We start from the raw sequence: 62,488 nt of genomic DNA on the forward strand, positions 1-62,488 counted from the left end.
AATTTCATGCGGTCGCAAAACAAATGGTCCAGAACAAAACCCAACGAAAATCAGTTATTTTTTTTATTTGCAATGAAAACCTACAGCGCCCTTATAGCATTTGAGTAGGAGAGTGAATAACACAAACGAAATGTCAAAAAACAGGCCAATGCAAATGGAACAACAAAAAGGAAAGCACTACAACTAAATATACAGGCGTAACGTGAAGCGCCACTCAAGCGTAAAAACAGGGTTCATGGTACAACAGGATTACAGGGTGCTACAGGGCATCGTTGAACTGGGTAGAGGGTACCAGGTTCACAACCTACTATCAATGTCGTCTAAAAAGTTAGGCATACATACTGTCTTATCCGATAACTCATTCCATTCGCGAATTATGTTGGGAAAAAAACAAATACTTGACAACATTAATGCGACACTTATTTTCTCTCACTTGTTTATTATTGTATTTTCGCTCCGATACGTAATGCGGAAGGAGAAGAAGCTTATATTTATCGATACCGGTGCGTTCATTGTAAACGTTGTAAATTTCTTTTAAAATCTTCATGCATTTCTTCTTGAGGACAATGCTTTCCAGCGAAGTCTCCTGGATCTTCTGTTTCGTCAGAACTTCTGACGAAACAGTTGCAATTACCGCTTAAAAACTGGTTGGCGCATGATTGCCTCAGTTGCTTCTTCACCATAAAAACCTACACAAGTAACTAAATAATCGTTTACAAACCTTGCCGCGCGTTTCTGTGCTATTTCCAATTGATTATCTAACATTTTTGTGAGACAATTACAGGCAACAGACGAATATTCCAGAATTGGTCGTGTATATATATATATATATATATATATATATATATATATATATATATATATATATTGTCACGTGGTGGTGACGTTAAAGAACACAGTAGCAACACTGTGAACGACTAAACTAAATTATTTTATTGGGCGAACCTGTACCCACAAAACAGGCTACACTTATAGCACAACGATAGCGGCGAACACAGTCGGCGATCGTCGAAAATCTGATCAGCGGGCCAAGCGCGTCGGCTTTTATACAGCAGTCGTCGACTGTTCCAGACTAATCGTTGGGACCCGCGTGCCTTCCACAAAGTTCTACACCATTCGCGTCACGCGATGAAATCTGATAACACAAGGCTCGGCGACAACAGACAGCCGGATAGAAGCATCGATAACTTTCCAGAAACTTCGGATGCATGCAGGATAACATTTGTTAAGCGGCGAAACGTGGTCGCCCGATAAAGATAAGTACACGTGTCAATACATACATACATATATATATATATATATATATATATATATATATATATATATATATATATATATATATATATATAATTTATAATTTATAATTTATAATTTATTTATTTATTAGTAAAAATACAGATAATTGCATGTGCGTAGTATACATAAGGAGGTCCCATAGTCAAGACTGTATCGGGACCTCCTGCTAAAGACACTTATGATGTTATACAATGTTTAAAGCAACAGTAGTACAGATGAGAGCGAAGAGTAATATCAAAACATGTTTATAGCATATGAGTAATAAGAACACTTGTTAACAGCAAGACAGTATAAAAAAAACGGAATAAAATTAAAAAATTAAAAAAACTAGAAGAACAAAACTAAAAAAATAACAAGGAGAGTTTCAGTAAGTATTTATTATGAATGATTTTAGTTCTCTTTTAAATTGGTATAAATTTTTTGCATTTTCGATGATAGGTGGTAGAGTATTCCAAAGCGATATTGCGGAAAATTCCGCAGTCTGTTTACCATAGTTAGTTCGCACTTTAGGTAGAAGGAAATTATTATTGAGTGCAAATCTAGTGTGACTATGAGCTATTAGGTCACAAGGTGAGAAGCAGATTGATGGTAGTTCCTTAGTCATATATTTGTAGAATAAAATTCCTAGATTATATTTGGTGAGTTCCGAAATGGTTAGGATGTTGTTTTCATGTAATAGGGATTTTCCATTAGCAAAGCGTGAACTCCTTGTAATTATTCTTATGGATTGGTTCTGGATTACCTGGAGAGATGCCAAATGGGTGTTATAAGTGTTACCCCAGCATAGTATGCCGTAGTTAATATGAGAGTGAATGAATGAGTGGTATAGCGAGATTAATGTGTTATGTGTGAAGAAGGGACGAGTTTTAATTAGAACGCGAATACCGTATGCTATTTTCTTTTTGATGTGAGAAATGTGATCTTTATATTTCAAGCTACAGTCAAGAGAAATACCAAGAAAAGATGAGCATGGACTGGGAGAGATGGAGTGTGAGCCGAAAGTTAAAGGGGAGAATGCCGAATGTTGTTGATGTGAGGAAAATACAACAAATTTAGTCTTGGTGGCATTAATAGATAACAGGTTGGCATTACACCAACTTAAAACATTTTGTAGATCGGTATTTAGCTTGTTAATAAGAAGTGACATGTGTTTATCAGAGGAAAATATGGTAGTATCGTCAGCGTACAGAATGCACTTAGTAGAGGACAAACAGTTAGGTAGGTCATTGATATAAATCAAAAACAGTAGTGGTCCTAAGATGGATCCTTGAGGGACGCCAATGTTAGTGGTTTGTTCTCTGGAGTATATATATATATATATATATATATATATATATATATATATATATATATATATATATATATATATATATATATATATATATATATATATGTATATATATATATATATACATATATATATATATATTGGTAAAATAAAAATTTCCATTCAGGAAGCGAGGGGGCGTTCTCGAAGTTTTTTTCAAAGACTTATGGTAGGCGGCAAGCCCTTTTCGTAATCGCATCTATGTGAGCAGTCCAATCTCGGTGTGAAAGTAATACCCCGGTATTTTACCGTATCAGCTTTTGTTACTAACTTGCTGTTTCGGAAGTATGATCCATCGAGTATTTGTATCTTGTTAGTGAACTGAATGAAGTAACACTTCTCAGTGTTTAAATGCGTTGCCCACGTGTCACACCAGCGACAAATCTTATCAATATCTGCATGCAGAGTAGCAGTCATGTCATTAATGCACGTGACACAGGATGATACACAACACAGACGTCGGCGTACAGCCTGGCGGAACACCGTAGATCAACGGTTGTGTCATTTATGAATACCAGAAACAATAGGGGCCCGAGCACATAACCCTGCGGCACTCCAGACAATACATCAGCAGATGTCGGCGATACACCATTCAGAACGACACGTTGTTGGCGCGCGCTCAAATAATAAATCTTTCGCCCAATATATAAACCTATTAAAGTAAATCATGTCGACTATTATGCTGGTAATAAAGTTGATGTTGCAGATGAGCATAAAACACTTCTTTCTTTTTTTCCCACACCACTTTAGCTGGAAGCCTCCATTTAAGAACGTACTGTTATGTTCTGCAGAATACCAGGCTTGGTTTGACAAATCCGCCAGTTACTACGTCAAGTCAGTACGCAAGATGCGGTCGGTTGTAATTATGGTCCTGTCGGCACGTAGATTTTTTCTCCCCGCAGGTGTTAAACTTCGAAGATATCGCGCTCTATTCGTGTCTAATACAAATTATTGCTATTTAGTTTGGGCAACAGCAACCCATGCAAACATAAAAAATGCTCACCTTGCATAATAATAATATTAATAAACACATAAAAAGGTTTCTTCGCTATGTTGGACACCTGCCATACTTGTCACCTACGGGTCAGTTGGTTCGTGAATATAACATTATTTCAGGTACTAATTTGATGAGTTACATATCTTAGTTTTATTGTTCACGTGATTTGCTTAAACAATTCGTGTCAGTCCCAGCCGTATCGGCATGTAACAACGACATCTATTTAATTTCACGTTTTCATACTACCTACAATTTACGCTCATTAGAACACAGCCCCATGTATGCATCAAAACGGTACACACACGTAGTTTGGTGCGTGCATAATTGCTATGAGGTTGCGTAACCACTTGTGCTGCACGCCTTAATAAGGCCCATTTAAAAGAACTTCCGTTTGGTCTGCACATCAACTATACAGTTCTTCATATTTGGTATACTATATAAAATTTCGTAGTACGCACTATGTTTTCTTAACTACCTTTATATTTTGCTCTCTTGATGTTAGACGGTCGCGTATGCATAATGTTACATTTATGCATAAAAAATATGACGGCTGATAGCTGCGTTGGAAAGGAAGAGGGAAGACATCGACTCTGGCGAACAACAACAACATCGTTGCCACTCTTGAGCTCTGCTGCACGACCAAATCAAACGTTCTCTGCACTTGTACAATACATTTACTATACTTCTTTTTAAGAGTTCACTGTATATTGTTTTCTCCACAGCGGTGCAATTGAGTGTTGATCGGATGTATTCGTACACTGCCATGAAAATGTTCCTAGGACTCTATCAAAGTGCAACTTAGGAAGCTTTACACACACACACACACACACACACACACACACACACACACACACACACACACACACACACACACACACACACACACACACACACACACACACACACACACACACACGCACACGCACGCACACACGCGCACGCACGCACACGCACACACACGCACACGCACGCACACACGCACACACACACACACACGCGGATGTCGAAGTGTCAGGTAGGGGTAAAGTGTAGAGATAATAGGTAGCTGTGTGTGTGTGTGCGTGAGTGTGTGTGTGTGTGTGTGTGTGTGTGTGTGTGCGTGTGTGTGTGTGTGTGTGTGTGTGCGTGCGCTGGACTGCAACACATAGTAGGGGTGTACTAGAGTGCACCAAAGAGGGAGGAAGTGTAAGGAAGAGATTAGGACATCCGTGTGCGCTTATTCCTAATATACGCGCCTACGACGAGTGACAGTGGCAAGTTGTCAAGTTGGCACAATGCGAAGCCCAGTCTTCAAGGACGCCGCGTCTATAACGGTCCGCGAAGCACGAAAACGGACTCGCCTACAGATGACGGGTTTCGACAGCGCCGGAAGGCAATTTCTGTTAATGCTGAGGAAATTCCCGCGAACGCCCAAGGGAGAGAATGGAAAGGGCGTACCAGGTGCAAGCGACGATGTTCACTTTCGCTACCTGATCCCAGGAAGGCAGGAGCAACAGACCGCACTTCGCGTCGACAGGCAAAACACAAAGTGGCGTGGGAAGGTGACCGTGTCGACCCGAGTTCCGAGCTTCGGCCTCTGGCAAGTGCATTCGGTACTGAGACTCTCTTACTTCCTATTGCTAGAAAATGTCAGCGTTGTGGAGACTGCAGCCAGTGGCAGTCGATCAGAGACCGAATTCACAAGGTTGTTCGCGCGTAAAAACAATTCGTGACTGCGCGCCGCCTTGATTGTGGTAGAATCTAGTTGTGGCAACTTCGGCTACCGCGAGTGCCGAGCGCAGGGATTTCAGCCATTCACTTTTACGCGCCAGGTTTTACGCGCCATTCTGCACATGGTTAATTTGACTGGCACCAACTCGTTTTCGCCATGCTACGCTGATTTCAAAATCTTACACGTCATTTTTGTCGCATATTGAGTTTATCTTGGCACCAAGTAGCTGCTAAAGGAGACCGCCGATAAAGACTCAATGTTCCCTCCGTGTCTTCTTGGTACGCCTTTGGAGGAAGCAGTTTAATACGCGAAATTGTAGTAGACACTACGATACCTAAATAATTACCTGAAGCAAGCAGTTGAATTGAGATAGAATAGAAAAAGAGATGCTCGGAGATTTAACTTCAGGTAGAGCATCTTACAAGCAGACTAAACGATAGGTGATGAACTCCTGCAATGAATCGTATCGCCAAGCTGAAATTATTGCTAGCCCCACAAAGCTTGGATTGTGAATTATGTAGCTTGGTCACCTAAATTCGTCCAAGTCTTTAAATTTTTTCTGCTTGGTACAACTGCGTACACGCGATCTAAATCTAGCCGTGTCCTACTGTTCTCTCAGCGACTGTTCTCACAGGGTTCTCTCAGCATTTGAGAAAGAGGAACTAGATATTTGTTGGCTTTTGCGTCTCGAAGAATCACCTTAGCGGGACCACTCTAAGACTCAGACCTCTGAAAGTCCTTACGCACCAAAAAACAGGGGCCGTATTACAGGTAATTAGTTTTTCGTAGTTAAAGACCTTTTACCACAGGGTGCCGCTTACACGATCATTTCATTATCTACCACAAGATTAGCTTACGAAACGATGTTGCCTGTTATCGGCTTTATGAACCATGGTATCCAACTCACCTTCTTTGCCACATATCGTTCACGTGAAACTACCTGTATGATGCAATCACTATAGTTAGTGTTCAGCAGCAGAAAGCCCTTAGCTGTCGAGGTACAGCAGGCCGGGGAGGGGATAGGTTGTGAGGTGAGTTACAGTAGTACTGTAGAGCAGTGGTAAACGAGACGGACACACGTCTTTTCGGTAACAAGGTCTAGTTTATTCTGTCAAAAGAGAGAATTGAGCGGTCGCGCGCAGCGCGCCGGAAGTGGCGAGGGCTTTAGAGAGAGAGAGGAGAAAAGAGGGAAAAGGAGCATAGAGAAGTGCGGTGCGCGGACCTAGTGCGAAAGGAAAGCAGTAAACAAAGTAATCACAAAAGGGAGCTCGCGCATGACGTTCGGCACAGTGAGTCGAATCATGTGTCCGTGTGCCTGGTGTCCAACACTCGCGAAGGTCCGCTTACGGGAGGCCCGCGGGACGCCCTGCGGAGTCGTTTATGGCTGCGGGGATAGTGCGCAGCTCCATCGCCGCGCCGCTACAGTACCAACTATCATTCTGGGAGCTTGCGCGCCCAAAATTTATATCTATCTATCTATCTATCTATCTATCTATCTATCTATCTATCTATCTATATATATATATATATATATATATATATATATATATATATATATATATATATATATATATATATATATATATATATATATATATATATATATATATATATATATATATATATATATATATATATATATATTCAAGATCTCTACACATTCAAAAATCTTTACAGGTTGCCTGTAGCATATATTGCAATTCTCGTTCATGAGCTGGTCAACTCGAAGCGGCGGACACTACTTCCATGAACAACTGATATGCGAAATCAACTAATTAACAACAATCCACAACTGAACTTTTTAACTATACAGTTAAAACTCGGTCTAACGAAACCCGATTTTACGAGGCTCCCGATTTAACGAAGTAATTTCCATTCCCCGGCAACTACCCATTTGTTTCAATGTTGTCATCAACTCGAATTAACAAAACTAGCTTGCATTAAACCCGATCTAACGAAGTTTTTTCAGAAGTAAATGAGTAAGAAAAGAGATTATTTCTTTCTAATTTTGACGCAGACGGGTTTTCTTTCTCCAGCGTGTCCTCTCAAACGCTATTGCGTTAAAACATCTAGGCACCCTAGTCAGGGCCCTAGCTTTATTTTGACGAGGCTGCACGCCACGCCCATGCACGGAACAACGGACGCAGCACAGCAGTCGCTAGCGTTCTTACGTACCAGATGGCGCAAGGGGCGGCGGTATAGTTGGGCCGCCGTCGCGGACTTTTTACACGCGCAGGCACGGATTAGCGGCAAATACAATGCTGCAATACCTTTTGGGTGTCGCTAGGCTACAATTTTAGATTTCGAAGAACCAAAAAATCCCTTACTCGTTTTTCCGAACTTCCAGATTTAACGAAATAATTCGAGCATCGTCATCACTTCGTTAAATCGAGTTTCAACTGTAATTACCTTATGGTCCATATTGCAATTTACAAATTCTAGCCGTGGAATTCTCAACGCGGATCCACTTGGAACGAATTCTCAGTATATGACACGAGTCTCGATATATTCCCGAACTTTGCAGAGAAATGCATTAGCGTTCCAGTGAAACGCTAATGCATTTCTCCGCAAAGTTCTGGAATTATTATCTCGAAACTGGTGTCATCCTGACAATTCGTTCCAAGTGGATCCGCCTTACGAACTCGATCCACGGCTAGAATTTGTAAATTGCGAAATGGGCCCTAGGTTAATTAGTTAAAAACTTAATTAGTGATTTTTGTAAATCAGTCAATTTTGCTTCTCAATTTTTTGTGCAAGTAGTGTCCGCCACTTCGGGTAGACCAGCTCATGAACTAGAATTGTGACATCTGCCACAGGCAACCTTTAAAAAATTTTGAAAGTGTTCGCTGAAACCCCCTGCACATGGCTACCCGTAATATACTAGTGGACCAGCGTGCAGCGCCGTAGGCGAAACTGCGCGAAAAGGTCCAGAGAGGTCGAGCAACCAGCTCGCAGTCGCTGGAAGACAGGCTTATGTTTCCCGTCACACTCAGGGCCGACACAATACTCCGCCCGCGAGAACACCCCCTGCTTATTAAACGAGGTTTCGCTTAATAAGGAGGTCCGATCTGCTTCTGTGTGCTCTTTCCCAGGGAACCGTGTTGCGTTTCCTTCGCCTCCACCCAGAGCTCTCGGCGTTATTCCTGACCAGGCGCCGCTCGCGGTGGTGCGTTTCCCGAAAGGCACTGCCGCGCTCCGTGAGTCAGTGCATGAGTAATAACCGCGCCGACTTGGCATTTCCCAGCGGCTGGACCCCGAGCGCAGTGGCCCCCTCCTCGCCCTTCATACGCAGGAGTGGCGGCATGGTCCTTGGGGTGCGCGCGCGTTTCGTGCTTCCTTTGTTTTCTTCGCGCCGCCCGTCGGGAAATTAAAGGATTAGGAGGAGCGAGAGCACCAGCGGGCCGCGAGGGCGGTCGCAAACCGGTCGCCCTCTTTCTCCTTCCGGAGGTACGACGCCAAGGCCACGCGGCGCCCTTACCGCGGCGAGAGTGAACCAGTTTCGTTTTGATCGGCGCGCGCTTCGCTGGGTCAGTGTACCGGCGAAAGGCTCCCACCACGCGCGCGCGCCGGAACGCTCCCCGCCGGGACTCCGCGCTGCCGCCGCCGCCGCACGACATCGTCCCGCAACCGCCGGCGCCCCACAGGTGAGCCACAGCACGGCGGATCCGTCCGCAGCGCCCTGTAGCGCGTGCTTCCGATTCGGGCTGACTCGGTTTTCGCCGAACCACAACGCGATGTCAAGCCACTGCCGCTGCGCGCGAGAACGAGAAAGATGAGAACGCTCCGTCTCGAGAACAGTTCTACGGTTCTCTCGTCAGAATTGAATCCCTTCGATAAAGGCTGTCGGCGAATGGCAGCAGCGAGTGTCGCGTGACAGAGATGTTGCGCGATGCGTTCTTCGCGAGCGCGTCGTTTGCTTTCGCCTTGAATGTCTCTTCTCCGCTCGGCACGCACGCTTTGCGCAGCTTGCACGAGGGCACAGAGGAGACACCTCGCGCGCGAGTGGGCGGTCGCTGTGAATTAAATTTCATCGCGCGCACTTGTAAATGAATGAATACCTTAATTGCTGGCCTCAATGCCCCACTGTTTTGACCATTTTCTTAGGAAAGCCGTGCGAGTCAAAGGACTATTTGTAGCTTTTTCTCTATCACATGTTTGAGGTCAATGTGCCAGCTAATTCATTCTACACTGTTGTGCCTAGCTATTTTGTATTTGTTCCTTTCATTGTAGAGAATATTTTCGTATGGCGAAAAGACACTGCCGACGCCCACAGTGCATGCATGCATTAACATATCCCGAACGTTGCAGCATTTCAGGGCCATTGCGTGTGGGGTTCAGTTGAAATGTCTAGAATGAATGAAGTAATTGCGGCACATATCACCCACCCTCCCTCTTCCAATTAACTGAGATTATGAGAGGGTACATCTCTAGAAGTGTATATTACGGGAAGTAAATTTTAGTGTGCTCTCGTAATAACTTACTAGATCACAGTAGAATATACTTCCCGTACGAATTGCGTGCGTTTTAACCAATAATCGTTTCTCTCTCTGGATGTGTTCTTGCGTTCGATGATTTCGCCACCCTTCGATAATGGTCTTGTCTCTTGGCTTGAGTAAAGGGCACGGCCGTTCGAGGCGCAAACACTGATTAGCACACCCTATAATACTATTACCCGGAGGTTTGGTGGGTACTTGGGATTAGAAAGACATGTTTATAATAACGATGCTGGATGACTCATGTTCGTGCGGTGCATTGTGAATGGGATATTAGCTGAAGCTTGAGTGATAGTCGCAGACTGCCTGGAGCGGTTCCAAGCCAAACCTGGCACGTCGTGCAAGTCAGCAACGCCCTCCGTCAGAGACCGGCCATGAGCGCTGTAAGGCTATAACGGGCACCGGTCGCTCAGTGGAGAGTCAACGAATCGCGTATTCACAGCTCGCACAGACTCGAATGCGTAAATGTTCAAAAAACAAAACTTTCTCTATCAGCTCGGAAACCTATTAAAAAACTTCTCAAAGACGTTAGTACGTGCTGCGATACACAAATATGACTGCTTAATGTTTATCTCTTCGAGCACTTAAGTGTCTGCCTTGTTTATACTATTATTAAAATGAGAGAGGGAGGGAAGCATTTGCTTGAAGCAAAAAGTGTAAAAGAAGGCTTTACTTAAAGAATAACAGCTGACCTTTATCTCTATGGTACGCGGGGCATTAGAGGCAAAGCGGTGTGCATACTTCTCTAGCAACGAAAAACCAACAAAAACGAAACAAATAATGAAGTGGCCGTTAATGCACGCGAAAGATACACGTCCATGGAAATGTAACTTGCATTAAATAAAAACAAAACGAAAATGCGACTCTCTGCTTTCGGGTCGTGAGCAGAAAAATAACAAATGTCGGCGTGTTTAGCAAATTACCGCTCATTCGCGGAAAGAATAAAGAAGTGCAGGCAACTAGAGTTTCACGAAACCTCAAGTAGAGGGTGCCAAACGTTAAAGGCAACAAGTGGACGGCCAACGCTTCGAGACGGCCGTTTGTCCGCGCCTCGTGTTGTTCAAAAATGGCAGCTCGCGCATCGAGCAGCTACGTGTAGCGCACTCACCACTAATATACGCGCATTTTCGCTTGTGCGGCGAGATGGTCACCAGCTAGGCGCGACTCCACCAACATCGCGCGTTTACATCGTATGGAATAACAGGCATTCCATCACGTCATCGCTGTATAGCAAAACAAGCTAACAGCGTTTTTTTGTTTCGCTTGCATCCAACGGCAAGGAAGGGGGGCATCAAAAAGAAAGAGAGAGAGTACGAGGTCGAAGCGTCGAAGTTCATGGGCGCAAATTTCCGGAGCGCGCAAACTCAGCGCTGACGACGTGTGGTGTGCAGTGGAGCGCACTTTCCGCCAATGCGCTGCGACTGCAGGGGTGTCGGTAGCGCGCGAAATGGGCCCCGTGGCCGCTGTATAAAGTCGGGCTGCCACCTCCCCACGTCGGCAGCCAACAGCGCTCGTGTACCGCGTCGAATGTGGAGGCAGTGCTACGGCGGGTGAGTTACGAGACCCGAATCACAAGAGGTGGCTATGCAAGCCTCATTTCTTTCTTTCTTTCTTTCTTTCTTTCTTTCTTTCTTTCTTTCTTTCTTTCTTTTGTTATTTCTTTATTTTGTCAAGGCATAGTTTCTCTACTCAAGGAGGCCTTTGTTCATCGTTTGCAGTGCCGCAGACTTTGTTAGAGCCGGTGCGCGCGATCCTAGCGCATGTAATGTCTGGCTATATAAACGTTGATCTGCCTGGTTCAATATCTTTCATATACGACAGGCCTGACCAGTAATGCGGCGTTGCTTCCACACGCGTTCGGCATGTCTTGCGGAGCAAAGTGGCTCAAACGACGTGTCATAATAACACCGTTGGTTTGAAGTAGTGCGTGCGTTGCTGACGAATGCCTCATTTAGCTACTTCAGTGATTTAGTGACTCTAACGAAAAAAAGAAAGGATTAACCAGCAGTGTGGCGTTGTTTTCAACCACTTTGCACATTTAGGCAGACACAAATACCATGAGCGTTAGGTCATACCATTACCGTTAGCTTAGCTTACGCATTCGCAATTACCATGTTCTGCGTCATTGCAGGCGCAATACCTCCGCGATTTTAGCGTCAAGGACATTTTATGTACGTGCAGAAATCATTTTACAAGTCGCTGAGACAGCAATACACAGGGACACAATGCGAACCACGATGAAGCAGCAGCTGCTTAACCTAGCCGGTCAGGACTATAGAAACTACTCTAGCTTTGTATATCTGTGCTCGATTTCTTTCTGCTTTTTCATTACTTAATTTTCGTTTACTTTTCCTCGTGCCGTTCTTGCATCATTTCAATCGCTGTAATCAAAAGTACTGAGCCCTGCATGTGACAGAGCTGACGTCTTCAACTTTCATTAACCTCTACCTCTCTCGCTGTTTCGCTCAGTTTGTTTAACCGGTCGTAGACAGCCTGATACTTGGAGCAAAACGATTGCTCTCTGAAACCGCCTATCAAAAATTTCCCCTCGCATTACGTGAAAAATAGCGCGAGCGTATTCAGCAGCGAAAATTTAAGTTGCTTACCAAACACGGCAGCCCTCACGATCGCGTTGCCCAGCGATTGCGGCGATGCTAGCACAGTGACCGCGATCAACTCCGGGTGAAGTCGTGTGCATCCGAGCGCTAACTTCTGAGTCGCCAAGAGCGCTGTCCTTGGAGTGTATATGTGTGCGTACGTCTATTGCGCAAATGGCAGCTATAGGAAACGGTAATGGCCCTTATTTGCGGAGCAGTAAGGACAATTACCCGGAATACCCATATATTTATCCTGGAATACCCCTATTGAATATTTAGCAAAGCGTCTAAGGTTTGTGTTTGCGTGCATAATTCAAGATATATTTGTGGTGCATCCCTGAGGAAGACCTTTTATAAGGCGTTGCGCATATCTGTCTTTAGGTATGGATTAACAGTTTACGGTCCTGCATCTGCTTACAAGTTCAACTCATTAAATTCATTTCTACGTAAGATAGCGGTTCTCATAGCATATGGAACACATTGTGGAGACGACCCATTACACATTATGAACCGCTTCAGCATGCTTGACGTACACAGATGAATTGTATTCGATGCTATAATTAAATACCACTACTCCACTACCTTCAAAGTTGAAAATATTAGACAGAGACAATTGAGACATACAGATAATTGCAAACTCCCACAGGTGTTCACAAAATGTGGAAGGAGAAGCCGTGCTTTTTATATTCCATTTTACTTCCATAACTTGCAAACTAGATTTTCTTCCAGTTCACTTAAATTTGGAATTTCATCAGGTCGTTCATTAAGCATTTGTACATTTAAAATGACGTGGAAAGAAGCGATATATGTGCCCACTAAGCGCTATTACTTAGCTGTACGCTGTTATCAAGCAGTGCATCTGCACTTTTCTTTTTAACCCTCTTTTTATTATCAGGACTGTCTAAATTTTGAATATTTTCTTCTTTTTCCTGTGTACTTGCCTGATACTGATACGTTTTTTAATGAATTTAATTACTTTGTTTTATGCGTGATTTACGTTCATTCGTACAATTACTTACGCATTAACTTTTGATCCAGTTGTAAAACTGTTCACAAGCTTCTGTGTAATTACCATGGCTACTGTGTTTTCCCCTCTTTTACTGATGACGGCCATTAAAAAAAAATAGGTGCTGATGAGCCGAGACTGCCCAGACACGCACACACGCCACAAGGCTTATGCGCACTGGAATTTACTTGCGCATACTTATTTGTCTCGAAATAAACATTTTATTCTATTTGATTCTAAGTAGCACGTGACTTAAACAAAACGATACGGAATTTACACGCCGACACATCTCTCAGCACTGAAGACCTACGCTGCGCAGGCAGAAAAAACAAGAACAAATCAAGCCATTAGGTTACAAAGCTGGAATGCACTTCTGTATCAGACGCTAACGGCACTGCAGTAATGGCACCACGGGAGGCGACCTGCCGTATTTTCTTGGCACTGGCCGTAAGGGGATAGGAGTGCATCGGAAGAGGAAAAAAAAACGATGAAAAAATCCCGTGAAGGTGGAATGGAGGCGACTTCGTGCGGGTCACCCGTGGGTCTCTGTGTCTCAGGCAGGGCACGAACGACAAGGGCCTCCAAAAATTGGCGGAAATATATCCAAAAAACCGGACGCACCCGTGAAAACTACCCCGGTTTGGCAACCGGTGAGGCACTCGCCAAACCGGTCACGCACACTTCAGTCGCGCCAGCACCGTCTGGAGCAAAACCTCGGCGGCGACGCAATAGTTCAGATGTTTCCTTCGGTGAGGTCAAGATTCCCCTTGTCGCCGTAAAAGATTATATATATATATATATACATATATAGACGACTGCATCGTGGCATACTTATCATCGAGGCAATCGCTATACTGAGGCGGCAACGTTTACTGCAGGACACACCATGTTCTCGCGTAAAGGGCGGTTCCGATGTGTTATCTCTGTGCAGCACAAAGTAACGCCAGTCCTATAGCCACACGGTCACTTGTCTCTTTATTCAGTCTCTGTCCGGCTAATTTACGGCAGCAGCGGACGCGCGTCGCTGCTAACAGCGCGAGGGTGCTTTATTGCGTCATGCCGAAATGACTCCCGTGACGTTATCGCGGAGCACTCAGCCGCATTGCGCAGAAGTTGCGCCCGTCCTCTTGCTTCTTTCTCGAGGCAAGAGTTTGTCAAAAAGCTGACGACCTTCTGATTTTTTTTTGTCGTGGTTTATTTTCTTTTCGAATGAAAGAGAGAGAGAGAGAGGGAGAGAGAGAGACGTATGAACAAAATAGCAACGTTCAAAAGAAAGGGGATACTATGCATTTTAATAACGAGAAGGAATTGCAATTGGTTTCAGACCAAGATTCGCAGGCATATGAGAACTCGTGGCCACTACTGGCGTTCCTGTAACGCGATGCGTTGCCGGATCGCAGCGCCACTCAGTCCGAGCGAGCTAATGTCTGGTGAGCTGAATTAGGCTACTAAGTCCCTAATACACTCAGTGCCTTTTTCCTTGTACCAGGACAACGGGTTCCTGCTTTAACTCCGGGAGTTAAAAAAGAAATGTAGAGTAAAACTCACGGTCAAGTTATAACAAAGTGGAGATTAGTATAGATTCGAAGATATATGGTGTGGTATTGTCGGCATTCAAAACTACGTGACGCTTTGGAGTGAGTTCGTCACCAGATCTTATTTGAAAACAAATGCACATTCAAAAACAGCAAGAACAAGCGCAGAGTCCCTTCAGATTTCATAAAGGTTTTACCCTGTTCGTTGCCACATAGCGCCCGGAGTTACCTTATACGACCTTTCCGAGTACAGCATCGCCTGACCAAACCAAGTTAGAGGCGCGTAGAAAGCCCCCGCGGCTGCTGAAGTGTGACGGAAACGGAGAGAGAGAACGACCGCCAAAGCTGCCAAGGAGGAATATGATCTGGCGATCTCGTGAATAAATATCGCGCCAGTGGAAAGCACTCTGGCGCTACAGATATTCATCATCGCCCATGCAAAGCTTCGCACGTAGATTTTGTTCATCATAGGTGACACGAGAGAGACGAAGGGGGAAAGGCAGGGAGGTTTTTCAAGGTCGTGCCCGGTTGGCTACCTTAGGTTTGGGAGGAGGGGTGACGCATATATGAGAAAAAGGAAAGCGTTGTAAGAAAACTAATAAACAAGCAGTCTGTGTGAACATACTCGCAAGATGATGCGCCAAGCCTGAGCAGCTATAGCTTTCTGGCGCGCTCCGCACAAGCTCATCCGAGTTGGACGACGCGCCCATAGATAGGGAAAAGAGACGCATTCCCTCTCGTGTGTATCGCACCCACTATACCACTTGAACAACACACACAAAGCCCCGTTTAAAGTTCAATCACAGATGTACGACATAACTTACCCCTTCAGACCACACGGTTCTACATGGTAGTGTGGAATAAAATCGGCTTTACTGTGGCGCACAAATCTTGGCGGAAAAAAATGAAAGAATGACATAGCGATTATATCCGCAGTAACATTATTTTAGTAAAAAAAAAAAAAGAGGTGTGCACTGTTGCACGAGTCTGCACCCTATTTTTGTTTAGTTCTCTCTCCCTTTTATGATAGTTCACAGGGTAGGCTTTCATGTTACTGGCGAGGCACACGGTGGCATTTATAACCTCGATGTAAAGGTTGAACATTTACTTTGTTAGCTTAATCTGCGCTAGAGGTATCCGCGAACACCGTATGCGTGTCCGATGATTCAAGAAGCAAAAGTGGTGAGAGAACTACGGCTCAGGTCGGGCTTCACCCTGTTAGTTCACCCTGCCTCGGGCCGCCCATGTAATGAGCCGAGCAAAAAGCTGTGTTAAGTACCGAAGAAGGCACCTGCATGTGTTTACAACCTCTAAGCGAGAACTTCGTCTCAGTCGGTGGGCGTTCGCCTCAGATATACGAAGGCAGACCCCACTTTGACGGAAGACGCCCGGAGGCGTAGGTTCCGCCACAGGTGTGCAGTGGCTGCGCGCCTGCCCAGCACGCACAAGGCGCCGGACGGCACGCTGTGCACGCCCGGTAGCGCCAGGCTCGGTGCGCTGCATTCGGCGCACGTAGCCCCTTCCGTTCCGGCAACGCGACCTCCTCCCTCGGCAGAGGCTACGCAACGCGCCAGGGAGGCCCGTCGGCGGAGAGCGGCCAAAAATTGTTCGCTCCTCTTTTCTCTTTTGTTTTCTCAAGTTCGTCAGCGCAGCACTCTTTCATCCTCCAAATCCTCTTATATACAACGCAAGAACCATACTGGAAATTGGCACCATTGCCAATTGGTGGGACGGAAACGTAGATCAGGACTAATACGGATCGATGTTGACCTTCATGGGAGTGTTTTATGAAAACTTGTACGGGGGCGTGTTATTTGTTTCCTGCCCCGCTAAAAGCGGCTTACGCGGTCATAGGTTTAGACTGCACTCTGGTATGAGAAGCCGGGCGACAAAGCCACCCACTTGGCGATTTGGTAGTCTTTGATGACAGCAGCAGACACTTAAGGCGTTCAGTAACGGCCGAAGTGGACACAACAGCGGCGGCACGCGACATTTTTTTTTTTTATCACGGACATGAATGACGCGTTTCATCTGTGCAGTTGGGCATCCGGTAACACCGAGCTGCGTTTCGAGGCTCATTGTCGCTCTCTGCTTTGCGACCTAGTTCTCAATGAGGGCGAGCGGATGATGTCAGGACATGATTTCCAAGAAACCGCGCCGACGTTTCTCCCGGTAGAAGTGGCGGCTTGCGGAACGGCTGAGCAAGGGGCATGACTTCATTTCGGAGCAATTTGGAGCTAAGAGTGCATGCAGCCAGCAGCGGGGGTTCGCAATAACCTTCGTTTTCTTCTTATCCTGTGCGATAGAAAAGTGAACTTCGCAGATACATTGCTTTCTACGGCAGTAATATAAGCGAGAAAGCCGGGGATTTTTTTTACAACCGCGCTGCATCCGGTACAGACCCCTCGTGCAGGGTATGTATACCCGCTGTTTACTTTCTGCGCTCTGTCTACCGTCCACTACGCGAACACATATATGATGCTTGAAGAAACGCAAGCAATGGAGTGCGCAGGAGGCCGAAGTGACAACGTCGTAGATGCGTCAGCCTCGCTTGCACAACAGCTATACAACGCGAACAAATCAGCCCAATGAAGTCCATTAGCTACCTCGCTCGCTCATTTAGCCACATTGTGTTGAAACAAAGTCTCGACAAACATCTTCCCCTTTTCACTTGTGAGCCACGAAGATGCTTCCGGCCTTCCTCGACAACGAAGCTTCTACGTTATTTTGCCCTTTTTCTTCTTTCTATCTACCTTCGCTCGCGCAGGATAACCAACCAGGCGTCTGTCTAGTTAACCTCCATGCCTTTCTTTAATTTTTTGTTCTCGCGCTCCCTAGCACAACAAGGCTTAATAGCATGCTAGTGCACGTGTGTGCGTGTATGAGCTCGTTTGTGCCCATAGCTTGTCCGTGTTCGCGAAGTGTGTCATCTCATTTTTCACTGTAAGCATTCTGGCCAGGGCATGTCAGGCCTCCGGCCGAACTCAACAAAAATTTTATCAAATCAACATATGTCTCTCATTTTCCGAAATATGTAGTGGAATGTGCAAGCAATTTTTGTAAGAAATGCTATGATGCAAGCCATTTAGTCATTAAGACTGTTTATTTTTGTCATCAAAAAAAAAAAAAAAAAAAACATGGTAGATTGATGGAGTCTTTCCGAAGCTGTTCTGGAGCTACGATACCACCTAGCGTTATTTGATGTGCACCGAAACCTCGCATCTTGTATTCCGCCCCCATCGTATGCTGCCGCCATGGCAGGGGAATAAAACCGCGCACTAAAGGTTCAAGAAACGCCCCACACGTTTCGGAATAAGCCATGTTTTCTCGTCCATTCTCTCGGACGCTTTTGTCTCGTATACGAACTTCATGACAGGGCAGTCGATTTCTTCCAAGTGCAGTCAGCGCTTCACTGCTGTGTCAGCTCTTTTGTCTACCATACGTGGGCACTAATGGACTTATTCCCACTTTTGCTCGCGCCTATACAGATTTCCGTGCTGCTATTATTTCAAGAGAAATAGCACAGCTATCTGGTCAACATCAAAACATGTAACTTCTATCTTAATCGGCAGTGGTATACGGCTGCATCTACTGCTAGAGATGTATGTATGTATGTATGTGTTCGCGGCCGAGGCTCTCCTCGTCGCGCTAGAGCGCAACTATACTCAAGCTGAGGGTTGGCTGCGTGAACGTGCGCGAACGTTTATACAGACAAGGACGTGTGGCCAGCCCATCGCGTACGTCTTGAGGCTGCTGCGAGACACTTCAGCACCTGATATTTGAGTGTCCTGCTTTCAGTGCGCAGCGCATGTCGCTAGTGAGAGACTATCATCTCTTTGGCCTGCGGTATACGGCCCTCGACGGATTTTTGTACCCCAGTGGTTGTGCATCTCGACGTGATCAGGCTCATCGCACTCTACTTATTTTTTCTAGAGTTAACTAACTTAGGTTCAAGTTTGTAACGTCGATACTATTTCTTCTATTTACCATTCTGTAGTTGCGTGACCTTCAGCGACCTGGCTCTACTGTGTGGGATCTGTACAGTGTGTTCTACTTTATTCTTTTAGATTTGTCGTGTTGCTCTTTCTTTCCTCTTTCCTTCCCTCCTTCCTATCTTCCATTTCTGTGTTCCTGTCACCTCATTTCTGAAGAGTAGGCTAGGCGTTGTGCCCCTTCCGGTGGCAGTTGCCAGCCTGCTCCTCGCTTTCCCTTTCCTGTCAAATGCATATATGTTTTCAAAAGAAAAAATAATAATATGTTCTTCTCCCATCTGCATCTACGTATTAACTGGATAAAATTAGAAGAAATTTTTTTCTATCGCCAAGCATTTCAGCCCTTTCTTGTTCACAAAAGGGCGGCATACAGATTTGCAATTTTTTCTTAAGCGATGTTTTATTTTGAATAATGACGGCGAACCAGTTTTACTCCGTAAGCACAGAAGCATTTGTTAATCCGTCTCAGAGCAGCGAATTTATTTACTTATAAGCTGTGCGGCATGGCTTGAGAACGTTGGGAAAGAAGAAAAGCGAGTCCTACCGGCTGGTGCTATACCTCGGTCAACAAGGCGCGGGTAGGCGCTTATACTCTCCCTGCATCAAGTAAGTAAGCAGGCTAGTCGAACACACCGTGAAAGTGTTCCCTAGAAATGAGGATACCGTGACACCGAAGCGCAGCGTCAAGGTCGCCAATTACATTTGCACTCTGAATGGTTCCCAGCGTCGCGCTTGGCGCTTTTGAACCACGCACTCGGCCCACAAACATTTCAAACATCGCCAGAAAAAAAAAAAAGTAAAATGGAAGGAACACGTCTCTCGGTGCAACAAAAAGCCCCGTTATATTATTATTTTTGTAATGTTATATGGAGAGTATACGCTTTCGGAGTGATTGAATGAATGGGGCAGACGGGGGCAAACGGCCGGACGAATCTTAGTGTGAAAACTATTTCTTTTACGGATCGTCCGTAACAAAAAAGATAATAAATTTTAACGCCTGAATGTTTCGTTCTCGAAGAGGAGAATTCGAAATCCGGCGTTCCGCTGCGAGGTTACATGCAGTGGGCAGCAGTGTATATGCCCTACTTTCTAGCACAGTTACTCACACGAGGCCATTTCCCGTTGGTAGCGCAGCGCTGCGTTTGGACCTCATAACCGATTCACAACTCCATCCGGTATTGTCTAATACAGCGTCAGTGAAGCCTTGCAGTTTCGTTTCGAGTAGCAAGAGCACAGAAAGCGCCGACTATGCCAGCTGGCGCTAAGAAAGAAACGTATAGGCGCTCATTATGTAAGCCTGCTTTAAAGCCCTAGGCAGCTGCCCCGTCGTAACGATCTGGTACTTCATTCTCGGAAATGTCGATGCACCATCCGTTTCAGCAAGAGAAAGTAAGGGCAAAGGCGTTTTCTCTTCCCCCCCCCCCTTTTTTTTTTAAGTTTGAGGGTCCGATAGGAGTTATGCTCCAAACACAAAGAAATCGCCTAGAGCGGAACGCCTGAAAGTTGAGTGCAATCAAACGTCACGAATATTCCCAGAATGACATCGATGTGCTGCGTACGCCTACCTTACGTATCGTGCACTTATTTAAAGCGAAGCTTTCTTTTCCTCTTACCCGGGGTTTGGCGCGTTTCCATGCCGGATATATTTGTGCATATATATATAGACAACTTGGACCACTGGGTACGTGACCGTATAGTCACCTTGCTGCTGGCTGCTGCGAGGCCTATATAGCAGACAACTTGAGCCATTAGATATATGTGCCCGAACAGACAACTTCGGCATGGGTACGTGCAACTGGGTACGTGCCCATTCGTGGCCAATCCCCCATAACGGATGTGCCACTGCGACATAAGGGGTATGAATCCTTAAACGTATTTAGATATGTGTCGTACTGTGCACACACTTTCTATCAACATTCTTCACGAGACGATGATGATGATGGCCTCATACTATGGATGGTACCCATACTGGGGGATTGGCCAAGGATTGTGTGCTTGAACTTTTACTTAATGCTTTGAAGTATTACATATTCGATTAAAGAAAACGCACAAAACAAACAAAAAAAAAAGAGAAAAGAAAAGAACATTCAAAAACTTATTCGTTTAGTTGATTGTATGTAACCGCAAACGGCATCAAACACGTCCCTGTGGCTAAAACCCACAAGTGACGCACCTAAGGATAGTATTATTTCTGATGATCAGATTAACCCTAATTTACGTAGCACGCAGAATTTCTAGAAGTCTTTTTACTAATAATTTGTATCGGCTACATAAGAAAAAAATAGTGATCTAGGGATTCTGTTTCTTGGCAGTGTGGACACAGAGGCGATAGCGTCAGACGAGTCCTGTGTAAATACGGGTTTAAAGGGGGGACACGGCAGCGTAATCTGGTGATCACTAATTCCGATTGTCTTGACGGACACCACTGAATTTTCCACAAAAATTTTAGGCGCTGAAATTCCATGACGGCCTGGTACCCATAATAGTTTTACAAAATTCTCCTAGACACTCACCATACATCGTCTTCGTCCTCGTGAAGCAGACAGCTAACAGCTACATCCGCTACTGCTGCTACCTAACTCAAACAAGTTTCGTGTCATTTAGATTCCAATACTGCGTTGGATCTGCTTGTTTTTTTTTTCTAATATCCTTTGAGCGGTTTGGCCATTGTTATTATTTATTTCCTATTTCTGCAGTTGTTTTACTCCTGACTTCCTCTCCCTTCCCTTCTTCTTTTTCTTTTCGGAAATTTGTCTGCATTTTTTTTTCTCTTTCGGCTAGTTTTCCACACGACGGCCAAGCAAGACAGAGCAAGAGGCTAAAATTTATGTGAAGCCAGATACCTCGTAACAATTAAGCGATAAAGCAAAGTATCAGCAGCGTCGCTTTCCGAGTCGTAAATGCTGATGAAAACAGACATCGATGGACTGACAAACGGATGAAGTGAAATGGAGCATTAGAAAATGCAGCAGCGCCGTGCATCTTCTCCACTCATAATGTTGCTACTGTTGCTTGAACGGTACTGTTTGTTGGGTGAACAGAGAGTAGCGAAGTAGAAGTTCGTGGTGCTCTAATAACAGGAAGGCCGGGAACGCAAATGCAGCAGCAGCGTCTGGCGGGGCTTCTCAAGGTTAAGCAAAGATAACGAGAGAACAGGCTATTTAGAACTATACGCGCGTACTAGGCTGCGGCGTCAATTTAGCGTGAATACTTCGTACTCCATTTGGTGACTAACATCCTGTTGGAAATGGGTAGCCAAACCAATGGCAAACAAGTTTCCCTGACACTGTTCTGCATGATTACGGCTTGTACAAAGCGCTTGGGAACGAGTGCTGTGAGAAACGCGCCCTGCGCCACTGATCACATGTGAGTTGCGAAAGCCATTAGAAAATCCAAGGTCCCGTTAGTATAGGGCATCAAGTTTCTAGCCAGACCGATTCGAACAAACCTGCATAATGATCGATCGGTGCGCCGCTGAGTCCTGTGATTTCAGTGTGCGAAACCTGTATAGATGTCTTCTCTCCGCGTCATTAGATGTCACTTTACATTCGCAGTGGAAACAACGCTAACGTTGCATTTGTCGCTCGCGCCGAATCACTGCAAAGCGTGCGCCGGTAAAGTCGGTCAAGCACGCCGTTGCAAGGAAAAAAGAAGGGGAGAGAGATAAATGAGCTCACTTTGCAGGAGGCGTACGTCGGGAAGCTGCAGCTCGGTTGTAGAAGAAACTGCTGTCTAATCTCTCCCCAGCTGTAAAGGCAGCGTTGCGGTATGTCAACAGACATCATAAACACTTGGTAGCTCAGCTCCGTTGTGTGCGTACATGCTGCTGTATAGACATACAGTGGAGCTCGCAGTTGGACGCAAAGGAAACACAAGGGCACGCAGCGAAGATTGTCGCAAGCGTTTCATTGTACTATTTTGAACAGTATGATGAAAATTAAGGCGCAAAGGCACGCATTATAAGCGCCCAACAGAAAAACACGAACACGGTGCGAGGTAAAGTGTTTCTTATGTGTCTATTAAGAGCCCAACGCTGTATGCACCCGTCAGACTCGTTCCTGTACAGCAGTTTCAGTGATTCAAACTGCAGTACTGCACCTCCCTTCGTCGTCCTCCCGACTCGTTATCCGCTCGGTGAGTGTTGGCAACGTCATTCACGCAATCCCACGACAGTACAGGGGAACTAAAAAGAAATGCAAGCGTCCGAACTTGCGCTCTGAAAGCGCCGCAGCGCTCTGTAACTGCCTTGTTCCGAAAGGCTAGGCCCTATAGTATGGCTAGGATCTAGAGTAAGATACTGTGCACAAGCACAACCTTTGAGTTTCCCAGTTACAGAGCGCGGTAATGCTCTTAGAACGCACGCTCAGGCGTTCGCATTTCATTTTAGTCCCCCAATGCTTGTATAAGAGGCACAACAGCTGAGCTAATCTTGTAATTTTATATTCCAAGTTGCCTGCCAGCAGAACATTGCAAGGTTTAATATGCCCGTCATTTCTTAAAGAAAATGCACAAGCTTTTTCTAAAACGAGGCACGAAACAACCTCCATTCAGTTGAGAATGTCACTGACTTTGAAGTAATCGACTGTTTATTGCGCTGTGAGTTACATTAACGCCGCCAGAAATAAATCGGTGTTTGCCCCAGACAAACATCGCCAGTGATTTCCAATGAATGAAATATGTGAACTTCTGCATTGATGTCTCATGCGCTTCAAGTTCCCTTTCAACACTGCTTCCTTTAGTTCGCGAATAAAATCGAGTGACTTTTATAGGGAAACGCCAAGAGTAGCAATCATGGCTATGTTTATGAATCGGTGTTTAAAGAAGCTGCAGCGTGACTAGAAGAGCCGCGCGTAAATGAACGTGACCCAGAGGGCGAATTCAGAAAGTTTTTCCTTCGTATAAATAATCCTAGTCATTAGTCGCTTTCATATATGGTCGTGCATGCATCGGGCCCGCAAGCGACAGCCAGGAATGCGAGTTACAAGTGCTAAGCGTTCCGGTGAGAGCTCAAGAGTGAAACTTGCTCTTCATCCGGAGTCCACAAGTTTTCTACCTGCAATGTAACAAAATATATCGCACCATGGCAAACTGCTCCACACCAACATCAAATTGTTACTTCCTTTTCTATTATCGGCGAAACAAACTTATTAATCTAACCTAAACGACCTATGATCTGAGCTGTAATTTCGCTAACAGGGAATGAATAATTAGTCACGGGTCGTGTTTCACCATACATGGCTTTGCGTTGCAACTTTTTTGCACCGCGTCTATACTGTTGGCTGAAGGGCTCTTCGACTCTTTCTCTTCTGTGCGGTTTCGATGAAAGAACCTTTCCCTTCAGTAGTAAACGCCACGCACGGACAAAACACGAGTAGGCACGAAACCAATATTGCCATGACAACGGGTCACCGAAAACGACACGCCTCCTTGCGTGAGACTTAAGACACACCGTCAGACAAGCAGAGGTCACCGGCGTCGCACAACAGCATCTTACGTGGACTAACCTTGTATTTTGTTTCCAACTTTAACGGATGTTGACAATTATTTACTATCGGTGTCGTCGCCGTCAGAAGAAAGGCGTGCGCACATCGGATCATTGTTAGTGACGTGAGTTTTTATCGCCTATATTTGCTAGAAAGCGGCCCTTGAAGAAGATTCGTGCTTGTTTATCGATAACAATCACGGCGGAACGGCAAAGAAAGCTACGTAGTTTGCTATGAATAACCACTTCTGGCAGGAGGAAAGAGAGCTTCATCGCAATAATAGAAGTTTTAGAGTTGGTGAACGTGTCGCTGTACGTTTTAGGGAACATAATTTTGTGAACAGAGTTTGCTGTGACTTTGTTTCTGACAGTCGCCCACTTGCCACGACGAAGTTCTCTTCACAACGTTCATGTATTAATATTCTGCAATATCCAGCAAGTGCTGTGGATTATGTAAAAAGGAAGCCAACGTCAACAGTTGTATATGAGTATCGATGCTTTCAGAGCACATGGCGCATACATCCTTGAAGGCACACACTGTGCACATGCATTCAGATGTAGTAACGGCTATGTTGGCGTGGGCAGTAGCCAAGGTTCAACTTTTATCGCCGTTATCAACAGAAACTTATGTAATTTGCAATCGGTAAACAAAACTGCAACAACTTTATTTTCCGGCACAACCGGTTACGACGTCCAAGTTTATCCCCGATATTTGTTATGGGTCGTTTTTGGCAACGGATTTGTTCAAGAGCGCGTGTGTGTGTTTCCATCGCCAGATGTGCGGTGCATTGCATAAGCGAAAACTTGGCCAGGGCGTAAATTGAATGCACCCACACCTCTGCGAAAATGGGAGCATCTGAGAGCACATATTCAGTGTATGCGCTCCGAGCAATGCTAAAGACCTTGCACGTACGCGACATTGCGGGATGCACACATCTTCAATAAATTTGTTGAAAGCATGCACAGCTACTCTTGCATTCTTATACCAACTGCGCAATTGCGATTACGCGTTATTACGTGACCAGTAGTGACCACGTTATTACGTGATCAAAGTAGTGAGTAAGAAGGCCTCTTATAATTTTGCCAAACCAACACCTTAGCTCAGACGTTTTGCTGTCACCGTATGCGCACAGCGCTTCCTGCGGCTAACTTCAGTGTATTTTCAGGACGCTCCAGTTCAAAGCAGCATTACTCATGCCGTGCGAATCGGGTCGACGTATCGCCACCTCAGACATTCGACATGAAATAGAGCCGACCGCTCCTAGCTCGTATTCGAGGGAGCGGCGTGGCCTCACGGGGAGCTTCCGGAGATAAGCGCCTGACCCGTGCGTCCTGTGCATTCATAAAGAGCGTGTCGCATTTGCAGCCTGCCCATACAAAAGGAAGGCAGAGTATACGTATATGTACGAAGGGTGCGTTCGTGCGGAAACAGGCTTTAAGAACAAACGTTTGTTCCATGCGAGACGGGCGCGCATTTGACCTTGGTGGTGCCGAAAAGTCGTTCGCAAGCGTTGCTCATTAGTCCGCTCACGTGAAGCGGGTCGCCCCCAAGCGAAAAGCCGCAGAAATTTGCGTATTGGGTTGCTCTCCAGTGGAATATCTCCGCCTTGTCGCTTAAGCGTGCTAACTTTTTAGTCAAAGCTACAACAGGGTACGGATGCTGGTTGGTTAGTTCTCTAGCTCGAGGATGTTGGGATCAACTGAAAGCTGTCAGAGAATTCCTCCAGACGGACAAACTACAGTGCACACCAGCGAAACAGTTGCTGTAAATTTCTTCTTATTAAGGACTCTTTTCCTCCGACCTTTCTTCGAATACTCGCAGTGTGAAGTGAATAGCGGCAAGGGTTCAAAGCCGTCGTGTATAATCAAGTATGCAGCGCGGTTCGTGAATTGTTCCTCACTAGTTGCGCATGCGGTGTTGCTAATGTGTCGTCGTTCGTGCAGAGTTCATTGGCGCCACATTGATAATTATTAAAGAGCAACGCCTACACACTCCGCACGTCTTGATCAGCAATCTGGCCTCACGAAATAATACACGTGGATGCAAGCCTATCTGTTAAAATTGTAAACTGTTAAAAAATACAGCGATCAACTGCACAGCAAAATATATGATGCGCACGCCATTCGCAAAAGAGACGAAGCAGACGTAAGTTCTACCAAAGGAGTAATTTCCCTGAATAAACAACTAACGTTAACTGTCCTTGGCAATAGCTTGCTGCGCTTATTGCTTTGCTTCTGGTTCACGATTGCATGTTTTCATTTAATTTAATTTCATTTATTATACCCTCAAGGCCTCTCAAGGCTTTAGAGAGGGGAGTGGGTTACAGGTAATATCAGCAATTACAAGACAAAAAAATACAACGTACAACATACATACACTTTGACAAATAATTCGGTAGGGATACAATGAGTAGGGGGAAAAAGAAGCTATTACAAAAAATACAAGGTATACAGGTGCATGAAACCGCATTCTAGTAAGTAATGTTGTCTAAGCATCACGAAATAAAGAATTATTGCTGATGGATACAATGTTTGCGGGAAGGCGGTTCCACTCTAGTGACGTCCGACGTACGAATGATTGGGAAAATGTATTTGTGCTGCAAGAAGGAACGCGAACCTTTTAAGAATGATCTATGCGACGGGATACGTAGTGTGGAGTATGAACGAATTCGTCATGCAGTGTTGTATGGTGAAATATTTTGTGAAATAATGATAAACGGGAAACTCTACGCGGAGCTCACAAGATGGAAGAGAAAGGCTAGTTTTGATGGCTGTTACGCTGGCAGTTCTGTTATAATTCGAAAGAATAAAACCAGCAGCGTTATTCTGAACTAATTATAATGTGTGAAGTTTATGTTATTAGGTTCCCAGACTGCTGTAGCATATTATAATTTCGGGCTTATTTGTGTTTTATAAAGCAACAATTTCAAAGAGTCTGGAGTCTTAAAAAAAGTTTCGCCTTAAGTAACCAAGAGCGCGGTTAGCATTGATCCTTACATTATTAATGTGGGTTGCCCAGGTAAGGCTGAATGTGATATGAATTCCTAAGTACTTGTAAGAGCTTACTTGTTCATCAGCTATAGAGCAATAATGCCATTAATTGTTAGCCAGCGCCAATTATCTGTTTCTCAATGTTCATTCATCGTGTCTCGTACGTTTATGTATACCCCAAGTACTGCAGAACTGCTTCAAAGATTTTCGATGTTTCTCGACGCTTGTAACCTAAATTGCCATATTAATGTATTCCCAAACTGGCGCAGCACAACAAAAAAAGGAAGAAACAGCCGAGGCGGCCAAGAGAAGAAACAGAGCGCCGACTTACAACTGGTTTTATTAGCAGATGGCACGAATTATATAGCCACGAGAAAGCATCAGATAATATCGTCGAAACACGTCACAAAACGTCGCATCGAGAGAGAACCGCACCATCGTTGGTCCCAGAAAACGTGCACGAATAATTTGCACGTGTTCTGTGACGAATGATGGTGCGGTCCTGGTGCGAGTTGATGGTGCGATTTGGTTTGAAATACCAACTCGCCTAAGCCTCAACACTAGGATATTAAGGTAAATGCAAACTCCTATTGATTGAGTGGTTTTAATGTCCCAAAAGCAACACCTGAACTCTGAGTGACGTCGTGTAGTGGAGAACATCCGTTTAAATTTGCCCCCACCGGTGGTTATTTAACACTAACACAATTCACAGTACACAAACACCTTTACAGCATCCCATTTACATCGGCAATTCTCTTGGGGGGCATGTGTCTGGTCACAAATTTTTCCAAGACATTCACTTTATAACAGCACAAATCGCAGTGGGACAGCAGACCGTAGTTAGCAATATTGATACTGCATAATGCACAATTAAGTCGTGGGACTGTGAGCTGCGTGAAAAAAATAGAGCAAAGATTGCCTCGTAGGTGCCTCGTATAAGTGCACTTTATCTGTGAAGAAATTTCGGTAGCCACAATGTGTCATTTGGCGAAGTCTAAAGCATTGCTTGCGTTCACGATGCATTGAAATGTTGCTTCCAAAATTCTGGGGTTGAACAGTCAAGAGCACGGTGACCGGCTTGTTCAAGCAGCCTGGCACACGCTGATAAATGGTACCGTTGATGAAGCGAAAAAATGCTGAAGGATGTGTTTACAGAAACCGAGCATCAGCTTTCGGCTCGTTCGGCTGCAGCAGTGCCTCGCGAAGGTCGGCTGACGCGAAGCGAAAGGCGGCGAAGATCACAGCGTGCGCTATATTGCAAACACTTGCACACGGTGCGCGTTTGACGATCGGTTAGCATTGGGATTCCTTCTCACCTCCAACGCTTGTGTTGCTCGCGGCGCGGTCAGGAATTTCGGAACGTGGTTCTGCACTCTCGGGCCTTCGAACTCATTTACTTTCTGTAAGATACACTCTGCAACTCACGAAGCTGTCCCACATTTATTCTGAACAGCGGTACTCGACCGTCGCCTGTAGTGCTCATAAAATGTAGGTGATGTGATGTGATGTGATGTGATTAACTCGTGTTTATCTAAACCACACAATACATACTGAGGTGGCTCTTTGGCTAAAGGCGACACTGCCGGTCACGTGAGTGGGCCCTCGGAGCCGCCATGCACGCAATACAACAATTTCGGTTTGCCAACATAGTTGAGCACAAAATACAAGCGTAGCAGAAAAAAAGAAAAGGAAAAAGGACTACAGAAAATCCATACACAGCACATATATTACAATGTAAAGTCAGCACCATCAAATACGGTATAGTACGTCCTATACTTTATAAACAAAGGAGCGGGGAATACATACAGTAGTTATACATAAGTTACAATAATCAACAGAGAATTTACAAAAAACAAAAGGTTTATTTATTAACCAAAAATGGCAGTTTCTACCGTTTTCTGAAAAAAATAAATAAACAAGGATGTCGGTTTTTCTATTTAATATATAATAGCACCATAGTTATTTAGGAGATTTGGAATTTGCCATTGAAGTATTTGTTCGCCATATACAGTTCTGTTTATCAATGTGTTCTGGAGTTTCTTCCTCTCCTTTCTCCCTTATTTTTCTCTCCTATACAAACGAGTGGGCGTGGTTTACATTTTATACATCTGACCGTGTTTCCTTTTTATACATCTGCATAATAATAATAATAATAATAATAATAATAATAATAATAATAATAATAATAATAATAATAATAATACAACGAAACGAATGCACCGCCGTTTAGTTTAAGCGCACGGTACTGCGAAACCACGCTACTTGGCCAGAAATTATTCATTACTGCCCTCCCTCCTTTTCTTTAATTTTTTTCCCGCTAGCGAGCCGATGCCTAAAAAAGTGGTGCCTTTTTCTATTCCAGATTCCATATAACCATGATACTACGATTGATTCTTCTGAGCTGGCTAGTAGCCGGCGGTCTCTGCCAAGGTAATCCATTGTTTTTCAGCCTTTAAAGCCATTTTTGCATTTCCTGCTTTGGCTTACCATCCACAAACGAATAGGAAAAGGGCCAATGATGATAACAAGTGGCTTATGTTATACACAGTGCCCTCCTCAGCCCTCGTACCAACTCGAACGTTAACATAGTTGTAAAATAAGATTAGACATTCATAAAACAATGACTTAAAAACAACAGGGAGTTTTTGAAACAGCACACCCAAGCGTCCTTGCACGCACAAAGCCCCGCGCCCTGCTTGCGTTTTTTTGCGCTTCATTTGCGTTAGCTTGAACGCAGGGCGGTTTGTGTCCGCTAATTTTGGGTGCGCCGCTGTTTACACAAGGACAAACGCTCGTGTCGCCTGTGTTATAAGTGATGTAATTTCTTGTGACTTTTAAGAAAGCACAGAGAGTCATTCTTAACCTCTGCGCAAGCGTACATGTCTGTAATTTCCACCTTTTACGACCATAATGTTTGTTTCTGGACAGCAAGAAGTAATTCCGACACCTTCAATATTTCAAAAAAAAAGAAAAAGAAAAGAAATGTTTGACAGAAGCGTATACTATAGTTGGCATGAAATGAAACACGGCTTTCACGCGCAGCTTACGTCCATGAATAAGGGACGTAAACACCCAGCGCCCCTGCAGGCCACGAGCTGGAAACAGGGCAGTCATTATTTTATGAGAGAGAGCCAGTTTTCGCAAATAACTGAACACGGAGGCTTGAAACTAGAAATTTCTCAAGGAAACAGATTCCACCCGCCTACAGCTGCACATGTGCTGCTGTGAGAACCCGTTCCAAAATGCAGGCGAAAATTGAAGAATGGGGAATTTGGAACCATTTTTTGTGTGCAAAAAAAAAAAAAAAAGAAAAAACGATTTGTGAAGAAACTATACGGTGTCCATTAGAGAATGTATCGTTTCTCATTTTTCTTTAAACGAAGTTCAAAGGCTCCACTTACAGCTATAGCTCCTTGCAGCGCGTCTCCAAACGACTAAACGGTACTAAAGTCTGAATCCGAGCTAGTTCATAAAGCAACATTTTTGAACGGCACAGCGCAAAAGACGAGACAGGCGTGTGGCAGACACACACACAAAGCACTGACTGTCAACTCGATTGTGCCTGGGCGGAGTTAGTGACCGTAAACTCGCTGATCGGCTGAACGCGAGTTTGTTGGTTCGATACATGCGCAAGATGCATGTTTTCTTTTTCTCCGCTCAATCTGGCTTATTCAGTTATTGACTGCACACGGTTTCTCTACGTCACTGTTTAAGTCATCACGGGAAGTTCTAATATTGCGACTTACAGTGTGTCGCGTGGAGGTGCAGCAGCCATAGAGAGTGGAACAAAATTATGTTGTGAGCGTATACAGGACAGTGTCCCCAAGCCTGCGAATTTTGAGTAAAGTTTCGGCAAACATGACATGCACACCGTTCCTGGTTGCTGCTTGCTGTTTCCCGACTCCATTCGCATTAACGTTACAAAGACGTACATTCGGCAATCCACCGCAAAACGAAAGACAAGAAAACTTTAACGAGTTCTACGACACATCTGTTGGTGTTGAAAGCTCACGTGCAAAAGTGGATCTACCGGGTGTTCTTCCTTACGGAGAAGCCGTCTAACGAGCCAGTCCTAAATACACTACTTACAGCAGAGAGTCCGAAAGTGCTGCTGCGTGGGGGTTGGGAGCAGCAAAATGATTAAGCGAGAGAATGTGCGTGGTGCCTCGGGGAGCCACAGGCAGGCTGTCGCGTCTGTATGGCTGTTCTTGTAGCTGACAAACGCTTGACAAATCGCGCGCTACTGTGCGCGCCACACTCTTTCGTTCACGTTTTCCCTCTTACTGTCCTGCATATGAAAATGAAGGCAGGACTCTGCAGACTGTAAATACAGCTTCCCCAAAGTGAGGCAAAGGGCTGAACAGCTCAGCTCGGTTAGGTTGTCCGGCTGCTGCGTCCCCTGAAACGGCTCGATTCTTCCCTCGCCAGATGAGTCGACCACCACGACGACCCTGGCGGACGACCTGCCGTCGGCGTCCACAGCAGCGGGCGACACGGCGCCCGCGCCGGCCACCACGGCGAAGCCCAGCGACGACAGCGAGGACGACATCAACGATGCCAACGACTTTGTGGATCAGATACTGGAGGAGGTGCAGACGAGCGAGACCATCCAGTCCAAGATATCGCCGGCGTCGCTGGGCACGCTGCAGTACAACGGCTTCGTGCTGTCCAACGCGCTTCTCTATGGCGTGAACTCGGTGTACCGCAGCGACAACTGCACTTTCCGCTTCGGCGACTCCTCGTTTGACGTGCTCGTGCACCTTGGCGCGCGGGACCTGGTGCTCGAGTCCGACTGGAAGAGGACCTGGCTCTTCATACCGTTCGGCGGCAAGCTGGGCGCCAAGGTAGAGGACGTCAGCATCTCTATGGACATCAATGTCGACAACAACGGCACACCCTCGCTCCGCAAGCTTAAGGTATGTCTGCAACGCGCGTAAGTTCCCGAAGTAGTTTAATAATAATAATAATAATAATAATAATAATAATAATAATAATAATAATAATAATAATAATAATAATAATAATAATAATAATAATAATAATAATAATAATAATAATAATAATTTATTTATTTAGCGTGCTCAGAAACAACCATGAGGTCTGAGTGCTGGCGCACGCATACACGAAAAAAAAAAAGAAGCAACAGGAGAATATAAGTAAAAAAAATACAATGACAGAACAATCTTGAAAAGAAGAGCGTACACACAGCAAGGCGCAAGGTGAATACAAAGGAAGAACGAGGAGAAGGGCAGCTAAACAATATGCGAAACTATGACATAACGCAAAGCTCGGAAATAATAAAGCACTGCATGAGTTATGAAAAATATTAAGACCAAGAAAATAAGAGTTATATCGACTCCATTCCGTGGACGGTTGAGTGCTGGTGATGACAGGAAGGAACATGGAAAGGTCTATGTTCTCTGGTGATCTTGCGCGGAATACGAAACATGATGCAACTGAGGAGTTCGGAGCAGGTGAGGATACCGTGAAGGATGAAGGAAACGAGTAACAGCGCTGAACGGGATGCGACTGAGACAGACGAAGCGATTCGTCTGTCTCAGTCTCGTTCAGCGCTGTTACTCGTTTTCTTCAAACGTGTACCAATCAGGCCAAATTAGCACGTTATTACAGTGAAGGAGTTTGAAAAGAAACAAGAGGTCAGCGCGATTACGTCGGCAGCGAAATAAGAGCAATGACAATAATCCAACAGTGCTAGAATCAAGTCCAGTATCCGTGTTAGCAAAGCGGTGATGAGATATGCTTAGAAACTTTTTCTAGACCCGAATCTATAATGTCATTGTTGGATCTAGAAATGCCATTCCAGACGACTGACGCGTATTCGAGTTGAGGAATAGAGATTATTGTGTACAACTTGGGGAATGGTGCAGGAGAATTGAATTCTCTCTACAGTCTGCAAACAGAGACAAGAGAGCGCCTACCCCGCATTGCTATGCGTTTAGTGTGAGCTGAAAAGTGTAAGGTTGTATCAAAAAGTACACCGAGATCATTGATCTCACAGACCTTACACAATGGTACAGCATCTACAGAATAAGAAAAAGAAACGCTTGTTGTTTTGCATGTGAAAGTCGTGACTTTGGTCATAGCAGCATTCAAGGTTGGGTTATTATCTTTGCACCATTTAGAAAAAGAAAACAGGGCAGACTGCAGGATGCGACAATCATCAACAGTATGAATTTACTTAAAAACCTTGATCTCACTGGCACATAGAAGGAATGAAGAATTCCGAATAGCTACTGATCGTTGAGGGACGCCGCTGGTTGCCATGTAAAAAGAAAACGTTTGGCCATTGACGTTAACATAACATGATTTTTCGAGCAGATGACTGCGCAAGAGATTGACGATTGATGAGTCAACACCAAAGTGCGTAATCTTGATCAGAAGCAGTGAGCGGCTGACTACATCAAAAGCTTTGCTGAGGTCACAGTAATTGGTCCACTTGCCCCCCGTACCGGCGCGGGGATCTGTGTAATGAAACTTGCGAGATTTGTGAGGTGGAGCGGCCGGTGAGACATTCATGCTGATTGGGAATCAATGAGTTCTTCACAGTAAACGACAATATGCTGTGAAGAACGAGTTCAAAAATTTTAGACATGGCACAGAGAAGAGAAATCGGGCGATATATAATGCGAGACGTCGTTTTTACATTCAGACTTAAATACAGGAAAAACACCAGCAGTTTTCTACATGTGATGGAAAGTGGGAGCATTCGAAGAGATATTAAATATAGATGTCAATACTGGGGCAAATATAGTGCCGTAAGCTATTAGAACTGCGGAGGGGTTGCCACCAGGGCCACAGGATAGGGAACGTTTGAAACGCTTAAGGCATTCGCTGATGAGCTTTTCATCAAACAGCACAGCACTAGATGTAGAAACTGTCGTGTGCTGCCGATTGACACCAGCTTTGAAACCTGAAGTTTTATATAAGGACGACAAAATAGGGCAGCAAAACAATCCGCGACTGCTTGGACCTGTACTCCTCTAGAGTCAAGCAGCCGAAAACACTCCCCACGTATATTAAAGCGCTTACGGATGCACTTCCAAAATTCCGCCAACCGGTCAGAGGCACTCTTTTCCAAGAATGCAATTAATGATTCGCGATCCTGCTTATCGAGGCGTTTGCAGAGAGCCCGAAAAAAGACAAAAGGCACTGTGAGAATTTCCTTGAGTTATGTTTTTAGAAAACTCGGCGTGATTTCTTCCATTTCTCTCAACATATATTTCTGTTAGGGTATTTCCTGTGAATATTATTGCCGGACTAGTTTACCGGCTTCTTACTGGGAAATCCTCCTCCCCTCCCCCCCCCCCCCCCCCGCACAGCGTGATTTCCCATCGTACAAAGGCAGCTTCTGCCAAACGTATACCGTGGCCCAACTATCCAACTATAGCTTTATCGACGCGTCTTAAAAGGTCTGCTTTCGAGTCATACACCACCGGAAGTGTTGAATCGGCTACCGCGAACGTGTCGAGCATGCACGTGCACCGAGCCCGCATGTCAATGACGCGAGCGCGTGTTCGCGCAGGTGGCTCGACTGAGCGACATCCGCATCACCCGGGCAACGGGCGCCAGCGTCCTGTTCAACTGGGCGCTGCGCAGCATCCTCAACTGGGCCGTCAACGCCAACAAAGGCCGCATCATCCAGCTGCTGGAGACCGACGGAGCGATGGCCATCAACGAGGCCATGAAGGACCTGGGCACCAAGCTCACCTCGCTCAATGAGTTCCGCAAGCGCTAGGTCGTGCGCGGCCACGGGAACGAGCGGGGGCGCGGAAGGTCACGGTGCGCGTAGTCGCCGCAGAACGCCCCGATGTGTGTACGCGCCGGCATCGCGATGCGCCGAAAAAAAGAAACGCGCGGGGCAAGGCACAATAAGCAACGGCGCTCCTCATGCCTGCGCTCCCTTACGAAGCCGAGCTAATACTATAGCAAGTTCAGGGTCTTTTATATCCGCGCGCACGTTACTGTGCCGTTATAGTAAACTTTAGCTGGGCATTACAAATGTGTTTGCGCGCGCTCCTGCGCCAACCATTAATTTCGTCAGCGACAACTATACGCGCTTTGTGAGAGTGTTCGATGGTTTTACGATATTCGCAAGAAATCATGCTATACAGTCAGCCAAACAGTGAACAGTAGTTATTACAAAAACGCAAAGTGCAGCCAGAAGTAAACGTATTAATATATATATATATATATATATTATATATATTAAAACAAGTTATAAGGTTTGCGAACGCTTGATCAGGCTCGGACTAGCTCAACGCGAAACAGAGAGTCAAGAGTCGCAAGTCCCGCATCGTGGTGTGCACACTTACGGGCCGCACGAACTTGTGAGTGACGTATGCGGTATATTTTAGCACAACCGAACGCAGGAAATGGCGATTCGCGCAGTTCCCTTCCACTGCATGACGAATGCTAAGGTTTATTGACCGAATCACTGTGAAAGAGCTTCCATAGGCTGTGTTTGTTGCTGTGCGTAACCAATTCAATCCGCGGCATTGTGGGCCAGCGGTTCGAAGCACACGATTGTAGGATATACGACAGCGCTGCACTATACCGTCGCGTTTCTCTCTTTTTGAAAGCGCGATAACTGTGATAATACACAGCTGCGATTCGCGGTTATTTGTATTTAATGTAATTATATTTTCCATAGAGTAGCACGCTTAAAATATTTACGCAGCTTTACGCTCAAGTCGCAACGTATTCCATCGCATGATTCACCTGCCTTCACACGAACGAGCTGCACGGTGAAACTGGTCAATCACGGTTTCCACGGCGTGGGAACTTTACTTGGAGCTTCACTATACACAAGCGCTTCATGTCACCCGGTGATGTTCTAGTACTGTAATAAATGTCACATGTGTTCCGAACGTTGAGTTTCTCTTACACTTTTTTTCTGCATTGAGGGCAGCCACGTGCCTCTGAAGCGACTAAGCGGCCCGGACATACAGATGGTCTCACGACTTCTGTACCTCGCCGCAGCGGTGGCGTATTTCTGTAACGGGAGCTTATGGGCTGATGCTTTCATTGAGGACTTGTGCGAAACACGCCAGAAAGATAGTTGAATTTTTTTTTTCTGTGAAATATCTGTCTGGGCCCATCACTGCACCTTCTTTCATTATACGTACACCTTCTCTTTCCTGTCTCTGAACGCAGTAGCACACCGGGCACGAAGGAAGGAAGGAAGGAAAAAGTGGAGAAGGAAAGGCAGGGAGGTTAACCAGTTTAGCTTAACCGGTTTGCTACCCTACACATGGGAGAGGGATGGGGAGATGAAAATGGGGAAGGGGAGAAGGAGAGAGAGCACATAGCACAGCACACACACCTCGTCCGTTGGAGTCCATCAATCTGGCATGGTACGTGATATCACTGTCACAGCCGCTTGTCCAATCCCGTCTCTTTCAAAAACCGAAATTTCCGTGTTAGTATATAAACTGCCCAGCCCAGCCAACCCTCCCTCCCCCATTTTCGAAAACAAAAAAACAAAACAGACTTTTTGAACGAAAACAAATCACAAACGTACCTGACACAAAACAAAAACTGAGCTCACTGTCGTCGTCTGAAGGTGTTCTTTATGACAAAACAGGGTACAGCGAGCCCAAACAATTCCAAGCTTTTTCATAGTTTCGTCGCAGTTTTGATAGATGTTCCGACCATTCGAAAGGTAGCACATGTCTTCTCTTCGACTATAGCACAACGCATAACTTCAAATCTCTCTTCCGCCGCCGACGCCATTAATCTTGAACAAAATCTAGCATAGAGCAAGTATATACGGGACACGGGCGCCGCGAGAAAATACGCATTTACTCGCGGCCTCGCGCGGTATCCTGAAGCTGACGGGTACACGTCCAGTGTTCGAGCAGCCAGTTTCTTGCTGACCCTACCAGTTCCCCCGTATAAAAGCCGCCGAAAAAAAAAAAGGAAAGAAAAAAAAACTTTTAAAAATGTTTCTTCGGCATGGCACGGGCCGTACCGCTGCTGACGAAACGACAGTGACCGTCTGCTATATATATATATATATATATATATATATATATATATATATATGCCCCCGCACTCTACCGCAAGATGATAAGGGTGTGCTAACGGCGAGAAAATGTAAAATCACAGTTTGAATGAATTCTGGGGTTATACGTGCCAAAACCACGATTTGATTATGACGCACACCGTATTGGGGGACTCTGGATTAATCTTGACCACCTGGGGTTCTTCAACGTGCCCACAATGCACTGGACACAGCCGTTTTTGCATTTGGCCCCCATCAAAATGCGGCCGCCACGGCCGGCATTCTATCCCACGAGCTGGTGCCTGCAGTAGCGCAACACTAAAGCAGCTAAGCCACCACGGCGGGTGAAAAATCACAATATCGCAAGCAAGCAACACTGTAGTGTATTTCGATGAAGGTGAAATTGAAAAAACGCTATAGTATACTTATATTTAGGTACACGTTAAAGAACGCCAGGTGGTCAGAATTAACCCGAAGCCCTCCACTACGGCGACCGTCATTGGAACCCACTGAGCAGTTGAAACCCATAATTTTAATCGTGATATCCCACACGCGAGACGAGGTTTTTCCTCCCTGATTTCGGCACGCTAGATGTACGCTCGTATTACATTCGGGTACCGAAGTATCTAAGGGTGTAAGTTCATTTTGGTGTTTCAGGACCCCCCCAAAAAAACGATTTCTTTTTTGTCATACTATAAGCGGATAAATACTTTATTTTTATTTTATAAAGCTAGCCACAGACAGAGCCTCACGCTTTACTGACACTGCACACAGAAAGTGTTACGGCGCTCTGCAGTTTCGTCACGACCGAATGCGTAATTTGGCATGCTGGATTCTGATTCCGGAAAACAGATGCGGCAAGGCGCTCTTCTGCCATTTGCGATGAAAGCAACAGCGCGTTAAAGCGCCCCTCACCAGGCCCCCTATAGCAAGTTTTAGTGATACGCTGGAAGTTGTTACGTGCCCTCTAAGGAGCATTCAGCCGCAATAATTTTTCAAATTGGTTCATTAATAGCCTAGATGGAAATATTTCTGTGCCGCGAAGCCATGGTTTCAGGAGGCGAGCGCCACTGCCAAGCGAGACACTCTCTCCACTTGCCGCGTCTAGCCTACGCAAGCGAAATTCCATTCCTGCGTTCTCTCATACCGGACCTCGAGGATAGCGAGACGCATTGGTCACGGGCTTTTTTTACGGCACTACCGCTGAGGATGTCCCGCCAACACCTCCTAAAAAGTGTCCCGCGCGAGCTGTTATGTTTGTCTCATTTCGTCCAGCGCACGATTGTGCGCGCTGTGCACGAGAACACCTGAATAGCGGTATAAGTCAGTGCTACACGAACACTGAGGCAGACAGACACAAGCGGATCGCATTGCATGATCGCGCGCTGGAACACGTTAGAAAATAGCATAGTTTCGGTGTCAGTGCGCGCGACTGCACGACCTGGTAACAAGCAGACGAAACGAAGTACATCTCTCTTGCTGCGGTGCGAAGTAAAACAAATACACGCAGACATTCGGATCGTGTGTTTTATTATTTCTCTAAGTCTTGATTCGTATAGTTTAAGATTATCTTAAATCTTAAGATTACACAAATAACCGATGTTGCCTTGAATAATTCTCGAAGTCACGAGTCACTAAGAGCGACGTCACATCAAAGACACATGTACGCAGGCGCACTAGCACGTATATATACATCATCCCTCCGGCTTGGAGCGCGGCACCACCGAGGAGAAGGGCAAACGGCGTTCGGTTTGAAATTTCAACTCTTTCCGCGGCGCGTTGCGATGTAATACTTAGCAGACGCGATCGGTAGCGCGCATTGTATGCACGGCGCTTGTCTGCTCAAATTGGCCAGACCTGGTGAGGGTCCCTTTAAGAAATGCGACGCGCAAGGAAAGTTCGACCAATTACAGCCAGCTGCAAGGAACGTTTTCGTGTGTGCATGGGTTCAGGAAGAAAGACTCGCGCGTTTCAAGCTCCCGCATGCGCGTACGCCGCCGCGAGAAGCAAAACACCGGCTTTTTCGAGTCGATCGAGGCACGGTTTATCATAGCTGACAAGCTTTTAAATTATGCGGGCCCCTTTGTGGCGACAGTGTGGTTGCGGAAGCCAGATGCACGTCTTCTGCGGCAACAAGATGTCACGGTGTTCTACGCTGCGAAGTCTGCTGTTTCTTGCGACATGCACAATGACCTCAGGTGAGTGTGTAGAGCAACATGGTGGCCATCACTATGAAAAAAAGAAAAACTGCAATCAACAGCTCGGCCCAGTTGAAAGATTAAGCTAATACATTGGGGTGCAGATATATATATATATATATATATATATATATATATATATATAAGGTCGGCTAATAAGGATATGTTTTTTACAAGAGCTAAATAAGCCAGTTGAGCAGCCATAGTGTGCGGTACATGTTTGTAGGACGAAATAAGCCCGCATAATGCGAAATTTTGCCTTTTCTGTATGGTAGGTCAATCACGTTTCGCAGAATTTAGCCTGGTTAGCCACGCGTGCGATCTATTTCTTACAACAGCGCCTTTTTATTGTGTGAACTCGCAGTTGATCTGTCCCCCACTCCGTACACGCACACACACGCACATACATACACAAACAATGTTGTCTGTTCCCACAAATTCTTTGATCCGTGAAAAACGCCAAGGCCATCGCCGTCGTTGCCCGCACCGTGCTCGCTGACAGGCAGCGTTTTGCCTCGTTCTGAAGGCTCGGTTCGGGGAGAACTCTGTTTAATTGGGCTTCTTTTAATTGCATGCAGCAGAGCGTGGAAAGCGCGTAAACGGACCAGCCTTGAACTGGACAGCACACATGGTCAATTTCGACACGAAGGAGCGCGCCTTTGTTCGCATATACACATTTTATTCGACAGAAAAAAGATAAATATAGAGAAGGATAGGAAGCTTGCGTTTTCTGTAGCTTTTATTGGCCCGTTCCCAGCTGAGTCACATGCTAACCGCATTCTAGCCAAGGCCGGCTGCTTAGAAATGCAGAGAAAGAGGAAAAGCTAATTTTGAAAAACAAAACGGAATGAACATAGTCTTGCCACGTATCAGGTTTCAGCGGGTTCCAAACAACTACTCTGTGCATTCGGGAAAAGGGAGAGAGATAAGAGATTCTTGTTTGGGAAGGAATAACATGGGGTAAAGTGCAGCGCAGTAACTGTCTCTCAGATGAGGACACCTCAACCGCGCTGCACAGGGGGGAAGGGATAGAAAAGAGTGGTGGAAGAAAGGGGGAAGGAGCAGCAGCGGTCGAACCGCCGTAGGCGTGGGGAGGGGGGGGGGGGGGGGGGGGGGGGGGCTCAGAGGCGATCAGCTAGGGCGATGTCCTCGGCGAACACCAGAATCGCTCGGAAGAGGCGCTTCTGGCTCGAGATGCAGCCCGAGGGGTGCAGTAGATTGTCCACCGTTGCACAGGGAAGGTAAAGGGAGAAAGACAAGACGACGGGCGATTGGGGCGATAGAACGGAGAGTATGTACTTACATATGCGCTGACCGGAGCTCATCCTTCGAGTGCGGACCACCCGCAGTGCATACAGCTGTCAGCGATCCTGACCCCAAAGATCAGAACCACTGATGCATGCACCCCCCATCTGTTTACCGGTCCAAGATAATAACTACGAAGAACTGCCAGTTGCCGAGGCGCGCCAAGGACCCTAGCGGTGCCAGCGGACAAAAAAAAGCATGTGCACATTTCACCAGGATTACTGCATTTAAGGACATTAAAGCCAAACGTGATGCATGACGACTAACGATCTGCAAAATCGGATAATGCGATGATTTTCCACCGGGTCCGATGCGTGAGCATATATGACACCGATTTTAAAGGCACAGCCTTATATCAGTCAAGCGTTGCAGGGTTTCATACGCCTCTCTCTTCGATTTCAGCGAACTGTCCTTTGCTATAGGTGGAAACAACCCCAGAAACGCCAAATTAATGCCCACGAAGGGTTCTACCTCCGCCTGCAACTTTTCGCCAGATATCTTTTGAATACTTTTATAGTCAGCTAGGCAGTGGCGAACCACCGCTGAAGGGAAACGAAATATCTGTTCGAACCCATTTGGCCGCTTTTTCTCTTTCCTAAAGTGTGCCGGGTAAACTATATATAACTACAGCCCATAACAAGTTTTCATGCCCTTATTAGGCAACTGTGGCCGCAGTAATACAAAGGAATAAAATAGAGGTGCGAAGGCTTCCCACGTCACAGATTGCTGAATATCTCTTTTCTCTTTACTGGGGCGCCTTAACCTGGGGAAACACACACACACCATTTATTGGCTATTAACTTCGAATAAAACCTAGGTATTCATTTTCAGTGCCTCCCGTCTCTATAAGCACCATTCCACTCACACGAGTTTTCCCGTATTCGTTAAACTGCATCTCAGGGTGCATGCCTCGCTTGACTGCCTTCCGCCCGTATTGTAATTTGCAAGGAGAGGTTCTTCAAGTTTGATAAAACCAGATTGATAGACGACTTAACGAGGAGACGTCGCCATTTCGGGATGCTCTAACAGTGTCGTTTCATGACACGGTCAACGCGCTCTGCAATGATACTGCTCGCTTTTTCCCGCACGTGAAATCTTTCGTGACATCTCATTTCTCATTTCTTATTTTTCTTTTCTTTTGTTCACCTTTGCGTCCTAGTGCAGGCTATGCCGTCACTGAATACAGACGTCAGCAATGAGTTCCATACTCAAGCACGCAGATCGCGTTTGACGCTGCCCTTGTGCTTTTGTGCTTTGCGTGACTGCAGCGAAGTCATGACATATGATTCTGTTCAAGAGTCCCGTCTTCGAGATGATCTTAAGGGTGTTTTGTGTCTATAACTCCCACCCACGGTGGTGCTCACGCCCTTACTGTGGTTTTACGTGAGTTAAAGGCTACTTTTCACCCTTAAGGACCCTTAAGACCGAGGGTGTAAATCGGTTTACAGAGTGGGACCTTTCAGATTCACCGCATTATCAAAAGTGCTGAACTCGTCGACATGAAGGGGAAGGGGCGCGGTGATGGTCCTCCTGCACCACCTCCGCACTCACACACACACGCACGTTTTGCGGAAATATCTCTCAGACATGGCTGGCCGGACAGTGTACACAGAGGCAATTAAATGACCGCGTAGCCTCCTATCCCTTTCTCCTCGCCTCCCCACCCGCTTACCAAGCTACAATGACTAGCAGGTATAGCTTCTAAACCTACGCTGTTGCTTTAAGATGCAATCAATGCTATACTATAGGATATTCTGGCAGCCTTGTTGGTTCGACGCTTTAACGTGAGTGCTACAAGGCGTACTGACCACGAAAGAAAGACGGGAACTAGGGGCACAGCGCTAACATAAAGTTTTCATTGAAAGACAGCTTGGTGATATAGGCTGACATATATATGTACGAAAAAAAAAGAATTAATATAATTAAATAAACCAATAAATATAATAAAAACACATTATTATGTCTTTTTTTTTCTTCTTCTCTGAAGGTACATCGAACGTGGCCTACATAATTAGAGTGCCTTCCAATAAAGGTTTTAGTTTTCAGACAGCGCTACTTCCCGTCTTTTCAACCATTATCTGTGCACGTTGCGCACTGACTCATCCATATAGCTTAGATCACAACTATACGCGGAAGAAATTGGGTAATAATTGGGAATATTATGCAAACAGCACGCACTAATATATACTCGGCACACAAATCATTATTGTAACATATTGTCCAGGAGTTCCTTGAACGAAGCGTACCTTCCCCGTGGGTAAGTTATTTTCCCGTTAAAGTGACAGCGAGTTCCCGCACAGTAAGTTGTTTCTTGACAAAAGGGAACGACACAATCGCGCTAAACTTTGTTTTCTTAACCTTCGTCACAATTTACTGTCACCTGCGCGAAGCCTCTTGGGCGAGGATAAAATCGTGTACCCTCGGGGAAGAGTGCGAGCGGTCCATCGCCCGAGCTGAATTCCGGAGCAGTAAACGCGCGGACCCGAGCGATGACCAATTCCGGCCGCGAGCGGAAGAGCCTCGCCGTGCCAGGTGCGCGCTTTTCCACACGCAGCGCACGCAGCGCGGGTCACGCCGCCGCGCCACAGGGGGCTGGACACGACGCGCCTCGCGAACGCCATCGTGGACGAGACGCTGCGCGTGTTCCGGCTGAACGCGGCGCTGGCGGAGCGCCTGACGCCGCTGCGCGTTCCGGGCGAGCTGCGCTTCCCGGGCGGCCGCCTGCACGACGTGCGCGTGCTCGGGCTGCCCGCGCTGGAACGCCGCGGGGACGTGGCCGCGTCGCTCAGCGGCGGCGTGCTCGCCCTGTCGGGCGGCCTGGGCCTCGACGAGCTGCTCGTGCAGGGCCGCTACGGCGCCGGGCCGCGACAGCCCCTGCAGCTGGCCGGCGAGATCGACGGACGCGTCACCAACCTCACTGCCGGCGTGCAGCTCGCCGTCAACGTGGCGCAGGCCAGCGCTGTCCTCGACGTGTTCAAGGTGCCCGCCCTTCGCACCGATCGCGCGGGCCCCGCTGCGACGTGCGCTAGCTGAACCACTGTACTTCATCGTGGTTGAACCGCAACTCATTTTAAGCTCACGCAAAGCCTTTCTTTTTTTTTTTTTTATCGTAATTGTTAAACGATGCATTTCTTCCTTTTTTTTTGGGTCTTGCTGCATACCCGACGTAGTTCCGTGCGCAGATCGATCTGCAACTGCAAGCATTTTTTGTTTTGTTTTGTAAATTTTCCGTACGCTTTCATTTCAAAAGATTTTACTTCCTTTTCTTATGTGCGCACTGAATGCGCCTAGCCCCAAACTGAAGGCTGACTTCCATTCGCTACAGCACAGCAAGGTTTGCTCACTCCTGTAGTCAACGTCATAATCATCAATAACACGCCACCATTGCTAAAGCATTTTAATAAAAAATTATCCATGTGTTATCTGGTTCCCGCGAAAGTTAAAATGCTGCATTTTCTTAAATAAGCACTTATCTCCCCTCCCCCTTCCGGTGAAAAGCCGGAACTAGGTCCTAAATCAAGAAATTGAATATTACTGTGTTAAGCCCATATCACGAATAAACTTCACCTCAAGAAACGCAGTGTCCAACCCCGCTAATACATCGAACACTGCGAAAAGCAGATCGTCAGCAAAAGTTTAAATATTTAAAGGATTTTATAAAACCGTCGCTACACGCGCGCCCAATGTATTCAAATACGACTATAGCGACAATCTACTAAATGGTATTTGAGGCGGGACGGGAGCAACAACAACACTTTCGCACATTCCGCGTTATTGCAGCCGGATGCGCTCATGAAACGCACATAACGGTACAGCATTCAGCCAGTAAATAGATATTTTCTGCAAGTTCCCTGGAAAATTTCAAATGAAATCAGACGCAGGCAATGGAGATATATAAATTTGACAAAAATTGCATTAGAATTTGATTAAATATACACTTTGAGTTGACACCTTGTACTGATGTTTGTCCTTTGAAGCGCTATCCGATAGAAAAAGGCTGCGGGTGGCGGGGCAGCAAGAGCGGTGCATACCTGCATGGTCATCCTTCGTGATGTAACATTCTTTTGCATTACCGGCGTATTTCTCAACAGCACAGGCTAACTCACACGCCGCCCAAAATCCCCGAGACTATACGTCCTTCTAAATAAACAGAAAATAACGGTTCGTTACGTTTATGCGTTCTCATAAAGACCCTCAATGCAAGGAAACGTATAAGGGAAACAAGTAATTATAACTGAGTGTCTTTCGGTATTTAACCCGTTTGTAGACTTAATTGAAATTTTATTGTTGTTGTTGATTCTCGTTGAATGCAGCCCGACATAGCCTCTCTGTGAAGTTTTTGAGCGTGAAAGTAGCAAAGTAAATAAATAAATAATTAAATTAGTATTCCTTTAAATTTCGAAACTTCTTATGGTTCAGACAAGAATGTATTTCTAAAACGGTAAAACACTGAGCGGGCTGTGTTCTATACGCTGGAATAAGCACACGCTGCGAAAGTTTTATTAGGATCAAACGCCCTGGACCGCCGACTCAAGCACCTAGCAATGCATTGTTTTTCTTCCATTTCACCCTTTTTTTACTGCGACAGTGGACCACGAAACTTGGCTGCCTGTGTCCGCCCTTTCCGTAACGCTTCCATCTTCGTCAGGCCACCTCCTCATCAGATTTTGCCGGACACCGCACTGGAGATCGAATTCGTGCACTTTGCTATAGTGCCTAGAATATACCATAACTTAGCTGCAGCGCAACTTCAGCGCTCCGCACGTTGCGCAGGGTTTTACGTGCCACGTGGTATCTTGCGTGGCTTTTGTGCATGTATGTTTAGGAGGCCACAGAAGGCAATGCTGCAGCGGTCGACAGCAGCGCTGTGCGCGTAGAACAGAGTAATTGACGCAGAAAGTTGGGCTAGTTGGTGTTGATGCATTTGCTGTCTCGGCGCGTAGAAAAGTTCTCGAGAAGATATGAAGTTGTTGGCTTTGAGAGCCTGCTGCTGTCACGGTAAACAAGTTCAGAGCACAAGCAATCGCTGAAGTCCACTTATTATTATTATTATTTTATCCGTAAAATCAACGCTGGCGACCTGCACATATAACGAGAGCTGTGCCTCGTATCTCCTCCCCACCATCTCGCGCCTTTGCGCAACATGTTCTGGGCGGTGTTGCTTTGCCGTGCGCTTCACTCCTCCCTCTCTTCGTTCCAACGTGTCCTACCACGGCCGCTCGATTAAAAAAAAAAAAAGAAACACACACACACACGAGGTCCTACACTACATGGCGACGGCGCGACTTCTCAGCGATCCCCCTCCTTTCGACTCTTACCCACTTTATTATTCCCTTTCCCCACAGTGCAGCGCTCGCTGCACATACAAGGAAAAGTGGGCAGAGATTGAGGAGCAGTTACACAGAGAACAAATAGGGGTGTATGCGGTTACAGAAACGCACCTTAGAGACTCAGAAGAGCCGCCAGTTATTGAGAATTATGTTTGGGAAGGGTGCAACAGAACTAAGTCGGAAAGAAAGGGAGGGGGAGTCGGAACGCTCATCCATCAGGGAGCCAAATTGAAAAGAGTAAATTCACAATGTCAAGAGCATCTTTGGTTATCAGGTACAATGAGTGAGAAAGAAACGTGGCTGGGCGTTACGTATTTGTGGACCGGAAAAAAATTGCACAGAAAAGAATAAAGAGTTAGTGGAGTTAGTGGAGTGGAGTATAAGCGCTGATATTAAGGGTTCCGGGAGTGGTGCTGAAATTGTCCTATTAGGTGACATGAATGCCCACATACAGGATTTAGACGGCTATACCGACAATAACGGGAAGTCAATGCTGGACCTTTGTGAGCAACATAACCTCGTGATCGTGAATACAGGGCCTAAGTGTGAAGGACAGATCACGTGGGAAGTGGGAAACCGGCAATCGACCATTGATTACTGCCTGATGACAGAAGGAATTCATGATAAGTTGAGAGAAATGGTCATCGATGAGGAAGGGTTTAACAGCATAGGGAGTGACCATAAACGCATCATTTTGAAAATGGGATATGTAGTTGGGAAAGAGAGCAAGGAGAGCAAAATGGCCAATCCAAATTTGAACGCTAAACAAATAGCAAATACAGTCACTAGAGTTGAGGAAGACCTTGGCAAATGGCCAAGTAAGGAGTGGGAATATGGTGAGCTTCTAAGTGTAATAACGACAGAAATACGGAAAGAAAAACAACATGTTCGTTGGAAAGGAAAAAAGAAACCGAAAAGCTGGTGGAGCAAGGAGATACGAGAAGCGATCGCTGAACGACAGAAAGCATCTCGAGAGCACAGGCAGGCAAAGAAGGCGCAGTTGCCACAGGATGAAGTAACCAGTAAATGGGAAATATACCGGGAGAAAAAGTCTATGGTTCAAATACTGGTGCAAGCAAAATTAAAAGGTGAAAGTGAACGTTGGTTGTCAGAAATACGTGAGAAAAAGAAGGCCGCACCTAGAATATTTTGGAACCACATAAAATTATTAGGCAGGAAGTCAACAACAATACAACAACATATCCTAGACGAAGATGAAAACAGACTGGAAGGAGAAGCGGCAATAAATTACATCCGAAAAGCAACAGCCGAATCTTTCCAAGGCAATGACGAGGTTGTACTTGATGAAAAAAAAAAAGAGCATGAAAGAGACCCAAGTGGAAAAGGAGCTGGTGCTGACAAATTTAAACTGGAAGAAAGCGACGAGAAAATTCCTAAGCGCACAGCCACAGGGCTAGACGAGGTTCCCGTTAGGCTGATAAATGAACTAGGACCAAAAAGTGAGGAAGCTCTGGTGAAAGCAGTGGAAAAAACTTTAAAAGATAGACGAATACCAGACAGTTGGCGACAAAGTAGAATGAATTTAATTTATAAAGGTAAGGGGGAGAAAGACAGAATTCACTCGTATGGACCGTTGACCACTACATCGGTAATATACAGGCTAGCAATGCAGGCAATCAAATTAAAGCTTCAAGCATGGGCAGAGAATAATGGCATTTTGGGAGAGCTTCAGAATGGCTTCAGAATAGGTAGGCGTTTGGATGATAACTTGTTTGTTCTTACTCAGTGAAATATCAAAAGCAGAAAGCAGACCGTTGTATGTGGCCTTTTTAGACATTACAGGAGCCTACGACAACGTAGACCGTAACATATTGTGGGATATTCTGGAAGGGGAAGGCTTAGGTAACGATTGTCTACAGCTTTTGAGAGAGATTTACCTAGAAAATACCGTTTGCGTTGAATGGGAAGGGATGAGGAGCGAGGAGAAAGTTCATATCAACAAGGGACTGAGGCAGGGGTGCCCTTTATCCCCGCTACTGTTTATGATGTACATGGTGAGGATGGAGAGGGCGCTAGAAGGAAGTAATATCGGGTTTAATCTCTCATACAAACAGGCGGGTACAGTAATAGAGCAGCAACTCCCAGGTTTATTTTATGTGGACGACATTGTGTTGCTAGCTATCAAGCAAAGTGATTTGCAACGTCTGGCTAATGTCTGTGGACAGGAAGGCAACAATTTAGGTTTGAAATTTAGTGTTAGAAAAATCAGGTGTTATGGTATTCAATGAAAACAGTGAACAGACAGTGGAGATACAGGGCCAAGAAATACCTCGGGTAACAGAATATAAATACCTTGGTATATGGATAAACGAAGGCAATGGATATATGGAAACACAGGAAAAAATCATAACAGTAAAGGGGAAGAGAAATGCAGCCATAATGAAGCACAGAGCGCTATGAGGATACAATAGGTACGAGGTCCTCCGAGGTATGTGGAAAGGTGTAATGGTTCCAGGACTTACTTTTGGAAATGCGGTTGTTTGCTATAAATCAGGGGTACAATCAGGACTCGACGGGAACCAAAGGTCAGTGGGTCGCCTCGCATTAGGCGCTCACGGGAATACTACAAATGAAGCTGTGCAGGGTGATATGGGCTGGACTAGTTTTGAAGTGAGGGAAGCTCGCAGTAAAATTCAATATGAAGAACGGCTGAGGAATATGGAAGAAAGTAAATGGGCTTGGAGAGTGTTCAGGTATCTGTACAGGAAAAACATTGATTCACAGTGGAGGAAAAGAACTAGGAAGCTTACCAGCAGGTATGTCGCCTGTAGGATGGACAACACAGCAACAAAGAAGGTCAAGCGGAAAGTCAGAGAAGCTGAATTAATCTCATGGGTGGCGGCAATGGAAAAGAAACCTCGCATGAGTAACTACTTAAGAGGAAAAAAACGAAATCAGGAAAGAAACCATTTATGATAACTCAAAGGGAAGCTCATTACTTTTCGAAGCGAGATCAGGATGCCTTAGAACACGCAGCTATAAAGCGAGATATGAGAAGGAAGAAGAAGCATGTGCTTGCTGCGGTAAAGCTAGGGAAACTACGGAGCATGTTTTATTAGAATGTGAAGACGTCTACCCAGCGGTCGATTTAGGCACCACTGGCCTCCTTGAAACCCTTGGGTTCAGAGGGAGTAGTGGTAAAGCAAACATGTCCGCAATAGACATTAGTAAGAGGCGACTGGAAGATTGGTGGAAGAAAAGTAGGGAAACGACAAAAGACGGAGACGTACAAAAGCACAGTTCGCAATAGGGGATCAGAAAATTTGGGCGTGGTAGTTCAGAGTGTTTTTTTTTCTTCTTTTTTTCATTGTTTAACCTAGGTAGGATATTAGGCAGTATAGTAGCAAGAGCTTGGTGGCGCAACCCACCGCCCCGTTCCAAAGGGGACGCTCATAATATCCATCCATCCATCCAGCTAACGTAGCCATCTTTCACTCCCAAACAAGAACCACACAGACAGAAAGCGATTGCACGGTCGTGGCGACAAATCAAGATTCGTGGCGAATCCTGTAACCGCTGTCTCGACGTGCGCCCGTTGCGCCCTTCACATGTCGGCTGTCAAACACCAAGGCTCCGGCGGGAAGCCGGCGCAGTTGTTACAGTTAGCGTTCGACGTCTGACAACGCAATGCTTTTTCTTTCGCTTTTTCGCTTTAGTGCTGCAGCGGGACGACCTTGACTCCCCCGTGCTGGAGAAAGGCTAAACACGAGTTTCGTTATATACATGCTTCGCTATTACGACTAATGACACTCATAGATAGAATAAGGGATGACTCATTCGTATTCGCACGGATTCACATACCACACCCGTCTAAATAGTTTCCGAAATGCATGCTCAAGTAATCAACGCCCATTCCCATTGTAAAGTACGCAATCCCGTATCAAAAATTAAACGAAGTCACACACAATTTTGCTGACCAGCGATAGCAATGCAAAATGACATCGATGTGAATCAGATGCGGCCCAACTCTTGCAGTGCACTGCCACCTATTTGAAGATAGGCTAATAATCCTGCATAGCAAACTGAACGAAAAGTTGGGCATGAAATCGGCATGAAAAGCGATCGTGCACCAGCGAGCCAGTTCATAGCGACCTCACTTATTCTTTTTCTCTGGATCCCAAGCGGAACGATTGGCAAAACATTGGGAAACAGTTAGCTGCGTGAATAGTCAGGCCACGTCTGGTGTTCAACTAACGCTGTTACAGAGTTGGCCAGAGACTTTTGTCCAAGAACGCAGTTGAGACCATGCATTTCCTAGTGTTGTAACAGAGCGGCCGGTAGGCCGCTATATGCGACGTTGGAATGGTACACAATGAAGGCTCGAAATTTAATTAATGAAATAAGACTTCTTGGTCGAGTTGGATTGATATGTATTGAAGCCATTGTAGCGCAAAGAAAGACAGACAAAGAAGCCTGGTGTCCTGTCCTCTTCTTTGTCCGTGTTTCTTTACGCTACAATGGCTTTAATTAATTTTGCGTGCCACAACCACGATCCGATTGTGAGGCTCGCTGTAGTGGAGGGCTCCGGATTAATTTTGACAACCTGGGGTTGTTTAACGTGGACCCAATGCACTGTAAACAAGCGTTTTTGCATATCGCCCCCATCGGAATGCGGCCGCCGCGGCCAGAGTCGAACCCGTGACCTCGAGCTCAGCAGCGCAACGCCATAGCCACAGGGCTACTGCGGCGGGTGCTCGAAATTTTAATTTTCGCGCGAGGAAAACATGCTTTGCGAAATAGCCGTGACACTGCGCTACGAGCCTCCAAGCTCAAGCGTACACTAGATCATGAGTAATTATTTAAAACTGACGTCGTAAACTCTGATTCGCCGCATCGCACCACCGGGGAATGCGGCGGTTCAAGAAATAGGGGATATAAACTTGCTACGCTCTGCGAGCAGCACATAAGCAGCTGTGCCTTATTCACACGTGTCCTCAATCAATCCGAGCTCAGAGCTCACGGTGAGATTCCGTGGCGGCAGAAGGTATAAAGGGCGTGGCTAAAGTTGTCTGCGGTAAACGTACCATGCGAAAATGAGTACATTATGAATATATGGTGCGTGACAGCTTTAGGATTGAATGCCTATCAAAACGAAATGTCCAAGTATATCTAATCCGTTTGCTTGATTTCGGAGATGAGACCCATCGAATGATTTGTCAGGCCATTCAAGGCGTAACGTAGGTAGCCTGGTGGTCGGCCGACGAGAGAACGAGGTCAATCTCCAAATTCCTACCGTATACATCTGGTCAAGGTCAGGCCAGAACAATTTCGCATTGGGATGTGTTTGGCAGAATTTGCGAACGGCAAACTAAATTTGTCACTTTTTTTTTACCAGAATGAGAGTATGGGGGTAAATCTCTACAACCTAGGGTGATGACCGCTTCTCTTTTTCACTGTTGCGATTGTAGCGCAAGGCAGTCAAATTTTCTTTTGTAACCTTGTTGTCCAAATATTCATTGCCAGTTCATCACCTGGGGTTCATCATCACAAAGCAGCGCTGCACGTGTACGGATACCGCAGTGGACGATTCTGGATATGTTGTAATCACACGGACACTGAGATCTCACAACACTTGTGTATCCACACTGAGCTGCGATTCGATCCCGCGACATCGTTCCACAGCCAATTAGTCAAGGCCCAAACACGCGCTAGCTCGCGTCTGCGCGCCTACGCATGCGCAGACGGCCCGGGACAGCTCGTGCGCGCGCCGAAGCTATCCGCGAGCGCGGACAGCTGCGGTGCGCGTTTCAGCATTTCTGCAATGGCAGATACGTATGCAAGCCCTGGGCGACGTTGCACCAGTATATGTGGTCGTCAAAAGGCCGACCGCACAGCGGGTATACTTCGCCTCGGCGCAAGATCCCGAGTGCAGCTATTAGCAGACTACCTGCGGCGGTTGGGTAGATGACGGCGTGCGCATGAGTATCTGGGACCACGCTTAAGTCGGAATGCTATTTCTATGGCGCAATACATGGGGTTTTCTACAATACTTACTAGAGGGAACTCTGGCGCTAGCGTCTACGGGAGCTGCAATGGGAGCGCCTGAGCCAGCATGGGAAGTACATCATCATCATCATCATCATCATCATCATCATCATCATCATCATCATCAGCCTGGTTACGCCCACTGCAGGGCAAAGGCCTCTCCCATACTTCTCCAACTACTCCGGTCATGTACTAATTGTGGCCATATTTTCCCTGCAAACTTCTTAATCTCATCCGCCCACCTAACTTTCTGCCGCCCCCTGCTACGCTTCCCTTCCCTTGCAATCCAGTCCGTAACCCTTAATGACCATCGATTATCTTCCCTCCTCCTTACATGTCCTGCCCATGCCCATTTCTTTTTCTTGATTTCAACTAAGATATCATTAACTCGCGTTTGTTCCCTCACCCAATCTGCTCTTTTCTTATCCCTTGACGTTACACCCATCATTCTTCTTTCCATAGCTCGTTGCGTCGTGCTCAATTTAAGTAGAACCCTTTTCGTAAGCCTCCAGGTTTCTGCCCCGTACGTGAGTACTGGTAAGACACAGCTGTTATAAACTTTTCTCTTGAGGGATAATGGCAACCTGCTGTTCATGATCTGAGAATGCCTGCCAAACGCACCCCAGCCCATTCTTATTCTTCTTGTTATTTCAGTCTCATGATCCGGATCCGCAGTCACTACCTGTCCTAAGTAGATGTATTCCCTTACTACTTCCAGTGCCTCGCTACCTATCGTAAACTGCTGTTCTCTTCCGAGGCTGTTAAACATTACTTTAGTTTTCTGTAGATTAATTTTTAGACCCACCCTTCTGCTTTGCCTCTCCAGGTCAGTGAGCATGCATTGCAGTTGGTCCTCTGAGTTAATAAGCAAGGCAATATCATCAGCGAATCGCAAGTTACTAAGGTATTCTCCATTAACTCTTATCCCCAATTCTTCCCAATCCAGGTCTCTGAATACCTCCTGTAAACACGCTGTGAATAACATTGGAGACGCCTGACGCCTTTCTTTATTGGGATTTTGTTGCTTTCTTTATGGAGGACGACGGTGGCTGTGGAGCTGCTATAGATATCTTTCAGTATCTTTACATAAGGCTCGTCTACACCCTGATTCCGTAATGCCTCCATGACTGCTGAAATTTCGACTGAATCAAACGCTTTCTCGTAATCAATGAAAGCTATATATAAGGGTTGGTTATATTCCCCACATTTCTCTATCACCTGATTGATAGTGTGAATATGGTCTATTGTTGAGTAGCCTTTACGGAATCCTGCCTGATCCTTTGGTTGACAGAAGTCTAAGGTGTTCCTGATTCTATTTGCAATGACCTTAGTAAATACTTTGTAGGCAACGGACAATAAGCTGATCGGTCTATAATTTTTCAATTCATTGGCGTCCCCTTTCTTATGGATTAGGATTATGTTAGCCTTCTTCCAAGATTCCGGTACGCTTGAAGTCATGAGGCATTGCGTATAGAGGGTGGCCAGTTTTTCTAGAACAATCTGCCCACCATCCTTCAACAAATCTGCTGTTACCTGATCCTCCACAGCTGTCTTCCCCCTTTGCATAGCTCCCAAGGCTTTCTTTCCTTCTTCCGGCGTTTTTTGTGGGAAGTACATGGGTTTGCCTAAACTTCGTCCTTCTGGCTTCAAGCGGCTTCGTGAATTTGTAGACTCGTCATTTTCAACAATGCACTGCGTAATAAATAATTAAATAAACATTATTAAGGTTGTCCGACGGCAGGATTCCTGCACAGGGCCTCTAGCACAGAGGCCCGATATTGAAACCATTACGCCATGGACGGACGCATGCATCGACGAGCAACATATAACGCCCTTATGAATTTGTAGCGGGCAAGCCAGTGCCTTGAGACGCTTGGCGCGTTTCGATTTGGCCACCTCGACAAGCTGCACCGTTGTAATTAGTAACGATTGTGAGTGTTCGCAGCGTCTTCTGCACTTAGAATAGCATAGATTGCGCTGAAATTTACGACAATATGAAGGCATAAAAGTCGTAACAAACGAATTCACAAGAACATCTGAATCCACAGGCACGACGATTAGACAAATCCAGGTACTTCCCATCATTTCATAGAGCTTCATACAATAATTACTAGAGGGAACTCGGGCGCTGCAGTCGTTGTACCACCATTGGAAAGATGGGAAGTACATAGATTTGTCTGATCTTCGTGCTTGTGGATTCATACTTTCTTGTGGCTTTGTATATTACGCTATATAAATCTTATTGTCGTAAATTTCAGCGCAATCTATACTCTTCGAAGTCCAGAAGACGCCGCGAACATGCAAAATTGCTATTAATTACAACGATTGAGCTTGTCCAGGTGGCCAAATCGAAACGCGCCAAGCGTCTCAAGGCACTGGCATGGCCGCGATAAATTCATAAGGGCGTTTCGTTCGCTTGTCGACACGGGCGTCCGTGGCTTAATGGTTTCAGTTTCAGGCTTCTGTGCTAGAGTTCCGGTGTTCGAATCCTGGGGCGCTATAATGCAAAACTATTCCAATTCTGCAATCAGCCCACCGCGATTGGTCAAACACTTTTTTGAACCACCCCCACTTCATCTGTCTGTCACGCGACGTAACGAAAACGGCGATAGCACCCCATCTGATATGGTGTGTACACACTGATTATGCATAACTTGACCGAACAAAAATAGTCAGTTTTGATTCGACGCCCTTTTGCCATTAGCCCTCGGCTATTGGTCAAAAGTTTTCGGGCTGCACCCACTTCAGCTGCCTCTCACGCGACGTCACAAAAACGCAAAAACTTACCGCGTCAAAGTGACGCGTACGCGTTAAAGATGCATTAATATGCCGAACAAAACTGAATTTTCTTCTGAATAGCAGCAGGCTGCCCCGTTCCGAAAGGAATAAAAGATGGCTGCCGTCGATCGCTCCGGCACTGGCTACTCGCCCCTGCCGGAGAGCGCGGGTTTATTTGCATGCAATAAAACTTTTTGGGCGGCCGTGTAACGCTTTCGAGAACTTTCGGCACGTTTACGACCACGTTCTGCCAACTCTCCTTGGCTGAGGATCCGTTTTAGCGTCATTCTTAAGCTTCCGTTGCATGCCGCCGCGATTGTTGACGAGCCACCGCAAGCTAAGCAAGAGAAAGCGGACCAATCGGAGACGCCGGCACTACTCTCTTCATCCGGTTATCGATATTCAGTGCAGTGGCTTGGCCCCATCGAATCCCTCTTCACTTGAGCATGCTCCTCGCCTCTTGTGAGTCAATTAGATATGACAAGCCGCGCAGTGCAGGCAATGTTATTTGTTTTCCAAGTAAACAAAAGGGACCTCCTATGAAGGAGGGGAGCATTTTATTGGTTTGTTCAGACCCTGCGGGTGACCGTCCGATGCTTGCATCGGCGGCTACGCAAATTTGACGTCAGGAGATTGGAATAAAAACATATTGGAATAGTTTTACGTTATACGGCTCCTGCCGTCGGACAATTTTCATGATGTTTAGTTTATTCCGCAGTACATTGGTGAAAATGACGAGTTTACAAAGTCACAAAGCCGTTTGAAGCCAAAAGGAAGAAGTCTAGGCAAATCCACGTACTTCACATAATTCCCATGCTGGTACTACCGCTCTCATCGCAGCTCCCGTAGACACTAGCGCCAGTATGAAACTCTATGCAGCATTCCCATCGTGACTCAACGATTGCAGCGCTAGAGTTCCCTCTAGTATATTGTACTCTACGGTGCAGTTAATCATGTAGGACACGTGCCGTTTTAGCGTGACTTTTGGAACCGAAGCTTATCAGCTTATTCAGCATTCCGTGGTCTAACGCTGTTGACCCGCCGCGTAAAACAGAAACGCAGGGAAAGACGTCGTCATGATGCAAAACGCTTCTCTCCGGGTGGCTGCACAAACGCGGAGTGTCAGACCGGCGGTACTATCACTTGGGAACTAGGGCATGATTTTTGGAATCAATCCCTCCATGTAAATAAAAATAAGAACGGAGCCTCTGAATCACAGGCGGAAAGTTTTCGTTTTTCCTGGGGGAAACAATCTTTAATAACAGCTTCACTTGAGGAAACTTAGTGTGCCCTCGAAGAATTGGTCACTGTAGTGACTAAAGCCCCTCCATCCACGCGCCACCGCCGCTTTTTGGATGGAGGGGCTTTAGTAGTGACGGCCTTATATGAGAAGTTACAAGACCTCGTTCCCCTCCACTTTCTGGGATAATTATGTGTTGCTACTAGAATGGCGCCGCGGTAGCTCACTTGGTAGAGCATCGCACGCGTAATGCGAAGACGTGGGATCGTTCCTCACCTGCGGCAAGTTGTTTTTTCATCCACTTTCAGTTCCATTAATTCACAATTTCTTTATTTCAATTAGCAAGTACACGGAATTTCCCCTGTGTTGTCCTTGGTGTTTCTTTGTTGGCTTGTTACTGCAGAAGGAGCACTCTGTAAAACTGGCAGTCTGGTACAGAACGGGTTAGAGCTATGTGATAGCTCCCAACTTCTTTCTTGTATCAAAACTTAACGCCACGCAACGTTCATGAAGGCACACCGCTCCATTAGAACGAGAGCGAACAACTTTCCGAATCGGTCAGTTAAGCGCGCGTTTTCTCCAAGTTTGTGTGGACTGCGCTCGGCTGCCTGTGCACCTGAAGAGTACTACATACGCTGGCCGCACGCTTTATTTTGGAGGTAATCTGCGCTGGGTTCAAGCTTGCAATCCGAGATGGCTGGTCCCTTCGCGTGCGCTGTCTCCCCGCGCGCCTAGTATTATGTTCCCGCTGGTGCTTATACGGTGGAAAACACGCCTCCTTCTCAGCATCAGACGGGTTCTGGCAGAGTACCGATAAGCGATGTGCCAACTGTTCCCTTTGTCGTTGGTGCTCATGCTGTGTTTGTAGCCGGTGCACACTGCAACGTCCGCAGCCGCGGCTGAAGCGAGCTCGACGCATGATTTCTATTTCTCGTCGCCGCCATGATGTTCCGTATAAAGTACAAAAGCCATATGAATGAGCGACCCATACATCGTGGGCAAAAAAAAAAAAAAAAAAAGTGAGCCGAAATGGATGCAGGCTTGATGGGAATTATCTTCCCACGCGCTCAATATTCGGGTTAGTTGGAGGTTACGTGATCAAACGCGCGCTTGGGAAGGAGATTTTGCGGATTCTCCTCTATCCCTGCCGTTGCTGCGAATGACTGTGCGCGGCTGACGCTTACGCGGCCCGCGTGCCGTATCTAATTGTTGGTAATAATTGGTGGATGCAATGATCCAGGGCGAGCAGGGATGACTGCTAACTTCATGCGCGCTGTCTCTCTTCCCGGGCTGTCTTTCCGCGTCCCTAGTGTTGCCGCTAGCGTAGTCTAAGTTCAGAGAGAGAGGTAATTGGAGATCGCCGACAGTAGCCGCACTGTAGCGAACATAAAGATAGACAGATGATCAATCTAATTTGCGGAGTCGTGGTGAATATCGCGGCTGTGCGAACCGTTCGTCCTCGCTACCGGCGTTCTTCGTAATGCCAGCGTTGCGACGGCGATTGCTCGTAGTCATTTAGTGAGATACTTGCAGGTTTACGTGGTCCGTGCAGTACATTATGCTTGCTACTTTAATTAGTAAGTGAACGTTTACTATTATTTATATGGCCGATATAACTAACGTATAAACTCGTGTAAAGGCCGCACTTTCTTGTCACGATTTTGACGAGCCTTACATGGGACAGGACCATTTGACCTAATTTGCTCTGAATCACGTAACATGTCCTCGGGAAAGCAAATATGCGTAAAAGGCCTGCTCATTCTAAGAGTGACGGCGTCTGTTAGTTAACATGCGCTGGAATTGAACCGTGTGCTTATTCTTCTCCGAGAAGCCACAAATGCAATACGACACTAGGTACTTCAGCCATCTGAAATGTCTGCAGTATACAAACGCCTATTTATGTATCAACGATGCTTTGCTGCAGCGCTAGAGCTAACAACCTTTTGTGTCCGGTGCAGTTCAGCGACATCGGCGACATCCAAGTCACACGGATGACAGGAGCAACACCAGCATTCAACTGGCTCGGTGTTCTGATCATGAATTTTATACTGGAAGACCAGGCAGACACACTGCGCCAGAAGCTTGAGGAGGAAGCCAAGGCAGCTCTCAACGAGTCCCTTGCAAACACTAAAATCCCATTAACAATAAACTGATTTCGACATGTTATGGCAGAATCCAGTGAGTACGTATGATTGCAAAACCCCGCGTAACCGCGTTAGCATGTTTTCAGTTGTTTGCTTAGAGGTTATAGCACAGGTCCTGGCTACAGCTCCTGAAAGTAATACATTCCAAAGCACATTTTTAATGAATGGAAAAATTACTCCTGTAGCTCCCCAAAAGATATACTATAAAGTTTCTACCAAAGTGATGCGAGCACCACCACATAAATTATTTTCCAATCACTGTTTCACAGAACCCCTGGAACACACATGTGCACTTAAGCATAATTGTACGTAAGTCTTCAATACACTATATATTACATATACAAACATTAGTTTAACGACGAGGGAAAATAAAGGAAAGCCTATCCCATTTGTATCGCACATTTTTTCAAGGTAAGTTTGCATTTCAGAACTTTTAATTGTCTCATGTTGAATAAAATATCGTTTAACAGAATTACGGATGTTAAAGCCGATCCCGGATATATTGAACCCGCAGGGAATGTCGAAATAGTTCGATATACCAATAATTCGATATAAAACAAGCTTATCTGAAACCTCCACGCGTCTCGGGCCAGTTTCGCGCGATCGAGAAAGGCGGGAATTTACCGATTTGCTTCTCCAACACCATATCGAACGCATAAAAGTATCCTTTTTTTTTTTTTTTTTTTTTTGCTAATTCCGCAACTCGTGCTGCGGGGTGGTCTTCGATACCCGCGGTGCGCCTCGCGCGCGTCGAAGTGCTTGTTGCACGTTTTCATTGAGGATAGGGTAGAAATGGGCTCAACAAGGAAGCAAACCAGCCTGTGTGGATATATGCGCTGTGCAGCCATCAGCGCACTTGTATTGCGAATCGGGCGTCAACGCGCCCGCGGCAATGTGTCCGCTACAATAAGCTGTTCAAACGGCCGATCGTCGTACGTCGGCAACGAGTCAACCAGGCAGTTGCGTCGGGTTTCAGAACCGACTTCCTGTTGGAGACACTCGTCCTCGCTTTTCGTACGCCTGCCCCTCCCAATTCTTGCCTGCCGCTCGGCGCTCCCAGGCCGCGCGCGGTCCCTTATTTCGTTCTTGGCCCTTCGCCTGCGCCGCTGCAACAGTAATTGCCGACACTGCGCATACGCCGTTAGAATCTAAGTGGCTTTTAGCTTGCAGAACACCCGAGTCCATTCCTACTCACGTGTAAACCGGGGACCACGAAAGTAACGCGTTCAGCTGGCTCAGTGCGCACAGTGACCCTGCGAATCGCACAGCGACGAGTCTTGTGCGCCGCTGGCGTGATGGGTCTTTTCGCGAAGTGCGGATGGAACGTGCGGCGTTGTTAAATGCAAACTGTGATATAAAATGGATATCATAAAGTGGGGGATGAGGTCAAACTCGTGTTGGCCGCTCGTGGAAACCTAAAATGCCGTTTCCAGAAAGCCACTGTCTAGAATAAGACAAACCCGGCAGCGCAGAGATCTCCAGTTCGGTATCCCATGCCCGGAGCAACTCAATGAAAAGATCGAGTGTCATCCACACTTTCTTGTGGAACGCGTATCGGACCGGGGAGGCCTTTCGAGTTCTTGAAGAAGGCCGCCTGGTCTTGCCGATGATGAACGGCCGGCCGCTGTTTGCACGAGCCATCCATATGTGCGAAGCAGGCATACGTGAAACGCACCCTACTCATTTTTCCTCTGTGGCATGTACATACTGCACGCCGGAATGTCTTGATTGAAACAATTTGCCAAAACAGTGCCGTTTCGAGTTAATCGGCATTAAATAGTTCTGACGGGGCGAGATGCGATCGCGTCCCCGTTAGAAGAAGCGCGCTTGCAGGTGTGCGGCGCAGCGCTTCATACTGTGGGGATGTGCTACTCTCACGCGTCCCGCGATGTTTTCCCCGCACGGATACGTCTCCTGTAATCAGGCTTCGCTGCGTGGCTTTACGGCAGCGGTTGGTGTGGTTGAAGAGTAGTACGAGAGACGGCGCGAGCGTTGCGCTACTGACGCCACCTAACGGCGGGGTTACTTGGGCGCAAAACCGGAGAAGGCTGTTCCGCTGTTCCTCTTTGGCTCGGTGTCGGCAAGCGGCGCAGACATTCCGCGCGGGCGCCGATCCATGCTTCTGCGAGACCGTCTCGCGAGGCATGATCATTTGCATAACCGTACACACGAACGACCAGGCGCTGGTGTCCAGCATGGGGCAAACATATTCGCTCGATATCCAGTAGCGGTGAGTCGGACTTCCTAGATTCGTCGCGTGCCCATTGGCATGTTCTGTGGATAGCACTTCGGCTTGCAGACATTATTATACGAAAGGTGCAATAAATGCCCTTATGATTGCACTACTGTGTTGTCAATCGTTTGTCCCAAGAGTACTGGTGTGACCCCCAAAATATATATTGACAATAATTCAATATATCTGAGTTTGATATATCCGAGATCGACTTACAAGCAATGTAAATATTAGGTGGCATCCAGAAGTTCCTGGACTTGGTGTACACAACGGTTTCTTGTTATCATACAGTGGTTTACGCTTAGTGTCCTTCATGGTAGTCTCTATGGGACTGAATGCATCTGTCCAAGTGCTTTTGCTAGTCTTGGAACACTTTCTTGAAGTAATTTTTTGTGAAACTGTCGAGGACCTTCTGCGCTTCTTGTTGAATGATTTCCACGGTGTCAAAGAAGTGACACCCTTTTGAGCTTCCACATCATTTTTGGAAACAAGGCAAAGTGGCATGGGGCCAGGTCGGGTGAGTAGGGAGAGTGGGGTACGATTTCCATGGTGTTCTTTGCCAAAAAATCAGTGGCCTTGGAGACCCGTGTGAATGGGTGTGTTGTCATGACGAACAGCCATTTTTTTGTTGTGCCAAAGTTCAGGTTATTTCCGGGGAAGGCCATTTTGCAGGCATCGCGGAACATCAAAGTAGAAGTCTGAATTAACAGCCTGCCCTTTGGGAACAATTTCCCTGTGGACTACCCCTTTTGCATCAAAGAAACCTATGAATGTGATTATGGTAGCTCTCCTCACTTGTCTTGCATTTTTTGGTCTTGGTGAACTCGGGCTCTTGCAGTGGAAAGATTGCTACTTTGTTTCGGGGTTGTACCCGTGCACCTATGATTCATCAGCAGTGATGACTCTGTTGATGAAGGTTGCGTCTGCACTTGCAGTGGCCCTCCATGGACACATCAACACGCCGTTGTTTCTGGTTGGAAGTTGACTCGAGGAACGAACTTTGCGGCAACATGATGCAGATAAGCACCTCGTCACTGAACCAGTCCTTCAGTGAGAATTGTTTGGCACTGTGCTTAACTTCTAGCACATCACACAGTTCATGAATGGTTCAGTGACGATCCCCTCGAATCAGTTCTACAATTTTCACAACATTCTCCAGTGTGGTGCTGGTTTGTGGCTCTCCTGAACACTCGCCGTCTTCCACTGAGGTTTGACTGCCCTGCAACCGAGACTGCCACTCAAAAGACTGATGGCGTCCTATAGCAGCATCACTACCCGCCTGACGAAGCATTTAAAGAGTTTCCATGGTGGATTTACTCAACTTCATGCAAAATTTCCAACTTCACATACATTTTTCACAACACAGACGGTTGGTGACACTTTGTCACTTTAGCTCGCGCTGCCAGTGAATGAACTCCCCTATCCACTTGCCACTTGATACATCAATTTGTGTGATATGCATGCAGCTTGTGATGATTTGGGGAATTCGACGTGCCATTGCGTGGGCGCATTCACTTGTTCTGCCGTCCCTACGCATCACCCTTTTCACTCCGAACCGGTTGTCAGCGGTGGCGCTCCACTCATGATGGCTCGCGGTGAGGGCGGGGCTGGATGGATGGATGGATGGATGTCCTCTTTGGAACGGGGCGGTGGGTTGTACCACCAAGCTCTTGCTATTATACTGCCTAATGTCTTACCTAGGATAAAAAATTAAAAAAAAAGAATAAGAAATACCCACAATGAATTCCCATAACTAAATTTTCTGACCCCCTATCGTGAACGCGAGAGCAAGTAGCATAGCCG

General features: G+C 46.1%; 2 protein-coding genes across 3 annotated transcripts; both read left to right on the top strand.

The window, feature by feature from the left end:
* Positions 1-8,812: 8,812 nt before the first annotated feature.
* LOC126544062 (uncharacterized) lies at positions 8,813-36,315 on the top strand. 2 transcript variants are annotated; one of them, XM_050191267.3, is made up of 4 exons: positions 8,813-8,975; positions 29,790-29,857; positions 31,856-32,343; positions 34,971-36,315. In XM_050191267.3, the coding sequence occupies exons 2-4, from the start codon at positions 29,803-29,805 to the stop codon at positions 35,181-35,183; spliced, it is 756 nt and encodes a 251-aa protein (XP_050047224.1). In that variant the 5' UTR covers positions 8,813-8,975; positions 29,790-29,802; the 3' UTR covers positions 35,184-36,315. The 2 variants fall into 2 exon arrangements, with proteins under 2 accessions (XP_050047224.1, XP_050047223.2); XM_050191266.3 differs by lacking the exon at positions 8,813-8,975 and adding an exon at positions 11,163-11,374.
* A 3,119-nt stretch (positions 36,316-39,434) lies between these two features.
* Positions 39,435-58,474, top strand: LOC126543241 (uncharacterized). Its single transcript, XM_050190371.3, has 3 exons — positions 39,435-39,649; positions 43,462-43,933; positions 58,267-58,474. Exons 1-3 carry the CDS (start codon positions 39,435-39,437, stop codon positions 58,459-58,461), a joined length of 882 nt encoding a protein of 293 aa, XP_050046328.3. The 3' UTR covers positions 58,462-58,474.
* The last annotated feature ends 4,014 nt before the right edge of the window (positions 58,475-62,488 follow it).

The sequence above is a fragment of the Dermacentor andersoni genome, chromosome 1 (genome assembly GCF_023375885.2).
Source record: "Dermacentor andersoni chromosome 1, qqDerAnde1_hic_scaffold, whole genome shotgun sequence".
NCBI classification, from domain to species: Eukaryota; Metazoa; Arthropoda; class Arachnida; order Ixodida; family Ixodidae; genus Dermacentor; species Dermacentor andersoni.

Coding starts and splice junctions, on each gene's coding strand:
- LOC126544062 (XM_050191266.3), top strand. CDS start 11,235: ATGCGCTGCGACTGCAGGGGTGTCGGTAGCGCGCGAAATGGGCCCCGT. Junction 11,375..29,789: donor TGGAGGCAGTGCTACGGCGG/GTGAGTTACGAG, acceptor TTTCTATTCCAG/ATTCCATATAACCATGATAC. Junction 29,858..31,855: donor AGCCGGCGGTCTCTGCCAAG/GTAATCCATTGT, acceptor TTCCCTCGCCAG/ATGAGTCGACCACCACGACG.
- LOC126543241 (XM_050190371.3), top strand. CDS start 39,435: ATGCGCGTACGCCGCCGCGAGAAGCAAAACACCGGCTTTTTCGAGTCG. Junction 39,650..43,461: donor GACATGCACAATGACCTCAG/GTGAGTGTGTAG, acceptor AATTCCGGCCGC/GAGCGGAAGAGCCTCGCCGT. Junction 43,934..58,266: donor CTGTCCTCGACGTGTTCAAG/GTGCCCGCCCTT, acceptor TGTCCGGTGCAG/TTCAGCGACATCGGCGACAT.